We start from the raw sequence: 57,147 nt of genomic DNA on the forward strand, positions 1-57,147 counted from the left end.
ACATCCCTGGATTGATGGATTTAATCATTAAACAGCCTTTTCAGAGATATTGCGGTAAGGTGTTATCGGAATTTAATGGGTGTTCCAGGCCATAGACGTAGAATTACTAGATGCCGCATGACCAGCAGCATTGTATATCACCGCCATATTGCCGCCATATTGCGAGTGGCACTGCTGTAGAGTGAAGTAATAGATAAAGATGCCTCATGCATTTGCTGCTTGGGATTGTACAAACCACTGTACGCTCCAAACCAGTTCCCGAGGGATTAAATTTCATAGGTAAGGCTGAACAATTGTTTTGGTTATATTGGCCATTAGAAAATCCCGTTTTATAATCTTAACTTTAGCTACGCCAGGCTAAGCTAGCAAAGCTATGCATTTATGTGCTCAAGTGAGCCTCCAAACAACATTTTGGCTAAACGTATTTAGTCACTAACTATGTAGATTGTTGTTAGCTGTTAACATTTCTCAAACTTTGAAGGTTTCCCAAAGAAATCCATCTCAGGAAGCAGTGGGAGGTAGCCCTTAGACGGGATTTTGAGAAAGCTGTCCTGTGATGTGTGCCGTGCTAGTTTGGTAACAGACGCTGTATTGGCATCATATGACTTAAGGTATCACTTGCTCACATTAAAAAAAACAAAGCAGGTTTGATGATTCCTTCTGAGGGTACAGTCATGGTGGTCAAAGTAGCTGAGCGAGTTATCCAACAGTTGACATTAGGGCAAGCTGTCAGTGTATTTTTGATCAATCAGTTTGTTCGGGCTGAGATTGGTTCAGATGATGTTTTTTTTCTCAAGGAGCACATTGAGGAAACACAGTTTGAAATTGACAATCATCATTTTATGTTCATGTATTTAGTTGTGTCTGTCTTCCACAAACTAGGGCTGCACCATATTGCCAGACTGAACACTCTCAAATTACAGGATCAGAGCGAGTGAGAAGGAGTGTAAGTCTGTAGGAGATCAGTGAGGTAGGGGGAGCAAGACTGTGGAGAGCTTTAATTGTTCAGAGCGGTATTTTGTATTGTAATTCAGTAGTGAACAGGGAGCCAGTGAAGTTGAGAGAGAATAGATGTAATATGTTCAGTGGGTTTAGAACAGCAGGTTATTATCCTGGCAGCAGAATTTTGAAGAAGTTGTAAACGATGGATACATTTTTGTGGGATGCCAGATAGAATAGCATTACAATAATTTATACGTGAGGTGACTAGGGCATTAACCAATACTTCACTGCTGTGTTGCGTAAGAACAGGACGAAGTCTAGAAATGTTTTGGAGATGGAAGAAGGCAGTCCGAGAAATGTTACTTGTATTGGAGGAATTATTTAATAATAATAATAATTATTATTATTTAATAATTGTCATTATTAATGTATAAATGGATATAAATAATTGCATTTAAACGATTCGCCAAAATCTGTTGTATGTAAACGATGCTGTTTTAAACGTTATTGTTTTTTTATCAGAAAACCCGGTTTCCACGTCTACCTGTATTAGTTTAAATGGTACTTTTGCCACTCATAATATGGCGGATACGCTGACGTATCGTGTCGACTGGGCAACACAGTGAATGCGGCGTCTATCCAATATATGTATATGTTCCAGGCAATTCACAAAACAGAGAAAGCAGAACCTGTTCTCACCGTGATAATATCTTGCGCTGCCACCTGCTTGATTCCTCCACAATTACGTAAAGTACGCGCGCAAGTATAAACAATGAAACGCTTGCGTAGCAGGAGCGTGCGCTACAGCATGCGTCGCGTCGCGTGAAGTATAAACCCTTTCGTGGTCTATTAGGGAACAGGGCTCTTTAAGAGACGAATCTTCCCAAAAGAAGGCGGAGCTAAGTGAATTGAAGCAAGCGGAAGCGGAAGTTGCTGCCAGTCCTGAATATGGCTGCCAGATTGGGGTTATCGACAGCTGTGAATAGATGGAGCGTAGTTAAAGCACACAGTATGATTATTTTATTATTGCTGCATTGCTATGTGTTTCCGCTATATGGTAAGAATTGACGTTCATATTGCTAAATGGAAATTTTCTCTTACCTGCATGTTGTTATACTTAATCAAAGCAAATGTACAGACAGGCGAGTAATGTAACTTAAGTCTGCTTTCTCTCATGTAACTGCTGTGGTTTGATTTCACTTTCGAAAATGTTTTTACTGTTGTTTTATAAGTTCGAACACAAAGCGACTTGTAAGTAGTCTGTCGCTGTTATATCCTATAATGATCACAGTTGCTATTAGGGTTCATTCACATTTTGACTGACTGACTAAGTACATTATTTACTGCTGCTAATCAAAATTTAGATGGAATACACAAGTTTACGGTTCTTGTGTTTTCTGTCAAAAGAATTATAGTTTGGAAACTCGCATTTTTGACTAGAAATGACTTGACATTTTACAATTGTCCGCTGTACTGTGCATGGAGGGTCAAAACCTAGAAGAGTCTATTAAAGAAATTAGGTCTATGTTTTTTAACCTATTATTAATCATATTTTTACTGTGTTCATATCTTGTCATTGTTAATTGTGCGATACTCTTACCGAAAATGTCCAGATAATGTATTATAATACTGCTCAAAGGTGTTAAATGTACTTCATTACATTTCCTTTTTGGTAATGTTCGCTTAAAAACACAGATAACCACATAGTTTTGGGTCATGTATGGCATCTGCACCTGCATTTTGATGAACTAATTCACCGGATAATAGGTACGTTGTAGTTGCAGTGCCTCAGATTTATAAAATAAAAGTGAAACATAAGGAGTTATCCCCATGTTTCCACCTTATAAAGATATGTAGAGTCATATGAATGGACGGACAGTTATATGAGGAATTATGACATGCTGTATTTCCAAAAGCATCTTAGAAGTTGGTAGAAAGGTAAAAATTAACATTTATGTAAGGATCCAGAAATCCAGTCTGCAGATACTCCAATTAGTTTATTTTATTGCTAATAAAAAGAAGTTATGTTTCTAGACTTCATCTGTAGAAGGTCTTTGGGTCTGTATAAATCTCATTCATCTGAATAATTTAGGCAATTATACCGATGAGGAAAGAAAAGTGTTTTTTGCATTCCTCTCCCCAGGTTCTGTTCATCCATGTTTATTTAAACCTATTTAATTCATTTTAGGGCTGGAGTCATCCAGCCTCAGTGGTACAGGATGCAATAACAAACCAGCCCTGGACTGGCACCAGGCTATTGCAGCACACACTTGAACACATACCTTCAACAAGTCGTAGGATCAGTTCAAGTTGCCAATTAACCTAGCACAGATTCTTTGGTACATGAAAGGAAAATGGGACAACCAGGAGGAAAAAAAAACTGTACAGGCATGAACAGAACCTGTAAGCCCAGTTCAGTTTGTTCTTGGGCCTGAGATTCAAACCTAGAAAGTAGTAGCATTAAGCACTGTACCATCAAGTAATTTTAATTGTTCTATAAAATTATCATTATTAAAATTTGTATTCATACAATTTAAAATGTCAAGCAAGGTTTTATTAGATGGTCTCATTTCCATTTAACATTACTTTGGAGAATGTGGATCAATAAAATTCACGTCCTACCTAAGAAATGTCTTCTACCTTTTTCATTGTATTCCGTTATATGTAAATACATTGAAAAGCAATAAAAATTAAGCTTTGTGGAATAGAAAAAAGGCTTGGTTAAAAGAATAGTTTCTATAGAGACATAAAACAGAGGAAAGCATGGCTCCACCTAGTCATAAGGTTATTACTGAGTAATGAACGTTCATAATTTGAGATTTAGGAATGAATTGTAAAGCACTGAACCTATAGCTTTTTGGGTAGGTAACAGGTTTCATAATAATGCATCTCTAAATAAGTTTAGATAGTAAATGGAAGTCATCCCTTGATTGAATACATTTTTTTTCCATTAGTGTAATTCAGGTCTAGAATTGCACATTGCATATATACAATATGTTTCTTCTTAGACTGTGAAAAGTGTACCCAGATTTAGAGTCTGTTTGTAACAGTTGCTGTCAAGCATGTGTCCCACTTGGTCACACACTTTAGCTGTGTTTCCAGCTTAAATCTTTCTGTACTACGTTTTTCACCTACTTATCAGACACCCCGATTGTGGATCACCATATATTAGGCATTAATTAGCTTTGTTGGGCTGAATGGTCTTTTCTTGTCATGGTCTCTTTTTGATGTTTTTATGTAACTTGTACTCCTTTGGGATATCGTAAAAAGAAACAGACTTGTCTAAGGTGAAAACCCCATGTAGTCATTGGGGAAAATGTTTTTGTTTTACAGTCACACTGAATATGTCTTGATGTAATACAGTGTTTCAATTTATAACAATTTATGTGCTTGGTCAAATCATTATCACCACCTACTTTTGTTCTCTTAAAATCTCTAATTGTTCATTAAGTTAATGACCCATTGCCAATTTAACTGAGTTGTGTGTGGACAGAATTGGTGATGGTGCAGTTCTCTCTCTCTCTCTCTCTCTATATATATATATATATATATATATATATATATATATATATATATACATACACACACACACACAGTGGGTACGGAAAGTATTCAGACCTTCCTTCAGTTTTTCACTCATTGTTATATTGCAGCCATTTGCTAAAATCATTTAAATTAATTTTTTTCCTCATTAATGTACACACACCAGCCCATATTGACAGACAAAAAAAAAGAATTTTTGAAATTGTTGCAGATTTATTAAAAAAGAAAAACTGAAATATCAAATGGTCCCAAGTATTCAGACCCTTTGCTCAGTATTTAGTAGAAGCACCCTTTTGAGCTAATACAGCCATGAGTCTTCTTGGGAAAGATGCAACAAGTTTTTCACACCTGGATTTGGGGATCCTCTGCCATTCCTCCTTGCAGATCCTCTCCAGTTCTGTCAGGTTGGATGGTAAACGTTGGTGGACAGCCATTTTAGGTCTCTCCAGAGATGCTCAATTGGGTTTAAGTCAGGGCTCTGGCTGGGCCATTCAAGAACAGTCACAGAGTTGTTGTGAAGCCACTCCTTCGTTATTTTAGCTGTGTGCTTAGGGTCATTGTCTTGTTAGAAGGTAAACCTTCGACCCAGTCTGAGGTCCTTAGCACTCTGGAGAAGGTTTTTGTCCAGGATATCCCTGTACTTGGCCGCATTCATCTTTCCCTCGATTGCAACAAGTCGTCCTGTCCCTGCAGCTGAAAAACACCCCCCCATGATGCTGCAACCACCATGCTTCACTGTGGGGATTGTATTGGACAAGTGATGAGCAGTGCCTGGTTGTCTCCACACACTGAGGAGAGGCAAGACACATGACAGCCCGCATGGAGTTTGCTAAATGACACCTGAAGGACTCTGAGATGGTGAGAAATAAGATTCTCTGGTCTGATGAAACCAAGATAGAACTTTTTGGCTTTAATTCTAAGCGGTATGTGTGGAGACAACCAGGCACTGCTCATCACTTGTCCAGTACAGTCCCCACAGTGAAGCATGGCGGTGGCAGCATCATGCTGTGGGGGTGTTTTTCAGCTGCAGGGACAGGACGACTGGTTGCAATCAAGGGAAAGATGAATGCAGCCAAGTACAGGGATATCCTGGAGAAAAACCTTCTCCAGAGTGCTAAGGACCTCAGACTGGGTCGAAGGTTTACCTTCTAACAAGACAATGACCCTAAGCACACAGCTAAAATAACGAAGGAGTGGCTTCACAACAACTCTGTGACTGTTCTTGAATGGCCCAGCCAGAGCCCTGACTTAAACCCAATTGAGCATCTCTGGAGAGACCTAAAATGGCTGTCCACCAACGTTTACCATCCAACCTGACAGAACTGGAGAGAATCTGCAAGGAGGAATGGCAGAGGATCCCCAAATTCAGGTGTGAAAAACTTGTTGCATCCTTCCCAAGAAGACTCATGGCTGTATTAGCTCAAAAGGGTGCTTATACTAAATACTGAGCAAAGGGTCTGAATACTTAGGACCATGTGATATTTCAGTTTTTCTTTTTTAATAAATCTGCAACAATTTCAAAAATTCTTTTTGTTGTCTGTCAGTATGGGGTGCTGTGTGTACATTAATGAGGAAAAAAATTAATTGAAATGATTTTAGCAAATGGCTGCAATATAACAGAGTGAAAAATTTGAAAGGGGTCTGAATACTTTCCATACCCACTGTGTGAGTGTGTGTGTATATATGTATACATATATATATAAAATAAAAAAATAAATTGCTGAGGTTGAACTGGCAGGATTTGTGAGTCTGAGTAGTTTTTTGACAGTTTGCACCTATACCTTTTTGTGTGATCAAATAGCATTTCATTATCTAGTTTTTAGAGTGAAAATTGTAGCATATTGATGAGTAATGCATAGACAGAACTCTATTTGTCCCTGGGGAAATTTTGCTTTTCGCAGGCGCTTTTTAAATAAATAAAAACATAAATTGGTATGTAAATATATACACACATATAATTGAACACACACCAGAATGAACAAAAAAGCAAGAACACTTCTAACTTGGCTGTCACACTCCCATTGAGGCATTTTGCAGGAGTATTGTTGTTGGTATAAAGGAGACCCAGTAGCGTTTCTTGGCACACTTGTGCTGAATGATTTGCTGGCTGAAAGTACTCTGTGTTATTTATTGTTACCTGTACTTTTAAATTGTTTTGAAAAATTTAGTAAAACGTGTCTCTGCACAATGAAATATAAATATAATTATATAGCTTCTGTTTTAAATAAACGTCACCTGATGTTATTTAAAATGAGGCTGCTCCTTAGTCTCTTCATCTTCTTGTGACTATGCATTTGAGTAAAACCTGCATATATAAGGACCAAGGTGGGTTATGAATGAATTTGGGGAAATAGTGAGATATTTGTAATACTCGTTTGGGCACGTTGTAATTGTCACATTTGTGTTTGCAGGGTACCTGAACTCTGAACAAACTAATCACTATTCTACATACATCAGGGAAGCTCAGCCGCCACAGTCTCCTGCATCTCCTACTGTTACAACATCAGCAGGTGAGACTTTTTTAAAGCAATTTACAGCTAAACCTGGACTTTATTTTTAAAAATAGGTCAATGTAAATAGCAAGTAGTAGCACAGCAGGAGGTTTATCAAATTTAATGTTAGTATATAAACTGCAGTTAGATAATGATTAAGGAGAAAGCCATACATGACAAGTGGTGTTTCCTTTCCAGAATTTAGTTAAAAATAACTCTTAAGTTCATTTATTTTCTAACATTTAAAGTGCAAGTAATGTGCACACTTTTTTGTTGTTTAATTCAAATTGTGTTTCCTTTTTAGATAATGTCATAGTTTGCATGTGGCTGTTTGGTCAGGTTCAGTGTTTTCCCTGGAACCCTCAATCCCCAAACAACACTTATTTTGTTTGAGAAAGGGTAGGTTGGCTGGCTTCAGTGAAAAGGGCTGTTTTAATAGCTGGTATAAGGAAGAGCAAGCCAGCCATACCAACTTGTCTAACTTGCCTTGTGTTCTTTTAAAGTAAATGGAGGATGGAATTATAGATGTCCCCATGACTTAGAAACCAACAGAAGTCATTCCAAACAACTTTACATTTTTTTTCTTTCTATTGTGTGTTTTTATCTTTTTGATAACTTGTAGAAATTACTCATAATATTAAGATTAAATCGACGTAAATGTCAAGAGTGCAAGCTTGCCATTTTTAATTTAGTTTTTTTAGGTTTTCAGTTTTATTTTCGTAGTATTTGTGTTAGTGTTTTTTCTTTAAGGTTCCTTAAAAGGCCATCAGGTTTTAATGCTGTTAACTGTGTTGTCCAGGGGTGGTGTTTATTTGTGATAGAAACATCGGAGCAGTTGTTTCTAGTGATCTAGTAATGTTGTTATTTTCAGCACTTACCATAGATGGGTGTCCAAGCTCAGGATTGTGTACAAAACTACCTGCTTCCTGCATCACTTGCAAAACAAATTATTCCTGTGTATATGGCAAGCCAGTTACCTTTGAATGCAAAACCAAGCCTTCTGTACATTGTGTGGTAAGCAGCTGAACTTTCAGTTCTTTCATTAAATTTAAAAGGTATTACCGATACACTTTTGCTGATCTATGCATAATTTCAGTTACAATGAGACAAAGAGTGCTACTTATTACTAAAACATTGTAACTAGTGAAAAACATTTAGGTGATGTGCATCTATATTATTGGATATCAAGGAAGTCTTTATCTGAATCAAATCAACATAGTTCTCCACATACATCTGTATACTGCCTTCAGTAGCCACGTGCCTCTACGTAGTTACATTCAAGTAAATCCACAACTCGGTTAAATGTTTGAAGTTGTTTGACATTCTAAAAGCATTTTTGCAGTCATTTTGAGTTAACTGTTTTAGGACATTTTGTACATCTCTTGATGTGATCTCCTAAAATGACTTAAGTTACATGTATAGTTACCATAAAGCATATCTACATATGTATTTGTTTTCTCCTGTATACTCAACACAAGGTGTTTTAATTAGAATAGAATGTACACTAATTTCCAGTGAACTCTCTAGCACACAGTATTAGATTGGACACTTTCCCATTTATCATCGCTGATCAGTTTAAATAAATGGCGTAAACATCACAAGAAAATATAAAGCTTAAACAAGACATGCATAGATGGTCTACTCTCTATCTCACTTTAGTAGGAAGAATCAACACTGATAAGATGAATATCCTTTCTAAGCTTCTTTTTTCTATCTCAAAGCATCCCCATATACATTAACACATTTTTTTTTAAGAAATTAGATTCAATCATAACCTCATATATTTGTAATTTGAAACATTCACGCATCCAACAGGGTGACCATACAGCAACCTAAAGCAGAAGGTGGCATGGCACTACCCAAGTTTCAATTTTTTTACTGGGCAGAAAATATACAAGCTATAAAAACTTGGAAATCAATACAAATTGATGAACACACACAAGCTTGGTCTGCAATAGAGTTAAATCCTGCAGTACTTCTTTATATTCCTTGCTTTGTACCTCAGTAAATACAAGGTATCTTCAATATACTGTACTAACTGCCCACATGTCCTGAATTCACTCAGAATTTGGAACCAATGTAGGAAGCACTTCCAGACAGAAGCTTTTATCAGTTTCACCTCTACATGATAACCACCTTTATCCACCCTGTCAAATTTGCACAGTTTTTAATGTTTGGAAAATGTACCAGATTAAGTCATTTAGAGAACTGTATATAGGTAATGTCTTTGCATCCATTGAACAATTATACTTTAAATTTAACTTCCTCTTAACATAGTTTTTCCACTTCTTTCAAATCAGAAACTTTTCTAAACGAAATCTATTTATATTCCTGAAGAAATACTAATCAGTCATGAACACTCAGACAGCATTTTTATAATATATAAAAACATATTAAAGCCCCTTCCTTTCAAAGGCCCCAGAATACAGTGGGAAAAGGATCTCTTGCTCAACATTTCAGAAAAAGAGTGGACGGCAGCAATGCATAGAATTCACTCTAGCTCCATATGTACAAAGCATACAATTATTCAACTTAAAATCTTTTATTGAGCACATCTGTCTCATTTAAAATTGTCCAAAATGTTTCCAGGGCAAGATCCAGCCTGCAAACATTGCAATCATGCTCCAGCCTCACTGGGCCACATGTTTTAGGCGTGTACCAAATTAACATAATTCTGGACCGAAATCTTTAAATGTCTATCAGACAGCCTTGATTTCACAATCACTGCTAATCCATTAACAGCTGTGTTTAGTGTTCTCCCAGATGGGCTTAAAGTGGAGTGGGACAAATTATATTTGCCTTTACTTCACTATCAGCACCTAGACTTATCTTGTTCAACTGGAAGAATCATAGCTCACCTCTTAAGTCAGTGGGTAACTGATATTATATACTATTTGAAATTGGGAAAAAATTAAATTCTCACTCAGAGGATTTGTTGCAAAGTTCTTTAAAACCTGGCAGGATCTAATCCATTAACATTTTACAGCAAGCATTTACATTAGAGAAAAGGATTTGCTTCCCTCTTTTCTACTTTTAATGTTTTACTCTGGCTGTTGGCTTTCTTGTCTTTCTTATGGGTGGGGATTGAATATAGTTTTGTTAAGCTGGACTTGATTGTATGGAATATTACTTGCTATAATAAAATTGATTAAAAAATAATTAGAGTAGAATATTTCTTCTTTTCTGATCGGAATCAGATCACACCATTTGATTTTTTTTTTTCTTATAGGATGACCTAGGCAGTGGACAGACATCTTTCTTTTTGACAATGACTTGTCAATTTTGCTGGCAGTTACCACCCTCAGATTATAAGTGTGCCAGCTCCACTAACTGCATGACAGTGTCCTGCCCTCGAAAGCGATATAGCACCAATTGTACTGTATATGATCACGTTCACTGCCTTGGTAAGAGGTTTATATGTATCATCTTTTTAGTAATTTCTTATTTTCTATAGGTGGATTTCTTTACTTTTGTCAATTTTTATTAAAGTTAATTTTTGTTGGTTTACCAAGAGTATAGTCTGTTCAATTTCCACATTCAAAGGGACAGTTGGCAGTTATCAGGCACAAGGTTCATTCTTTAACTGGAATGTTCCTTCTGTTATATCTGAGTGTTCTACTATGATCATAGTTGCAAATGAATTCTTGTTTACACATCATTATTTCATTTAAATTGTAAATGGGTCAAAACACTGTAAATTATTTTAGCCTGAATTTCAATAAGGTTATCATTTGGAGGAACTATTATTTGTGTAATCACCCCCCTTGGCTACTTAAAGTAAAGCTCACAGTTAATGATACAGGAAATAAGTGGAGGCAATCCTGATGAAAGCCTTACTGTTACAGTTTGTAGGCTACAGATTCTTGATATACCTTTATGTATATAAAAATTATACTAACTTTTAAAATATGTCAACATTATGCTAAGGTTAAAATTCATGATTTCTTTGCATGGCCAAAATGTAGTAGTTTTATTGGCAGGCCAGGGCTAATTGCTTTTAAATTATTATGTGTGTATGTTTTTTATAAATTATATGTTACTATCTTTTATCATTTTAATCAATTAAAATAACTATCAATTCTCTACAGGGAACCGTACATTCCCAAAGATGATGTTTTGCAATTGGACTGGTGGTTATAAGTGGTCAACAGCTTTAGCATTAAGGTAACTATTTTAGTAAAGTTTATTGAGAAACACGTTTAAAATGTGGAACAAATTGGTAGTATTTCTTAGTTATGTGGGAAGTGGATGTTTATTTTATGTGTAACTGACTTTTTATTTTGACTCTGAGGTTTCATTTATTGATCTAGAAGATATGAAAGCATGTACCAAACAATTGCATTTGCACCTAACAGTTACAAACAATTGTTTATTTTAATAATGAGTATTTATTGCATATAAGCCACTTTTTTTTTATACTTTTCCAAATATTTTATTTGGTGATTGTAAGCACAAAATAATTTAGTAGCCCTTAGCCATTCAGCATTCTATTCCTAAAAAAGATTTTTTACAGTTTTGATTTTTAGCTGTTATTTGTAAAGATACATAAATTCTAGATACATTTGAGAGGTACGGATACATATAGATAGATATCGATATATGTATGTTTAAAGTGTTGCAAAGCTATTTATAGTACTGTACAACATTGGATAGAGGGTTTTCAAATCTGCCCTAGGCTTACAGTTGAAATCAAAAGTTTACATAGACTTGGAGTGAATTCTTTAAAACTCAATTTATAACTTCGCCACAGAATTTATGCTCAGAAACTGATAAATCTGCCATATCATTTAAGGCATCTACTTTGTGCCGGGCAAACAATTTTTTCCATCAATGTTCACAGACAGGGTATTTCACTTTTTATTGACTACAATTCCTGTGGGTGTGTAGTAGTATTAGACTAAAAATTAGTTTTTGATGTTCTCAGAATGTTTAAGTACTGCAATTACAGGCAGTTCCCGGGTTACGTACGAGATTGGGAGTGTAGGTTTGTACTTAAGTTGAATTTGTATGCAAGTCGGAACAGGTACATAAATTTAATAAATTCTATTGTTGACTGACTGTAACCAAGTGCTCTGCCAATGAATGATGGAGTTTCACCTCTCTCTGACCTTTTTATTATTTCTACTTTATTTTCAATGGTGATGGTCTTTCTCTTATTTACTGTATGACCAGCACTTGCATTAGATTTGTGTTTCAGAGACACCCTGAAGGGTGAAGACAAAAGGTTAAGATGAGCTCTTCTGCACAGCACTGTACACACTATCACAGCAGGAAGGCACCCGTGGTAAACACGTCTGATGTACTGACAAGAGACAACTTCCTGCTATGTGCGTAACAGTACAAGCAGGCTTGCTATTGAGAATGAATGGGGGCATCGACAGGCGGTTCATCACCAGCCCACCCACAGTCCCCTCCACTATAGTATGCTGCCTGTAGAGTCTGCCCACTGAGAACGAAAAATGTGTGGCCAAAAGCGGGTAGTGAATCGCCCCCATTCAATAGGCAGCCATCTGATGCACACTACAATGCTACCCCCCTGCCACTCCGTTCACCCTCAATGGCCTCCATTCAGCCACAACCGGGTCACCGCTGGTAGCATTACCAGCTGCCCAACAAGAACGAACGGGGCAGCTAGTGAAACTGGGAGCCGCCTGAGGGACACTACACTACACTATGCAGGCAGCGAAATCACCCCCCCTGCAGCCTCCGTCCTGCCACCACTTGCAGCAACCCTAGGCCGAAGATGACGGAGTGGCAATTACTGAGGCGCATGCATTGCAGCTGCGGCCCCTTTCGTATGTCGTAGGTCGGATGTCTGTAACCTGGGGACTACCTGTATACTCATTCTTACATAGGCATGGACATATTAGAAGTTATCAAGTATACAGTGCATCCAGAAAGTATTCATAGCGCATCACTTTTTCCGCATTTTATTATGTTACAGCCTTATTCCAAAATGGATTCAATTCATTTTTTCCTCAGAATTCTACACACAACACCCCATAATGACAACGTGATAAAAGTTTACTTGAGGTTTTTGCAAATTTAATAAAAATAAAAAAACTGAGAAATCACATGCACATAAGTATTCACAGCCTTTGGTCAATACTTTGTTGATGCACCTTTGGCAGCAATTACCGCCTCAAGTCTTTTTGAATATGATGCCACAAGCTTGGCACACCTATCCTTGGCCAGTTTCGCCCATTCCTCTTTGCAGCACCTCTCAAGCTCCATCAGGTTGGATGGGAAGCGTTGGTGCACAGCCATTTTAAGATCTCTCCAGAGATGTTCAATCAGATTCAAGTCTGGGGTCTGGCTGGGCCACTCAAGGACATTCACAGAGTTGTCCTGAAGCCACTCCTTTGATATCTTGGCTGTGTGCTTAGGGTCGTTGTCCTTCTGAAAGATGAACCGTCGCCCCAGTCTGAGGTCAAGAGTGCTCTGGAGCAGGTTTTCATCCAGGATGTCTCTGTACATTGCTGCAGTCATCTTTCCCTTTATCCTGACTAGTCTCCCAGTTCCTACTGCTGAAAAACATCCCCACAGCATGATGCTGCCACCACCATGTTTTACTGTAGGGATGGTATTGGCCTGGTGATGAGCGGTGCCTGGTTTCCTTCAAACGTGACGCCTGGCACCCACACCAAAGAGTTCAATCTTTGTCTCATTAGACCAGAGAATTTTGTTTCTCATGGTCTGAGAGTCCTTCATATGCTTTTTGGCAAACTCCAGGTGGGCTGCCATGTGCCTTTTACTAAGGAATGGCTTCCGTCTGGCCACTCTACCATACAGGCCTGACTGGTGGATTGCTGCAGAGATGGTTGTCCTTCTGGAAAGTTCTCCTCTCTCTACAGAGGACCTTTGGAGCTCTGACAGAGTGACCATCGGGTTCTTGGTCACCTCCCTGACTAAGGCCCTTCTCCCCCGATCGCTCAATTTAGATGGCCGGCCAGCTCTAGGAAGAGTCCTGGTGGTTTCGAACTTCTTCCACTTACGGATAATGGAGGCCATTGTGCTCATTGGGACCTTCAAAGCAGCAGAAATGTTTCTGTAACCTTCCCCAGATTTGTGCCTCGAGACAATCCTGTCTCGGAGGTCTACAGATAATTCCTTTGACTCATACTTGGTTTGTGCACTGACATGAACTGTCAATTGTGGGACCTTATATAGACAGGTGTGTGCCTTTCCAAATCGTGTCCAATCAACTGAATTTACCACAGGTGGACTCCAATTAAGCTGCAGAAACATCTCAAGGATGATCAGGGGAAACAGGATGCACCTGAGCTCAATTTGGAGCTTCATGGCAAAGGCTGTGAATACTTATGTACATGTGCTTTCTCAATTTTTTTATTTTTAATAAATTTGCAAAAATCTCAAGTAAATTTTTTTCACGTTGTCATTATGGGGTGTTGTGTGTAGAATTCTGAGGAAAAAAATGAATTTAATCCATTTTGGAACAAGGCTGTAACATAACAAAATGTGGAAAAAGTGATGCGCTGTGGACACTTTCCAGATGCACTGTAACTTTAATTTAGAAATTAAAGCATTTTAAATTACAGTTAAATCAAGTATGATCATGAAAGTGATTTAGATCTTTTACTGTGTGGAAAAAGCCTACAGAATTAATGAAGTTTGATTTGAACTTGACAGTCTGAGCAAAAATTCTGAAGTCACCCAACATGTTATAATTGATGGTCAGTTGAGACAGAAGTTTCATAAAGCCTTGAACTCTATATGTGACTTCACTTATTTTTATTTGTTTTACAGAGTGATAAGGAACTGTCAGAGCATGGGCACACAATATTGATTGATTGTTTTGATTAAAACTTAGCTTTGAAAAAGCCTTAATTTTCTTCACATCCCTTCTTGACTTTAATCTGTCAAGCTGGGAGACCGTGAAATGGCGCTACTAAAAATGTAACCATGACCTCTCACAATTAACATAGGAAGGCAAACAATCAAACATTGGAATTGTATGTAGAACAAAAGACAGGACAACTGTCACTGCATTTGTTATCACATTGGAATTCCTAATTACATCTTCTCTTGTGAGGGTATTTTGAAAGATTCTTGTCATCTTAAAATAAGGTGTGGTTTTACTTTCAGTATAAATTTACCAGGATCAGCTAAACAAGTGCATTTAACTATCATTGTACATTGAATGAAAGATAAATGTGTTTTTTTTTTTTTTTGACAATTGCCGTGTTAGTCTATTGTAGTGTAAAGTGAAAATGCTGTATAGTTTCTCAGGGAGAAGCCATTTGCCTAAGTATTTCTTTTTTTTTGTGCCACAAATAAAGGTGTTTTCTTCGCTAAAAATAATTATAAAACGTAGCTTAAATGTTTTTTCATGCTTACTACAATATCTAGAAACCATATTTGTATGTCAGTTAATTTTTTTTTTCTTTTTTTAACATTTTATTTTCCCTGCTAGCATCACTCTTGGTGGATTTGGTGCTGATCGATTCTACCTTGGCCAGTGGAGAGAAGGACTGGGCAAACTTTTTAGTTTTGGAGGTCTGGGAATCTGGACACTTATTGATGTGCTACTTATTGGGGTTGGATATGTGGGACCAGCAGATGGCTCACTCTACATCTGAACTGATGGAGAAATGAACACCTGGAAAGTGAGGGCTCCTCGCCACCCCCCAAAAGGCATGCTGGATTTAAAAATACCTTAAGGTGTACATAAATTAAATAAAGTGAAGAGGTAGCATCAGTCTTGAAAAATGTTAGCAGTGGAATTAAAATGACAGCCTTGTTGTTCTTGTCCTGATCAATCTGATGGAAGAAGAGTAACTGAGCTTTTACTAGTTTAAAAAAAAAAAAAAAAGATTGGAGAATATTGTCAATTTTCTCACTTCAGGAAAACTGGATGCAGTTATCTGAAATACAGGAAACACCAGGTAAGTTAGGAAGTATTCAAAACTCAAGTATTCAAATAACAAACCTCTCACACAAACAGTTTTCTGCTGTGCTGCAAAAGCAAAATGTTGGTGGTATGAGTAGAAATGAAATGAAATCCTTGACACAAGATAATGTATTTGATCAAAGATAACATACTTAATTTTGTATGCCATTTTTATTTAAAAAGCAAGACATGTTTAATATTATCGTGGTTAATGGTAAACTTTAAACCATTATGTTAATTTGGCACCTTGCACAGAAAATTAAACTTCAAATAGTATGATGTTAAAATAAGCTGGACTTTTAAGATGGAACAGAAATGAAAAGGACATCTCTACATTGTATATCATTGTCTGTTTTTGGTGTAGCTGTTACATTAAAGTATATGCTCATGGCTCTTGTAAGAGTTAATATACCTGCTGTGAGCGTTCAAGTGTATAGGTTTGTAAATACATGTAAATAAAATAATTTGTTTTATAGATGCAACTGAATGTTCCTTTTTTTTGCTCTCTTGATCTGCTTGGCTGCTCTGTAACCCTTTTGTATGAATTCTTTTTCGAATGTTCCTGTTCTTTGTGGTGTTTTTTTGGAATCCCCTGCTTTTCTATGGTAGTCCAAAGATAAACTGTGTAGTCATGCCAACTGCCCGACCAATTTGTCATCGTGTGAACATGATGAAGTCTTTCCATGCACATTGGTTCTGGGACTGTGCATCTCTGATTTGAATAATGAACAGGTATGAAATGTTTAATTATTTCAGCAACAGCATATTCTGCCCATGATATAACTGAACAAAATATTTGCTCAGTAAGTGGCGGAAAGTAAAAAAAAATCAACTGATTTGTCGTAATGTAATCATTTAAGTACCTTAAGTTTTTTAGCTTCTTTGTGATAATAGTATTGTAAATGTCTTAGTTTATTTTGTTTCTGCTACTTTTGATTTAAAGTCCTCTTTTAATTTTGTAAAGCTGTAAGTCCTATAAGATACAAGCTTTACTCAGTGTTTTAGTGATTATAATGTACTGCCAAATGTGCACAAGTGTATTTACCACCATGCATCAGATAGACAAATTTGTAGACCTCTAAAGGTCAGCAGGTCTCCAAATAAACATTTGCCAGCTAGTTTCCTGCCAGCAAGCTACACAGTGCCAAGAGAGAGTTAATTTGTGATGACAAGAAAAAAAATGTTTAAACAGTTTTAGACAATGCTCCATTGTTGTGACCCGAAAATGGAATGCTTGGACCCACCATCATTTTGTTTAGCATCAGAAGAAAGATGGATAAAACAACTGAATCTCCTACTCGCTGTGAGATTTGGTAACGACTCATTGGTGTTGTAGAGCTGTTTTGTTACTGACTCTTAGGCCATTGTTTAAACCAATGGTGGTGCAATTTGGTTTTAGCTGAACTTTTCCCACATTCACTGTGACACCAAGTACACATCAAAATCAACAAAAAGCACTGACCATTTTGCATCATTTTTCCAGTTGGTAATGGAAATCCTTTTATAGGTGTTTCTCAGAACTAATGTAGCATTTTAAATTGTTCCATTTGCATGCTCCTTGACCAATTTGTTAATAACTAAGTGCTTTTTAAATTGGCTTGCCAAGCATAGTGACAGACAGTGCTCACCAGACAGAGTCCATTAAATTCACACCATGACAATTCTGTGAAAGTTTAGCACACTAAGATTTATACTTGAGTAGATGTGATGATCATTTTCATGATGTAATGCATTTGTAGGATTATTGCATATTTCATTAAAATAATTTTGATTTCTCTTACTTCATATTTACAACTTGATATTTTCATAAAATTTAGAGAATTTGTTCTATGATTGCAGCGAACTTCACAAACTTAGCAGAAGCTTGTCTGTCTGTCTCCTGTTTTATGTACCACAACAAAGAAAGGCCAAGATTGTGCCCAAACATCATACAAGGAAGGTTTACTTTGACATAGTCTGGTGACTAGAAGTCCAGTAATATGACACCAGCTTTAACTACTTATCCCTAAGGAGACTTTTGGTGCCTTTCTAATGACTCAATACCCAGATGAATGTGCTAGGACAGGCTGTTGGGTTCCAGGGGTTGGCTTCTCCTGTCTATTTTGAAGCTCCATTAATTCTTCCTGTGAATTGAAGTCACTATGAGCCAAGTCATTAGGGAACATTCTGAACCTTCAGCATCCCACTCCAGCACTTGGCACCACCTTCTACAAACATATGCTGTTGTATTAACTGAGTTCTCAGTCTCATGGATCTGCTCACACACCCATACTCACTCTCTCTGCACACCTACATACAGACTCATGAACTGCCTTTTTTCCCCTTATCCTTTAATATAGTTCACAAACTAGTTTATAGCTTCTGTACTTTTCACAAAATGTTGCCCACTTGTAGTACTCAAGAAAAGTAACACACTGTGTTGAAAGGCATTGTAATTTATTTTATTTTTTTTATCTACTGTGTAAAACTGCCAGTGGACAGAGTGCCTGCATTGGTGACAGGACGGTGAAGAACCACCTCCAGGTTGTCGTGTTGGTGGTCCTCTCCTGACATTTTCTAAACATCACACCTGATTGGCTTGGGTCAATGAGGATGCAGCAGACTGCTCAGTAGTGGCATTAGGTTCTCTTCTTGGATTGGTCAGGCTTTTGCCTGTTCCTCACAAATGGGATAAAGGTATGGAGATGCCATTGTTCAGATAACTGATCTGTTTTTGAGCCTGTGTAGTGGTGCAAGGTGGCATTCACTTTAAATGTTGCAGGCAGCTCCACTTCATTGTGTTTAGTTTGCATGACATGGTAAGGGCTAGGATTGTGCAGCAAATCATTATTCCCTAAATTAGGCAATGCAGTCTAACCCTACAGCAGGGCAATGCCAGGCCACACGGCAGCGACGGGCACAGCTGACCAGCAAAATAAATGCTCTCTCCTGCCGTAACCCAGCTGAGCACCTTTGGGATGCCTTGTATCACACCATCGAGAGACTTGACTTATCATCGGCTTTGTAAGGCCCTTCAGCAGGAATACGACATTTATTTTTATAGCACATTTTCATACAAATGATGCATCTCAAAGTGCTTTACAAGATAACTAAGAAAAGAAATATAAATTAGAAATAGATAAAAATGAATGACCTACCAAAAATAAGAATAAATCAGTATGCAATTACATAGCATAGATATAGTAATAGAAAAAGTAGGGTTCTTTTTATATAGATTGATTTTTTTAAGTCTGTTAAGAATTAATCTGATGTCTTGGTTGCATGGCCTTGGTGGACAGAAAAACTCCAGGAGTAAGATGCTGGGGGATAAAAAAAAAAAAAAGTAAATCTGCAGGGGCTCCAGGGCCAAAAGTCCACCTTGCCCACAATTTGCATTCTGCTTAACATAAGTGTTCTTGGGTAGTTCATTATTTTTTAAGATTAGTTTTAACCTCACAGCAGTCTGCACAATACTTTGCTCAGGTGGTGGCACCACAAAATATGTTTGTATGTAATCTATTATAAACTGAACTAAAATGCAGCCATAAAACGGCCAAATTAGAAAATTGTTTTTTAGGAGTGTTGTGTGGGTTTTTTTTTTTTTTTTTAAATATATATAAATGAGCCACTGTGTTATTCTGGTGTATATCTTTACTGGTAAAATATTCCAGATTTGTGGTGCATAACAACAAAAGGCTGCCTCACCATTTCTTTTATGCATAGCTTTTGGAATAATAAGCAAACCCTCATTCAAAGATCTAAGTTTACATCTGGGAATATAGTGGTATATGCACTTCAAAATATAGGAGGGAGTATGATAATTTAAGGCTTTTTATACTATTAATAGTACATGTATTTTAAAGTCCATTCTAAAGGACATGGGTAACCAATGTAATGATGCTAAAACTGGTGACATGCTCAAATGTTCTTGTTCTGGTTAATATTCTTGCTGCTGCATTCTGAACTAATTGCAACTGATCATCTTTCTTATGGAATTCTGTTAGGAGTGCATTAAAATAATGTAGATTGGGGTAGTGAACTCTGGTCTTGGAGGTCTACAGTGTTTTTTACCTTAATTCTAAATTGGAACCCATTTATTTATTACTAAAGCTATTCTTTTTTTCCCCCTTAGTTTTAGTTAAATTATTTGTTATAATTCAGAGCCTCGATTATTTTAGCTTTCAACAGCTGAGTTAAAGTTTTAATTGTTACCATTTTCTTAACTGGCCATCGGATAATAATGAGGTACAAATTACAAATGAACCACCAGCCCTGCAGCTAATGTCCTTCCCTTTAAACCTGTGTATGTATCCTGAAGTCTCTGCATTAACAAAATGTTTAGAAATAAATGAGAATGGGGGTAAGGACCAACAGATGCAAATCTGTTCCAGACCACAAAACATATGGATAATTTTCTGAGAAAACGAACAATCTACAATGTGATAAAGACTTGTCCTAGGAGAATGAAACCACTAACAAGCCATAGAATTAAATACCAAGTTTCTTTCTCTGCTATAGGCCTGGCCTCTAATTATGAAACTGGTTGGCAAGAAGTGTGTATTAATTTCTCAGCATCTTGTGTTTATAATTGGTATAACTTTTGCAAAGTCCATTAAATGGAAAAATGCAGTCCTAGTAATAGGATTAATTTGGAATTTAATGTTTAGGTCACAGGCCATGACTACACCTAAATTCTTTACTTGTGTAATTAGTTTAATGCAAAGGGATTGAGTTTATTTCTAAGACTTTTGCTATTTCCATTTTTGCCAATAACTAAGATTTTTTTTTTTCTATTTTTAAAAAAATATATATATTGGATCAGAGGGCATAGAGCTTCACGCTCATCAAGCACTGCAGATAAGTAAAGCTGCTTATCTGCATAACTGTGCAAGTTCACATTCTGTGTTGAGATAACCTGGTCTAATGGCAGTACATAGATTGAAAGTAACTGCAGGCCCACGACAGATCCTTGTCGCACACCATATACAATATCATGGATCACTAAACTATAATTATGACAACCACTAAAGAATTGTCTACCTGTTAAATAAAACTGAAACCTAAGAAACTTCTAGAGAGACCTGCCCATTATCTAATGTGACTTATTCTGCCCCACATCTTGTTAGTTGAGACTGTTATTTGTTGAACTGTGCTCCCCCTTCATCTTGTCATTTATTAACACACCAGTCAGTCATGTCCCACACTCACAGTGGTACTATAAAAGTCTATGAAATTCACGTAAAGCACATAGGTCCCATTATAAACATTTGAATACAATACACCCCATGTGTCGCACGTAGGCACCCCTTTATCTCTTGTTTTGGTCACGTCCAAAATGTATCCTTAGGGTATATAAACCCCTGGTCTGGTTAGTTGTGGTACGCAGCAATTTGAACCTCTGTCTACACGCTTCTCTTTGTCTTGATCCATCTGTGGAAATCACTTGCCTTGTAAGTGTCTTTTAAAGCTTTATTGTTTAATGTACACTATCTGCTATGTATTGCTTTGTAAATCATTCTTTGTCTTTGATTGTACACATGTAAATGCCTGTATGTTTCTTTTGTATATATTTCAGTTTACAACAAAGTACATCCAGTAAAAGCCTTCAAGATGGCTCGCTCACCCCTTGTTTTTTATGAGGATGTGCCAAGTTGTTTAAGCTCTCTGCGGTCGCATTGCACGGACAGTGTGGAGTGAGGCAGAAATTAAGAGTACTGTGGTCTATGCTGTCAAATGATGTGCTCAGACCTAACACAAATGATGTGCTCAGACCTAACAAAACAAGAACAGATTACTGTATGTGACCCATGTCAGAATTAACCAGCAAGTCATTTGCTACTAGAACCAGTGCAGTTTCTACACAATATGTTCTAAAATCTGACAAATTAAGAATACATGTATAATGCTTGTTCAAGTAATCGTCTAATTGATGAAAATATTTAAATAATTGTTATAATAATTGATATTCCTTAGTTCTGGGCATCAGTGATGTCAGGCAAGTGTGGTGGGGGTCACCCCAGATACTGAAGGACTGCAAAGTCGGTCTGTATGGTGTTGGAAAAGAGAGTGGCTCTCTGTAAAATGTACATTTCCCCGTCTTCAGTGTCCTATTTTACCTTGGCCAGTGAACAAAACCTGTGCAATTCTGGGATGATTAAATACAGGACGGGTTGAGATGGAACAGAACATCCCCAGAAAATGTCGCGAACACGAACGAGTCGGAACCGCAAGTCATGTCCTTGGCAATGTAAGGCTGTGGTTCGCCACACCTGCAAATCCTTACGATTGTCTCGTGTGGATCGAAGGCAAGTTATACATATAAATCTACTATTCGATTGACGCCCAGATCCGGACTTTAAAGTGGGAAGGCCAAGAAGCCATAAGCAGGTGATTTACATTTCGTCTGCTGTGCTAACATTGATTACTCGAAGAGTACTTGAATAGACTGGGAACAACTGTAATGTAGGAAAGAAACATCCAACTCACGGATGTCGGGGGGCGCATTTTATTGTTACATCCGAGCGGCGGCGAAAGGAGGCGAACTTCGTATTCTGTACACAATGAATGTAGGAGCAAAACCAAACATCTTTAACGAGGAGAAGTTTCGCGGAGAAAACAAGTAAATATTTAAATGAAACATCGTGTCTCCTCTCCATACTGCCGAAACTTGCAACGACCCTGCGGTTTTGGAATGTGTGTGTTGTAGTGTTGCTTTCTAGTGACTACTACCCAATGTTGTTTGGTCGTCGTATTAAAGAGAAGATTTAAACAGAAATAAAACCAAGCAAAACTATCATGCATAACGCGGGTTGGTAAAAATGAACAAAAATTATGGAATAAAATTTTAGATGGACATTGTGGATAGTATTTGGATAATTTGCACTTGTTCGAAACCAGTGGTACTCCTGAGGTATCTCACGAGACACTTATTCTGGGGGTGTGCAGACGTTTCAAAATATACTGTACTGTACTTTTAATTAGCAAAAGAAATCAAATTCTAGTGCTACGTCTCATAACTGACTAGATAATAACACCGTATGGTGCTGAACTGACATAACTTTTGCACAGAGGTAAAGTTAGCAGTCGAACGTCAGGCTATTTGAGGTTTTATAGCTCCGAAACGAAAATGGTAAATATTAAATTGTTAATTTAATTTGTTTAAATGTTTTCCCCTTTTCTAGAAAGATCCCTATTTTTTGTAAAAAAATTGGCACCCTGCCCTGGATTGGTTCCTGCCTTGTGCCCTGTGTTGGCTGGGATTGGCTCCAGCAGACCCCCGTGACCCTGTATTCGGATTCAGCGGGTTAGAAAATGGATGGATGGATAAAAATCGATCTCTAAACGCAATAGAAGCCCGAAATGGGTGCAAAATGCACATAAAGTCGACACTAATGTACGCAATACTACTGGTGAATTCGGTGACGGTCTTTACAGTATATATCTTGTGAACATTACAGATTACTTTAAAATGTATTTTTTAAATAACGCACAACTTAAACTAATGTAAAGTCCTGTACCTAAAAGCTAAAACAGACATCAGTCCAAAATTGTTTTCTTAAGGACAATGGCTGATGTGCTGCCTTTTTATTCAACTATAGACTCTTAAAAGGACATGTAAAAGACCCCCGAATTTCTGCAGCCTAATGCTACAGCCTCAATTCTAAAATAATAGTAGGTATGTACCAAAATCAAAATATCAAAAATAAATGAAAACATGACAGTATTACATGGTATTTTAAGATCAAAATTGAAATTAAAATTTAACAAATTACACAGTTTATTCATGTATACATTGTTCTAAATCAGTCAGTCAGTCAGTCAAATATAAATTAATTAACTTTAATATATATAACAACATAATTTTTGTCAGTTCTTAGTGTTTTTTTACTTTTTTATCGAAAACTTAATTTGGTGCCCGGTCATTTGTCCATTGTTTGTCGTTTGAATCATCCAGCTATAGTCCACCATGATACTACCATTCAAGCTTTCCTGGTGCCTTCTTTCCATGTTTTTGATATCCTGGTGCAATCTTTCATCTTGCCGCTCCATGATTTTTAAGAAAAAATTCCAAATGCAAATCCATTAAGAAATCCAAAAAATGTTTGGGGCCCAAAAGCTCCTCCATCAAACACTGCACGTTGGCTCAAAGTAAGACAAAGGCAGGAGTGTTTAGTCTGAGCCTGAAGATCCACCATTTGTTGTTTACTCTCTGCCTGTTCTACTGCTGGTTTGCTTTTCACTCTATAGGCACCCTATTGAACTTCACCTTACATCAACTTGCTTTTCATCGTTCGTCGTTTTTTCAATCTTAAAATTAAGCTCCATTTCTTTAAGCACCAAAATTTTATTACCATTCGAACCTGGCACTGTATAGACAGACCACACCATGGGTCTTGCCTTTCATGGCATCCCAGATCCCTATTTTCTATAATTAGGCTTTCAGAATTGGTGGGTATTACTTATACTTTCTCTTTTGGGCACATCAGAGCATAGGAACTCCAAGTGATATTTTTGAGGATGAAAAGCAGTCATAAAGGTATGTTATGTTCTGCTTCTTAGCTCCTGTCAAATGCCAATCTCCACACTATAAACTATACTGAGTAAAGCTTTGAGACAATCCCTCCCTGTTTGTTCGATGTGGTCCTATTACCTTACACCTGCTCTGCCAGTTTCTTAGAAATTATATCTTTAAGAGTGTCCTTTTGGTAACTAAAGCCCTATACATGTGCAGTTTAAATTTGTTCACCATCTGTATCTCACCCCATAAAGGTTTTTGCTATTGGATTTGCTTCTGACCCTTTGTATCATGTATGTTCCTTGAACATTTATCAGTTTGTCTTAAGATTGCCCCTTGTTGACTCCAGCTGGTCCTTTGTCACTAAGTCACTCTCTAAAATCCTATCCTTGAATATTCTTTTTCTATTGCATGTCTTTCTGCTCTTGGATCTTTCTCCTCTGCCTCTTAATTGTTTTTAATTTAGATTGTTCTCATTGGGCATTTTTGCTCTAAAGTTAACTGTAGTGTCCCAGTAAGTATAGGAGGCATTTTCTGCCATAAAGGAAATGAAAATGAAAATTATAAAATGAAAATGCAATCTCTTTTCCAATTTCATTTTCAATGTCTATGTGCAAGAATGTTGCAAACATTAAACTTGAAATGAAATAACAGCATTTGCATTTTCATATTCAGCCTGAACAGCAATGTAACTGCAAAAATGAACAGTAAAACACAAATAAGCACCGGCACCACCTTGAATTTTCATTTTCCAGTTTGCGTTTTCAGTTTCAAATTCTCAACATGCAAATCGCATGGGTCGATGGGCGAGGCTTTACACCCCAGTTTCCCTCAGTTGTTTGTCCTTCGTAGCTTTGGTCACTTCAATCGATAGAATATTTCTCATTTTGACTGTGTATAATTCACTTGATTTTTATCTTTTCACCATCATACTGTGAGCTTCACAGCAAAACCGTCATACAAAATCCGAAGACCACACATTATTATACAGTGTAGTTCTGAAGTAATTAATGCGCTGAAGTAATTAATGTGCCATTTCATTACAATATTTAACATGACAACAATTATCCTTTATTACTTCATAATTTAATTTTATTTACACTGAAGTGGAAATAGGAAGCTTTGTATTTTTGTAGTATTATATAATTTACCCCTTTACAGTTTTCACCACCTCCTGTAGTTGATCGACGACTAGATCAGACTCTTTACTGCCATAACTTTTTAAAATAAGGTGATACGGTAGTAATTTTTTTTGCTTTTATTTTCATTATTTTTCAAAATAAGGTGATATGGTAGTGATTGTTTTATTCACTATGAAGACCATATATAATCTGTAATTTTTGTTTTATTCATGCTTCTTTTTCAATCATTAAAAAGGTTTTTTTAATCCACCTCATTAAGAAGTATGAGTAACACATATGAGCTGTATTATCTATCAATTAATTTCATATTTATAAACAAAAAGAAATTTAAACAAACCAGAATACATTTTCTGACCATTCTAGAAAGTACTGAACATATCATTCCAAAAGAATAATTCCAAAATATGCTAGAATAGGTGTAAAAATATTTTTGAATTACGTTAGTTTTATATCCCTGCATTAGTTTTATTACCTTCATTGTCTTGCAATTAAACTTTAAAAATAAAATTGCAAAGGAGAGATTGTATTTTCATTTTATAATTTTAATCTTCATTTCCTTTTTTGCAGAATATAACTTCCATAAAGTAAGGACCATGGATCTCCTCTCCCTAACTTTTGGATATTCTCTTTCCATGATCTAGTTCTTTTAGAATTGTTTTTGCATCCTGGTGACGTGAGTCGTCCTGGTCTACTATCATCCAGTGGACATGTGCCTCTTATCTGATAGGGGATGGCATCTTTGTGGTGCAGTGACTCTAACTCTCTCTGCATTATTTTCTTTTGTCTCCATTTAGCACTTTGTACAGTTACTCACACTAAGGAAGTTCCTGACTTTCTTTTCCTTCCTCCCCATTTTCTTCACACTATTTGCGGGGCTGGTTAGGGCTCCATTTTTAATTTTTTTTTGTCTTACACATGTCTGTCAAAATTCTGATATGAGATGTGTTCTTTAATACATAAAAATATAATCATTTCAAAACATTACTGTGAGGCAACCTTGGAAGCAGCAGTAACAAGAACAAGCTACACTTGAATAATAAGCATTCAGTGTTGATTTAAATGTTGAGTCACATGACACCGCTGTACAATTTGCAGGCAGATCCAAAGGAGTAGTCTCTGGCCAGCTGTGTCCCTGATTTAGATTATAAGAGTTTGAGAATATTATGAAATTTTCCAAGAATTTAGTTGCCCTATGTTCTTCCTAGATTAGTTTTGTTTATGCTCAGAATTTTAAGGAGGCCTGCATCTAGAGATTATAATAAACACCCTGGAGTACAAGCATTAAATGCTATGTGTGGCAAGGGGAGATCAGGGCCAAAATGAGACAAAAATCATGGCGAACAAGTCAGAACCAGGGAAAAAACTACAGAAGACTTTAGAACAAGCACTCTGAAAAAGGGTTTTGTGTCTACAACTCAGATAAAAAAATAATTTTTAGATTACCTTTTATCCCATTGCATCATTACCAGAAGAATGTGACCTCCGAGCACATACCCCTAGCAATATGTGAAGTGGTCCTGATGACAGAAACAAAATATAGAGTCAATCGTAGGATATACAAAATGGTGGATGAAATGGACCGAAAGCTGGAATTTCCAAAAAAAAACTTCATAATCGGGAACCTTCAGAACCTCAAAAACATCTGTTTGATATTGGAAACCCATGTGAAAAATCGTATGAAAAATAAAAACAACCAAAAAACCTAATACCGGTAATTGGATCTAAACTTAAGTACAATCCAGTGCATTGATTTAGGAACTGGACTTAAATGGACTTATTTTTTGGTTCTAGTTATGACCCGGTTCTGTTTTGAATTAAGGGTACTAAAGTAAGTGAACAGTTAAAACAGCCTGACCATAAAACACTGCAGAAGTCAATTCAACCTGGGATAAGTGAACACGCTAGCTTTTTAAAATTCTGCAACTTTAAGAAACCCTCTTAATTTTGTAATTTTTCTAAGAAAATTGTTTTTTAGAAAGTGCAGAATGTGACAACCGAAGGCTGAGTCTTTGTCAAAGATAACATCTAAATTTTCAATGAAGACTGTTAAACTGAAATGTAAGCCTTTTGACTTAATAGTTTTTTCAGTATTGTCTTACAATACCAAGTGATCGTATACTAAAAGAACTGTTATTTCTGAATTCATATAGAAATAATTATTATTCATCAACTGTTTTACATAAAGCAGTTAATGAATGATGTAAGTAATTTTTGGTTTAAATGAATGCAGCTTATTGTCATTAGTATATCAATGAAAATTTAATATTGTTTTCAAAATACATCTCCTAATGGCAACATATATACAGAGAAGACAATTGATCCCATCCTTGAACCTGAATGACAACATGTTTAACTGCAGACAGACTTCTGCACATATTAAAAATGATCTGATAAGCATGAACTAAACCACATATGAACAGTGCCTCACAGCTGAACTAAATTCTCAAGCCTGTTTTTAAAGAAAGCTGTGATCAAAAGCATCAGTAAATTTTAAAAACATAATGATGGTGGCATTTTGGAGGAGGCTACAATATCATTTATAATTTAAATTAAAACTGTTTCCGTACTGTGACTGTGGAGAAAACCAGAATGATTTTGCTCATAAACACTCTATTTTTTCTAAAATAAGGCTCAAGTTTTATTTTATACTTTTTCCCAAACCTTTACCGACATTTCATTTATTAGGACAAATTTTGAAAAAAAAAAACATGCATGTAAGCATTTGTCCTATAGTTGTTAACCTATACAATATATTTGGATTGTTTACTATAGAAGGGCAGTATATAAAATCACCATTTTTTTTTTTTGTGGGTATTTGAGTTTTTTTTTTCTATTTAACTTTATCAGAGTCACCAATGACTTTAAAGCAGAGAACCATGAAGTCATCCCACCAGATCTGTATCAAAAACTTCCTAAAGTGGTAAGACCTTTAAAAATATTCTCATCTGCCTGCTTTCAATGTACAGTATAATTACATCTTGTTTTACATTATTAATGCATGCTTAATTGGATTGTAACAAACCTTAAATGTCTTAGTAGTTCACTTGAATACATCGTTCCATTTTTTTTTTTAATCTGCTGAAATCTCACTGTTTTCACACTGAGCTGGTGCATATGCTGGCTGCATTAGGTGGAGTGTAGGAACCAACCTAAGACTGGGCATGAACATCACAAGAAACACTTACATGCACATCCATACTCACGCTGATCCAGATTATAGTGTTAACCTAACCACCACAGCTTTTAATATTTTTGCTAATTTATGTGCATATGGATTTTCTTTGAATCCTACATTCAGAATATTAAGATTTTGGTTATTGCTGTCTCTAAATTTGACCCTGAATGAGCATTTGTGGATATGCACATTACTGCACTCCTGTAGGTTTATTTTCAGTATTCCCAGTGCAAATAGAATATTCTCCAGTTTCCTGTAACCCTGCATTGCAATGAGTTGGTTTGGAAAGTGCAATTTATGCTGTGTTTGCGTATAACTTGTATTAGTAATAACTAAATAATCTCATTCTGTGATGGGATTAAATAGCACTGTTCTTTCATGTGAGCAGTTTCTTTCATTCTTTGTCAGAAAAATTGATAAAATTCGCTGTGGTATTATTCCAACTGGCCATGAACTTCCTACAGTTAATCATGGTATTGTCTTGGAATTTTTTGATCTTGTCTCACTTTCACAGTTCAAAAGTACTATTGACACCTTTAAAATATTGTACCACAACACCTTGTAGTGGAAGCCGTTGATGTTTTGGGTCCATCTTTACTAGCCATTATCAATGGTTCTATTAGTGAGGGAGTTGTGCCCTCATTTTTTAAACATGCTGTGTTACATCCATATCTAAAAAAGGCAGAATTAGATCCTGGACTTTTAGCCAATTTTCGCCCGATTTCCCAATTGCCATTTCTGGCTAAAATATTAGAAAGAATTACTTATCAATTGGTTGATCACCTTAACTCCAATAATTTATTTGAGATCTAACAATCTGGCTTTAGGTGTTTTCATGGTGTTGAGACAGCCCTTCAAAAAGTATTCAATGACATCTCTATTATTACTGACTCAGGTGGTGCTGCAGTCCTTGTCCTCCTGGACCTTTCCGCTGCCTTTGACAGTATTGACCATGAGATATTGCTGTTGCGGCTTGAACATCTTGTTGGGCTTAAAGGGGCCGCTCTTAACTGGTTCAGGTCATATCTAACTGGTAGACACTTTTCAGTGACTTTAAATTCCTTTTTTTCGTCTACTGCTCCTCTTAAATGTGGTGTTCCTCAGGGATCCATTTTGGGTCCCATTTTGTTCTCTATATGCCTTCACCCCATTGGAGCTATTTTTAGGAAATTTAACATTTCTTTTCACTGCTATGCTGATGATAAACAGGTTTATATTCCCGTGTGCAACTCTGCAATAAATCAGCTGCACAGCTGTCTTTCTGAACTAAGATCCTGGATGGCTAATGCTTTTCTTGATCTGAATTAAAATAAAATGTAGGTGCTTATAGTGGGTCCATCAGCTAAAGCCCAAATTGGTCTTGGACTTCTTGGCTCTTTCTCTGTCTTTTGCAAACCTCAAGTCCGCAATCTTGGTGTTATCTTTGACAGTAACCTGTCTTTTGAGAAACAAGTAAATTCTGTAGTCAAGAGTTGCTTTTCCAGCTTTGTCTATCAGGTAAGATCAAGCCTTTTTTTTATCTTCTAGGGATCTTGAGAAAGCTACTCATGCTTTTATCTTTTCTCACCTTGATTACTGAAACTCGCTGTATTCTGGGATTGGCAAATCCCTGATACGCAGGTTACAGTTGGTCCAGAATGCTGCCGCTCACTTTCTGGTTGGAGCAAGAAAGTTTGATTCTGTTTCTCCAATATTAGCTTCTTTACACTGGCTGCCTGTCAGTTTTTGAATTGATTTTAAAATCTTGTTGCTAGTTTTTAAATCTTTACGTGGGCTTGCTCCTGCCTATTTATCTGAATTGTGTGTTTTACACCAGCCATCTAGAGTGCTTAGATCTTCTGGTCAGTTGTCTCTTGTTGTCCCTCGTACCAAGTGTAAAACTAAGGGGACAGACAGGGCTTTTGCAGCTGCTGCTCCTCGCCTGTGGAACTCTTTACCTCATTACATAAAGGAGTCGTCTACAACTGAACTGTTCAAAACAAGATTAAAGACTTATTTCTATTCACTTGCATTCCGTGACCTTCAGTAATACTGATGGTTTCCACATTGTGATTATGTAACATTACTTCTGTTTATTATTTATTTTATTTATGTTCAGTTATTTTATTTCTATTTATGTTATTCATGTTAATTGTATGTTTTTATTTTATTCTATTATTGTAAAGCACTTTGGCCACAGCATTCCTATGTTGTTTTAAATGTGCTATATAAATAAATTTGACATTGAATAATTTAAATATGGTAGGAAAACAGAACTGCAATAATGAAAAAAGTTTATGGAGTCTGTGAAAAGAAAAATGTCAGAGTTAGGATTCAGACTTGGAAATATAGGCAAATGATATAGGTAGCGGTAGCCTATAAATTGTGTGGCAAAGTAAAGATTGAACTCCAAATGTAAATGTTAATTTTATATGTACACAATGTAAATGTTAATTTTATATGTACACAGCATGATGTCAGTATCAACAGTATGAGTGTGTGTGTACAGTATATATATATATATATATATATATATATATATATATATACAGTATATGTATACAACCAATAGAATTGTTTCAAAAGTGTGATTATTGCATTATAGAAGTGTGGTTTGCATCAGATTAAGTGAGTAAAACACAGTAATATAAATTATTCATTAGTATCTTTTTCTAGAAATATGATGTTTAACATACAGTCACCTCACCCTTCATACTCAATGTTTTCAAACAAATTCAAATAACAATAGTGTTGGTGGATTTTTAGGTGTAATAAACTGATGCCATCTTTATCCTACCCTAATATATGAAGAGAAAGTTATACCTGAAAATACTGTATATACAGAGATAAATGTGAGTAAAAGCCTGAAAAGTTTAGAGATTTATTCTGGAACAATTATCCTTAAAACTATTGTAAACTGTTGTAAATTATTTAAATTAAAACATAAAGCTAAATTTATCTTCTTTAAACAGGAGCTCCATGCTCACCTGAATGGCTCTGTTAGTCCTCTAACACTTGAACGTCTAATTGCTAAGAAGCCTCACCTGAATATTGAACACAGCATGACTGTCATTAGTAAGGGACAAAGCAGGACACTTGAAGAGTAAGTACTGATAGTTTTCTTTATTGCTATAACAATGTTAGCTGCATATACTTGATGTACTTTGATTTGGTGAAGTTAGTTCAAATAAATCATTAACAGGAAAATATATGATAGTGATATCAGGCATTAACATTTCCAACAGCCACCAAGTCGCTAATTTAAAAAAAAAACAAACAAAAAAAAAACACTTTGACATATTCAGCAAAGTAGTGTACCAAATTCAGACTATTAAGTTTATGCCTCTCAAAGGTTGTGGAACAAAACATTTAGTCCTGGTCTTGATTGGCTAAGCAATTTACTAGACTGAGGAAGAGTGAGTAGTGGACAGAGTCAGAGATCAGATAAGATGTTAATTGTTACGTTTCACTCTACAAAAATATAATGAATTCACAGTTGTTAATTAGGTAACCACAAATGTTAGAACTGTACACCTCTTTCTCTGTCTCTCTCTCTTTGTCTGTCTGTCTCTGTCTCTCTTGGTCTCACTGGTTTATATCTATGGGAAAAGGTATTGCCATACCCAACAGAATAAGAATATTTTATGGCATTTTATTTCTTTTATTAACATAGAATAACTATAAAACAAGAAAACATAAGGTATTGTCTGTATTTTCCACATCAAAGACTTCACAGACTGAATTTATAACTGATATCTTAATATTAAGCTAGTAAATTATTGTGAAATCAATTTCAGTTACATATAGTACCTTGAAAATGTCTTCAAATACTCCTTCTCACACTTTGTGTTGTTAAGGTTTTAAATATGAAATACAACCCCAATTCCAAAAAGTCGGGACACTGTGTAAAGTGTAAATAAAAACAGTGTAATGATGTGCAAATCTCATAAACCCATATTTTATTCATAATAGAACATAGAAAATGTTGAAAGTGAGATATTTTACTATTTCATGAAAACTATTAGCTCATTTTGAATTTGATGGCAGCAACACATCTCAAAACGTTAGGATGGGGGCAATGAAAGGCTGGAAGAGTAAGTAGTACTTAAAGGAAACACCTGGAGGAACATTTTGCAACTAATTAGGTTAATTGGTAACAGGCCAGTAACATGGGAATAAAAAGAGCATCTTAGAGAGGCAGGGTCACTCAGAAGTAAAGATGGGCGGGGGTTCACCACTCTGCAAAAAACTGCATCTACAGATTGTGGAACAATTTTAGAATAATGTTCCTCAATGTAAATTTGGGTAGACTTTGAATATCTCATCATCTATGGTACATAATATCAGCAAAAGATTCAGAGAAATTGGAGAAATCTCTGTGGGCATAGGACAAAGCCGAAAATCAATGTTGGATGCCCATGATCTGTGGGCCCTCAGGTAGCACTGCAGTATAAACAGGCATGATTTTGTCATGAAAATCACTGCATGGGCTCAGGAACACGTCCAGAAATCGTTTTCACAGTTCACCGCGCCATCTACAATTGCAGATTAAAGCTCTGTCATGCAGAGGTGTAGCAATATGTGAACATGATCCAGAAATACCACCGTCTTCTTTTTGGAAAACATTGACACCATGACCTCCAGACTAAAGAAGATAGGGACCATCCAGCTTGTTATCAGTGCTTAGTTCAAAACTTTTTGAGACATGTTTCCGCCTTCAATTTCGAAATGACCTTATTCTTTTCTTAAAATGGTATATTTTCTCAGTTTTAACATTTGATATGTTTTCTGTTTTCTATTGTGAATAAAATATGGGATTATGAGATTTACAAATCATTGCATTCTGTTTTTATTTACATTTTACACAGCATCCCTACTTTTTTGGAATTGGGGATGTAGATTTAATTATTGTTTATTGCCTCAATTATCAAGAACACTTTGCTCACTTTGTTAAATAGATAGGAAAGTATCAAAAGTTTCAATAATTTATACAAAATTAAAAGTTAAAATTATTACTTATCAGGCAAAATTTGACCACATACAAAATACTACCTAAGTTGCTTACATAATTTGGTGATAGACTCTTACGGATTTAAATGTAGCAATAGTTATAAGTCAGTTTTCTGTCTGTAAGGCCCCAGAATGTGATACAACAACAACAACATTTTATTTATATAGCAAATTTTCATGCAAAAAATGTAGCTCAAAGTGCTTTACATAATGAAGAATAGAAAAATAAAAGACACAGTAAAAAAAATAAAATAAGTCAACATTAATTAATATAGAATAAGTAAGGTCCAATGGCCAGGGTGGACAGAGAAAACAAAAAAAAAAAATCTCCAGACGGCTGGAGAAAAAAAATAAAATCTGCAGGGATTCCAGACCATGAGACTGCCCAGTGCCTTCTGGGCATTCTACCTAACATTAATGAAACAGTCCTCTTTGTATTTAGGGTTCTCACGGAAGGATTTGATGATGATGGTCATGTAGACTTCTGGCTTTCAGTCCATCATTGTTGGAGCATCATGATGCTTTGAGTAGGTGGTGGTGGCGCAGGCCACCACGAAGAAACCGGAAAAAGAAACAGAAGAGAGAGTAGGGGTTAGTACGGTTTTTAGAGCCACTATGAATAGTTATTATGATGAATTGAACATGCAGAGTATCCGGATTAAGTTAAAGTGAAGTTAGGAGAAGGCCATGTTAAAGTAATGTGTTTTCAGCAGTGTTTTAAAGTGCTCCACTTAGCCTGGCGAATTCCTATTGGCAGGCTGTTACAGATTTTGGGTGCCTAACAGCAGAAGGCTGCCTCACCATTTATTTTTAAGTTTAGCTTTTGGAATTCTAAGGAGACACTCATTTGAGGATCTAAGGTTACGATTTGGGATATAGGGTGTCAGACATTCTGATATATAAGATGGAATGAGATTATTTAAGGCTTTATAAACCATAAGCAGAATTTTAAAGTCAATCCTGAATGACACAGGTGTAGTGACATCAAAACTGAAGAGATGTGCTCGGATTTTCTTTTCCTAGTTAGGATTCTAGCAGCTGCATTCTGCACTCGTTGCAAATGATTTATGTCTTTTTTGGGTAGTCCTGAGAGGAGTGCGTTACAGTAATCTATTCGACTGAAAACAAACGCGTGAACTCATTTCTCAGCATCTTTCAATGATATAAGAGGTCTAACTTTTGCTAGGTTTCTTAAGTGAAAAAATGCTGTCCTAGTGGTCTGAAGAATATGCGATTTAAAATTCAGGTTACAGTCAACAGTTACCCGTAAGTTTTTTTACTTCCGTCTTTTAATTCTAATGCATCAAGTTTATTTCTGATAACCTCATTGAATCCATTCTTGCCAATCACTAAAATTTCAGTTTTCTCTTTATTTAGTTTGAGAAAATTACTATTCATCCATTCAGAAATACCAGTAAGACATTGTGTTAGTGAATTGAGAGAGTCATAGCAAAAGTCTGGCTATGGGTACAAAACAATTTCAAAGAAATGTAACATATATTGGAGCCAAGTGACATCCAAATGAATCAAGAAAGTTTGAAAAAATGATCATTTGGAATGTACAAATAAAAATAAAGTTAGCAAACCACAATTCCTGTTAAAGGTCTGTAGACGCAATTTTTGCATTTGTTCTGTTTGGCATCTTAAAAATTAAATTGGTTTGCAGCAGTCTTTTTTAATTTCAGCAGTTATTGGGTGGTGTTTGTGATCTCTTCAACAGGGTGTTGGAAATTGCTTTGTATAGAAAGAGATGTGAATATCTCAAAATACAGATTATTTGAGAACTTCCTAGTCTCAGAAAAACAGCTGAAATGTGCCTGTCATGACTAGAAGCAACAGTAGAGTGGTTAAAGAACAAAAAGAAATAAACATGAGAGGTTCAACCTATGGCCTGACTTAAATGTAACTAAATTGTCATAGAATAGCTTGAAGGCTGCAGTCCACAGGTTGGCGCGTTATGATCTCACATTACATAGTTTTGTAACAAAGAATGGGCACATATTATCCAATCTAAATGTTAGTGCAGACCTGTCCAAAAATGTAATAATTATAATTGCAGAAAAGGGGCTTTCTCTAAATGCCAGCTCTGGTTTGTGTGTTTTATCCAACATACTGTATTGTTTCATTTTTTGTATTTCTGTCAATTTTAACATTAGGTTTTACTGGTGAAGGCGTGCTACAATTTGTAAATTATGGAAAAACAGCTTTGATTTAATAGGTGTTAAATGTTGGATTTTAGGCCAGATAATTTGTTTAAACAAAATAATGTGACTGTAAATGAACACTGTATTTTTTGAGGAGGTAAACCAAATTTTCCGTTTTAATAAAAAATTTTTACATTATGAGTATTTACTTACAAAGAGTATTCACTTACAATTTGTTATATCTCAAAAATGGTTTTGAAAAAATGTTATATGTCATGTAATGTAATTAAACCACCAACAATAATTTTTTGAATTCTTCTTCCTAGGTGTTTTGAAATGTTTAAAGTAATTCACCAATTAACTAATACAGAGGAAGTCATTTTTGAGGTGAAGAAATGTATCTTATTTTATACGTAATAGTTCTTGAATGGAATAAAATCACTTAAGAAATTATACAACACTTTGTTTTTCAGATGAATTATCTGTTTAATAGTATTCAGTTTTGCTTGCACTTTCTTATGAGAACTAAAGTATGTCTTAATTTTCCCACTATAAATTTACACATCTCAATAGATAAATCTGATTTTCTGATTATATTAATAATAGGATTTCCATAGATTATACTGTATGTGTCGTAGGAGAAGATTGGTTTTCCAGAAAGACAGTGACCTCAAGCATAAAACCAAACCTACACAGGAAAGACTTAAAAACAACAATGTTAATGTTCTGGAGTGGCCACGTCCAGATCTCAGTCCAGTTGAGAATTTGTGGTTAGATTTGAAAATGGTTGTTCACTTAACAGTCTTTCTTTGAATGTGCATTTTGAGGATGTATGGTGACTCAGTAGTTAGCACTGCTACTCCACAGATCCAGTGGTCTGGGTATCCAGTTGAATTGGTCTTTTAATCAAGGTCTTGAGAAAATAAACCACTTCACTTGCCCGAGTGTTATTTCTACTTTCTAATCTGTGAATTCAAACTGAAGTATTTTACATTTAGCCAATTAAACCAGTATTGTGCTTTTTAGTTTGATTTTATTCACAATACAGGAACAGCAGATTTTTTTCATTGTCTGTCTTGTCTAATGTTGAATAATGAGAATGGTGAGGAGTGAATTCTAACAACTATAGAAAATATGCTAATCCTCAGCCTCCATTCCTTAAATAACTTAACTTAAAAATGATCAGATACTGGTAAGGCAAACCTTTTTGGTGAATGGTACAATAACAATTAGCTTGTGTTTACAGGTAACTAAAGATGTTATAAAGGAATTTGCAGCAGATGGAGTTAAGTATCTGGAACTTAGAAGTACCCCTCGTGAAGAGAAAAGCACAGGTATGATAAACATGCCGTACAATAAATCTTTTGGCGTAAAAGGGATAAAGAGAACCTTATGAACTGTCTTCTTTTGGCCTGTCTAAAATTTGAAACTTCCATTCTTTTAATGATACTTAATTTCAGTTCCAGCACATGATTGAATTTATAAATGACAGTGTATATTTTATTCATAGAAACAAAGCAGTCAAGCAAAATATTTACAGTATTTTTAAGTGTAAATGTAGCTATACCAATCATATTCTTTCATAATAAACTGGACATATATAGAATTGGTGGCCTAGTATTTTAATTCTGTATTTTGAGGATGTATGGTGACTCAGTAGTTAGTGCTGCTGCCTCATAGATCCAGAAATCTTGGTTTCAATCCTGTGCTCAGTCACTGTCTGTGTGGGGTTTGCACATTCTCATGTTTGATTGGGTTTTCCTCCAGACACTGCGATTTTGCTTTCAAATTTCCATTGTTTGGGTGTATGAATGTGATGGGCTGGTGCCCTATGCAGAGTTGTTTCCTGGCTTATACCCAAAGTTCATGTGACTCCCTGTGACACTAAATTAGACTAAATGGGCCTGTTAATGTTTAAAGAATATTGCAGTGTTATTAGTAGGTGAGTAAGAAGTATAAATGTATAATATTTTGGGGCCAAATTACTTTTTAAAACCTTTTTTATGTTCTTATTGCATAGTATATTGTTGTAATACAGCTATTTACACTGAAGTTTCCTTTTAAAGGGTTGACTAAAAAAAGATATGTTGAGACAGTGATTGAAGCTATTAAGCAGAGTAAAGAAGAAAATGCTGATATTGAAGTTAGGTAAGAATATGTTTTTGAATCGAGCTTAATGCAATTATATTTTGACTTTCTTTAGGCAAATAGCACAGGGATATAACACCTTATGTGTCTTTCCTACATGTCATTGACAGAATAGATATAAAGGGTAATATTATTTGCAATAACAGATGCAAATACCTGATTCTGATCAGCATCATCTAATTCACTACTATTCTTAGAACAGTCTCTTCATTTCAGATTGCTTCTGCGGTAAAGTATATTTAAAATGGAATAAACTCTATTAAATCAAGTTTATTAATTGAATAAACCTGCTTGTACTAAAGTACAACAAACATTTTACAAGGAGATCATTCAGTCAATCAGTCCATATTTGTTAAAAGAATGATGTTAATATAAACACACAACAATTTAGTGCTTTTAGTTAATTTTGAATGCAGAGGTCGAGTGGAAATCTGGGTAACTTGTACCATTGCACTGCCTTTGTTATTGTGAATGACCACTGCAACAGATTGGCTCTCCATCCAGTGATGTTGACCATAGTGTTGCTGGGGCTCTGGTGTAAACAGAGTTTAGGATGTCTTGTTATGTCATATTATGTATTTGTCATACCTGTACTTACCATAAAGCAAATTAACAAATTTGTTTTGTCTAAGTAAATTAACAAATTTCTAGCCAGATTAATATTAAGATAGATTATTATGTTATTTACATTTTGCTAGAAAGATATTTTGTACTTTGCAACATATATAGACCAGCGGTGGGCATGTGCCCTGCCTGCGGTTTGTCTCCTGCCTTGCGCCCTGTTTTGGCTGGGATTGGCTCCAGCAGACCCCTGTGACCCTGTAGTTAGGATATAGCGGGTTGGATAATGGATGGATGAATTGAACATATATAGACAATTATGAATAATGTTTTTTGTTTTTTTCTAAAGTGATCAGTATTAAAAGGTAGAAGGTTTTCAGCACTTTAATGGTAGCTTTTCTGTGAATGTATTGCTACATGGAATTTACTTTTATTTTGTTGTATTAGTATACAAATACTTGTCAGTTCAGGCTACCTTAAAACTAATTTGAAAACCTTTCCCCAGTACATCATCTGTTTGACTGCTGACTTTACTTCATTTGACAAATAACATGGAAATGGGGCTCATATGTCAGAATACACATCTGTTGTTTATTGATGGTAAAGCAGTCACTAATCCTAGCCTGTATTTTCATTCTAGGTTTGAAGAAAAATGTATATTAGTATATGTTAAGAATGTTGGTATGTATTCTTTATTACTACAGCACATGTATAACTGATATCATCATAAGTGACAATTTTCTATCTTTTAGATTTTTATTGGCTATTGATCGACGACATGGTCCTGCAGTTGCCATGGATACTGTAAAGATGGCAGAAGATTTCTCTCTCTTAAGTAATGGTATTGTAGTGGGCTTAGACCTCAGTGGGGATCCAATGGTTAGTGTACTTAGCTTCTGTGTTTTGCGTAAAAGTTGTTATTGCAAAACATTTTTTAGTGTTCGATGTGGTACTCTGAATGGTGAAAATATGAAGTGTTTATTTAAATATAACTTTGATAATTATGTATTAATAAACACATTTCATTAATTAAGAAGAAAATACCTTTTTATAATAATGCTGATAAGAAGGAATGTTTTTGCAGTGATTAGTACCTTCCATTTAACCACTTTACAAAGTGAAGTGTGAAAGTACTCCTCAGTTGTTCAATTGATTTGCATGTAAGAAACCCATTTTACAGTTTGTACTTTTCTGTAATGTAAGGTAATATTAAACATACAAGTTCAACTGAAATTTAGGATTTTAAAAATAGATGCATAGATAGCCAACTTCATATTTTCAGATGACATAGGTTTGTTTACTGCTATTATTTTAATCACATTTGTGTGGTAAAGCGTGTTAGGGGTCTGTGACATTGTAAGATTTTAAAATAGAAACATTGCTATTCAGGCTCAGTGGGTGTGAGTAAAAGCTGTGGGCAATTGTGTATCACATTTTGAAGTCATAATAGGTGTGTTGGCTGATATTATGAGCACAGGACATGTGTGATATTTCTTTTCCTCCCTGTATCCTTAATAGTTAATACAAAACTAATTGTGACAATGTAGCTTTCTGTTGGCACTTCATCTGATTTAGCAGCAGTTGAGACAGAAACCTTACAGCCCATCTAATTAGAACTGAAAAAAGGCCTTGGGGCTGCATCACAGCAACAACAATATCTGTAAACAGCTAACCTGATTACTCAGCTTGTAGTTCCTAGGGAAACTCAAGACAGGACCAAAGCTTAATTGTGAATGACGCTTAATCGGTATACTTACCACTCCCAAGTGATATAATTTTTTGTTTGTATTTGTTATGATTTCAGCTTGTAGGCTAAATGAAAGACTGAAAGCTGGAAGAATACAGCATGTCTGTTTTGCTGAAATCACATTACTGTATTTTGTTCCAACTCCATATGTGCCTTATTGTGGAATAATAAGAAAGGAGAAGATCTAATTCAAGGTTAAAACTGTACATGTCTTTTTGCAAAATGATATGACAGAATCACCTTATCTTTTTTGGTACTTAATTTATTACGTGGAGGCTATAAGTACAGTAATGCATTAGTTAATTTATGCATTATAATGAAATGCATTTGCTCAACACACTGGAAACACATACCAAAATAAGTTTTTATATCATGTAATAAGCTGTTCATTTAAACTTAAGTGTTGCTTACAAGTAAGGTAAATGACTACTTTGTTTAAAAACAATATTGTACATGACAGACATCATGAGTTTAGAAAATGTAAATTCTGCCTAAAAACCTTGGTATTCTTTTTTTTAAACAGGCAACTATAGTAACAATGCACAGGCAAATTACACAACACACTTTAATGAAATGTTCAGAAAGCTTTTGGTGCAGTTTCTTTAAAACAAAAAGCTAAAAGCCTTTGACATCAGGAGGTACTTATAAACCTGTATTGCACACTGACCAAAAAGTACAGATAAGCAGAGAACGCTCCACGTGGAGTCGGTGGAGTGGAAGTACATATATAGTGGTTTTGAGATCTAGGCTAGAACCCTTATTTTTTTTTTTACCATATTAAATTTTGGAAAAAAAACAAGAAATACTTTGAAACTCATGTTTTCCTTTGGACATAACACCAAGACAAAATTAATTTGAATTAAAAAAAATGAAGCCAGTTTTTAATATATTTAAACAAGCAAGTGCAGCATGAAAGAAAAAGGAACATTAACTACATTAAATAAGTGCAACTGTGTTTGATAAGTTCTTTTCAGAGTTTCTTAAGGGTGTATGTTAATTCTTCAGTCAATGTACAAAAGAAATTAAAAACGCAAATAAATTTAGCTATGTCTTTAAAAACAAATGAAAATCAAGGGATGTTATCCACAGATTTTATAATGCCATGCTGTGACCATATTAGGAATATAATGTGAATTTCTGAGTACGATAATTTAAAAAAAGACAAGCAATCGGAACAAAAGGGAATAGCCAGGTTTATCCGTGCAATAAATGGCATGTTCTGTTTTGACAGACTAAGGAATCTGAACCTCTCTAATTGTGAACAGAGAAGCCAACTCAATAGCAAAGCCGATTTTAAAAATTCTCAAAGATATTGATAAAGCTGATTCGTAAGAGTTATTTCTTGTATTATTAAGTAAAACAGTCAGGGACAACAATGACTATTAAACACAAGTGAAATCCAGATGGAAGCCAGGATATACATATTTATTAAAAGGGTTCTGGAAAGCTGGAAGAAAGTGCCAAGTCATTTACTGGAGATTTGATGCCTTTAAAAAAAAAAAAAGATATTCATTCACCACTGGAATAACCTAGCTTAATTAAAAAGACCTTGATGGACTATAAGCCCCATCTCTTATTTGTATAAATTATTGTGGTATTTATAAATTATATTGTATTCGGCATTCTGTTTTAATTTACCTATATATTTTTATAGTCTTAAAGTTGTAAAGCCTTTTTTTTAAATGGTTAGTTAATCTGATAGATGTGTGCAAGTAATAATTTCATAAACTGCTACAAACCCTATGTTTCCTAGTGGTTAGATGTACTGTTTATGTGCTGTTTTTGTTGAGGCTATTGCTACTACTCATACTATACTTGCATCTGATGTGTTGCACTTTTTCTTTGTTAATTTCAAGGCAGGTCATGGCAAGGATTATATTCCAGCTTTACAGAGAGCAAAAAATGTAGGACTCAAACTTGCTCTGCACCTATCTGAGGTAAGTAGTACAAGTATTTCATTTACTTTTCATTTGAGTCACATACTGTTTTATGATAAAAACTTCTTACATATGTAGTTTTTAGTTTTGTGCTAGTTAACAATAGTTGGTTATTATCCCAAACAGATGTTATGAGAATGACTGAAAATGCTGTGTTTGACTGTGTATGTGTGTGGATACTTTTGTGTACAGCCTGTGATTAACTGGCATTTTGTGTGGAGCTGAGATTCTCGTGCCTGCTGCTACTCGGCAGTGGTTGGTTCTCGCACAGTACCAATTGGAGTGAACGGGGTATGGAAAATTAAAGCATAATAGTTAATATAACATAGTAAGTAAATACTTACTAATATGTTTAGCATGTGAATTAAAATTTATAAGACTATGTTTTCATTTAAGAAAAATAGCACAAATTGAACCTTTTTTATCACTGTTTTTAGATGATAATTCACACTAAAATTGCAATATCGGATCTTTCTGCACTGGTTTTGTCAATGTTCTGAAAGTGAAACATAAATTTGTGAGGCTCCATTTAGTTTTATGCACATAAAAACTTAACTCATTTATCAGTGGAAATATGATAATAGCTGTCAAACATTTACAAATTTCTTAAAACACATTTTAATTTGTCCCTTTCATAATTTATTTTTGCTGTGCGACAGTTGTAAGAAATGAAAAGTAATATTGCATAATCACAGATAGAATACAACTGTTTGACAGTCTTAAATATGTATACACATATTTTTCACCATTACAGTATTAATAATCTTCTGTCTTCTCTTTCTTGAATTTTATGGTTACATTCGGTGTCTTTGCCGTTTGGCCAAGGTTTGCTGCTTTGTTTTTTGATACTTGAAATGTTGAAGCATTCTATTACTTATTTGATATTTATGATACATGGATTTTATTGAATTTATTTATAATATTGAAATAGTGTTCAGTGTCCTTGAGGGGCTGGCTGGTCTTTTGGTCTTGGAACTTTTTCTGTCTGTCTGCCTGTCTGTCAGTCAGTCATTCTTGCCAACTGGCGATTTTGTTTTCTTCTCTCCTTTGGTCATCTGACCATGGCATATGTTGTCACATCAGGCATTGATATGAACAATTTAAACCATTAGCAGTTTACAGACTAAGGATTTTTTCATTTTATCTCTTTTATACCTTTACTTCTTCTTTTACAACTTGTGAAACACTTTGCGCTACACTTGTATGAAAATTGCCTATATAAATGATGATGTTGTTAAAAATAAATATCTGCATTTGTTATATTTCCTATAACTTTTTCAGGTACCAAACCAGAAGGAGGAGACAGAGTTGTTACTAACCTTGCCCCCTGACAGAATTGGACATGGCACTTTTCTACATCCAGAAGTGGGTGGATCTCAGGAACTTGTAGATTATGTTCGGAAAAACTGCATACCCCTTGGTAAGCAAAAATATGTTTTGACTTAAGTATTTGGGGGATTACGTTTCTGGAAAACAACGTATATGTTCATATTATATTATTATTTTAGAAAAATGATTAAAATGGTATGCAGCCCAATTTATGCACTTAATCTACTTATCTCTTTAATTTATATTTCACACGTCTCTTCAATGCTTCATGGGAGATGATGGCAGTACTTTGAATTTAAGAGATTAGTTATGTGGTCCTGATTTGTATAATAACCTAACCAGAAAAACTTTTGCTGGGCAACCAGAATGGAGAACCAGGCAAACAGCTGAAACTGGCTGTGGCTTGGTGTACCGATTCTTTTGTTTTTCCACTTGCAAGGTGGATGTGATTTTGGCAGCCCTTCTACATGTGCTTTTGGACTTCGAGTAGGATTTTTAATGATTTGCTACTGATTTCATGCAGGAGTAGCTGTGACAATACAGGGTTTCAGGGCCACTATTAAACTAAATTTGGTTCAGAAGTGTTAAATAAAAGGCATATTTGTATTTTTAGCATTGATACTAAGGATGTGTCTTGTAAAATCTCTTATTCATACTATCAGGATGCAGCAGAATTTTGGACCGTATCTAGTTTCAGAACTATGTTACATCATGTGGCTATACACATCTGTTGATATACATCAGGTCACATGGTTTAGGTTAGCAACATAGTCAGGATAAGAATTAGCACCTCCATAACTAGCTTCATGTTCCTTTCTGATTAATCATTGGTTTATTTTCTGTTGGAGAGGGAAGACCAACTCTCCCAAATATAAAGGTTTAAGTTACTTGGGGCATTGATCACAAGTGAGAGTATATTATGTAAGTGGAGCAGAAGTGATTGCCATTGTTCCTGTCTGCAAATTTCAGGAAATCTTCTTTCTTTAATCTAGTCTGTCTTGAAGTTTAAGTGACACAGATCAACTTATAATATGGCTCCAGCATTAAGGAGTGGCAGTCTGTTATGCATTTAGTTGTGAGGTAGTTGGCCAGTGGCTGCTATCACATCCCTAGTCTTATTTTTTTCTTTTTCTCTTTTCTGTGTCTCTTATCTGCTTTCAAGCTCACTTTGTCTCTTGTGCTACTCTTTCCAGTCTCCACAGGCATCAATAACTTTTGACATTTCAGGGATCTCTTTAACAGGGTAGTTTTGAGTGGGAAGGGTAAGGCGAGGGGGCAGTGAGTGGTATGTGTTTGTTGTTTTTACTTCTTTCTTTGAATGTTCGTTTTTTTCAGGGTTGTTGTTGGAGCTTTAATAACAATTTCATCATAAAAAATATGGAAGCAGAATGGATTTCTGCTGCAGCTGAGATTTTTAATTTTTGTCTGCTATTGCAGGTATGATTGCATACAAGCAGACTTTTTTAAATATTAAATTACTGTTTCATTACTTACAGAGAGACTCGCTAAAAAAAATTAAACGGTCCCTACCCTTTTTGCCTACATTAACACTTACTTTTCTTTTATTGTTGTGCATTTTTGTGATACTAATCACATACATTGCAAAGAGAGTAACATTGAGAAAAACCCATTCAGCTTGAAAAATCAGATCTGCATGTCCTTATGAACCTATACATATTTGCATACAAATGTGGAATTTGGTTCCAAATGTAGACTAAAATATCTCCAAAAAATGGCATTAACCTCTTTTCTCCTTAATTTGAACTGAATATCTACTTTCATCTGCATGCTCGTGGATTTTGTTGCTATAGGAGCAAACAATACAGTTTCTAGAGATTTTCTGTGACTTTGTATCTTGATATTTTCAAGTTGAAATTGTATAGACTTGCCCAATTTTCCTCACCTCCATCCTACCTCTATTCCGGAAAAAAATATTGATCAGTCTTGAGGACTGTTACGATGTGAAATTTTGCATACAAGTTGATAAATATTTTGTATGTCTTTATTTGTAACTTAGACAAAGCAATGTAATATTAGTGATAATAACAGCAATGGTTCGATGGTTTAAGAACCTCTTCAAACACCCCCTTTTAGGAATGAGTCTTTGTAATTTTACAACAGGTTTGGGGAAGTGCCTCATACATGTTTGGCCAATATTTCTCTGCTGAAATCTCTCAGTCAACCCCCTCAAGAAAGCCAGACTGCCTAACTGCCAAGATTTACCTTAACAAATGTTTTCGAGGGCAGATGTGAAGGTATTCTGTCCCCCCATTGTTCTGAAGTATGGCTGTTTGGAATTGGCTTGTATCAGAAACCTTTAAGTACCACAACGCTCTAGGGGTTGGAGAGAAAATCTATAAATTTGCTTGCTTTCCCACCCAACCCCCCAGCCCCCCCCCCTCCCTCTTAACAAACTGATGAAAGACCATCTCACACCATGAACTGAAAAGAACAACACAATGAAGAGCACAGGTCGGCAGCCATACTGAGTCAGGCATGTGGCCTGTTCTGAAGAAAGCTGACCACAAGTGATGCCTTTAACTAGAGACATTTTAAGTAACCAACAAGTCTGTGGGCTGCCTGAAATTACACCAACATTTATCAGGTTGTATGGTTGCCAATATTCATGTGTACTTTGCATATTGTTATTATTTATGCATATTATCAATAGTACATTATTTAAATTGTAACTTAACTCCTGCTTGTCTTTTACTACACCTAATTGCCTGAGGTTATAAATGTAGAAGAGAAGGTGAGGAGAAGTTATATGGTACAATACTTTATAAACAGTGTGGTAAGTCTGTGAGATATGAGGCATTCTGACAAAGGCTACATATTAATAATACAAAAGGGGAAAGTAGAATAACATATTACTCTACCAAGACAAAACAAGGACTCAGACAGCATCTCCGTAATATATAAAAACATTTTAAAGTCCCTCCTTTTCAAAGATCCCAGTGGAAAAAGGATATCTCACTCAATAACTCAGAGAAGGAGTGGAAGGTAGCAATGTATAGAGCATACAATTATTCAACTTAAAATTATATATCGAGCACATCTGTCATGTTTAAAATTGTCCAAAATGTTTCCAGTACAAGATCCAACCGGTGAACATTGCAATCAAGCTCCAGCCTCATTGGGCCATATGTTTTGGACGTGCACCAAATTAACATCATTTTGGACCAAAATCCTTAAATGCCTTTTAGACAGCCTTGGTGTCTGTCACAATCCCTCCTAATCCACAAACAGCTGCGTTCCAGATGGTCTTAAAGTGGAGAAGGACAAACAAACTGTAATTGCCTTTACTACACTATTGACACGTAGACTTGTCTTGCTCAACTGGAAGAATCCTAGCCCACCTCTTTTAAGTCAGTGGGTAACTGTTGTAATATACTGTTTGAAACTGGAAAAAATCAAATTGCCTCTTGGAGGATCTGTACAAAACGTTTTTAAAACCTGTCAGGATCTAATCAATACCATTTATTCTATTTATTTCTATTCATTTATTAATTTACCTGTTTACTTCATTTAGCTCTCTTAATCATGAGTGGGGGTTGATTTGTCTCAAACCTAGTTTTGTTGAACTTGACTTATTTGTATAGAATGTTGATTTTAATAAAATCAATAAAATGCTTAAAAAAAAAGAACTTGAATAAACTTGTATAAGTGATTTGTAATGTAGAACCTTAAATAGGTATTCCATGTTTTGATGGATGTTTACTTTGCATTGCAATATACAGTCATTTTTAGAATCTGTATTTGAGGAGCAAATGTGTCTAATGTGATGATAATATTCTTTCTAATTTTAAATTTTCTGTATTCTTTTCATTTTATAGAGCTGTGCATGACATCAAATGTTAAAGGACAGACTGTAGCATCCTATGATAAACATCACTTCTTGTATTGGTACAACCTACAACACCCTTGCATTCTCTGTGTAAGTGAGCATGAGCAACCATTTGGTGAAAACTGAAAAAAAGACTATAAAAGTTAGTCATATTTGACAAAATAAATCTGATAAGGCTACTTGTTTTGGCTTTATCACTAATATATTATATATAATATATAATATAAAATAATAATTTTAGTGTTTTCTAGATTATCATCATTTGTACATTATTATAGTCTGCATCTTTTCTGATTATCTCTATTATGTTAGCTTTGGCTCTCCTAACATCTCTGATTATTATGTTTAAATGCTTCTAGATTGCATGTAATAGACACAGTACACATATAGATTAACTTGCATTACACGTGTGATCCTTTTAAGTTTTTAGAATCTTGCTGTTATACAAATATTGTGTATTTACCCTGCCCTAATCTGTAGAGCATTTTCATTGCAAACTCACATGCTTAGGATAAAAAAATCATTTTTCAGCAGATATTTCTAAATCAAATTAAGAAACATGCTGCTTGCATAAGTATTTAAGACCCCCACATTAATATTTATTTGTCCCAACTATTGTTGCAGTAACAGCTGTAAGTGTTTTGTGGTAGATGCACCCCAGTGGTCCAGACTGGTTACGTGCCCGTTTTTATTGGTAAATTTGCTTAAACTCATAAAGTCCTAAGTTTGTGGACCCCCCATTTACAAATGTGGCTATAGTTTCTCAAAGGGACTACAGTTATTTCGACCATTGTTGCTTTCTCTGTATGCATGGAATTATTCTCCTGGCGAACTGTAAATCTTTCCCAAGGTTCAGTTTTTGGCAAACTGAGACAGACTTCATTGCCATTTTTTGGATACTATGCTTCATCAATATTTTTAAATGTCTAATAAATTTCCCAATTCCTGCTGAAGCATCCCCACAACATGATACTGCTACCATCGTATTCTACTTTACGGATAAGGTACGGTGGCATGGAGTTTTAGCACAAAGACTTTTTCATTTATGCAAAAAAGCTAAATATAATTTTCATCTTCCTCAAGAATTTTCTTAAACCTTATCTTGTTCAGTGTAGTCCTTCCTGGCAAATTCTTGAAGCTTTAAGATTGAGTTTCCACCTTCCTGTATAGTCCTGTATTATGCAGAGTTTTTGATGAAGATGATTTAAACATCATTATTCCATAATCTGTCATTGTACTCGGTTTTCAGAAGTGATTTCCCAAACCAATGTTGAATTAAATGGACAGCCTCCTTTTTAGACACTGTGATTTTCTTAGAATGTTCTTTTGTCTTCATTTTCTTACCATGTTCTCAGATTCTCAATGATTCTTAAACAGTCAGGATGTTTTATACAGCAAATATGACAGTGATTTAAGTGGTTCACGAGCGAAAGGCAATGGAAGTGCAATAACATCTTTGTTAGAACAGTTACAGCATTCAGAGCACACAAATCTGAATTCTTATTAAAACTACAATTGGATTTGTTGACTCTGTGAAACCCATTGACAAGCAATTAATTTTAATGTAAAATAAAATTCTGTAATCCAATTAATATATTTAAGGGTATTGGACACAGGAGCTTATCCCTTGCAGTCCACTGCTGGGCCCACTCACACTCGCACAGGGCTGGTTAAAATACACTGATTATTGTGAACTGCACACCTTTGAGAATGTGGGGTGAAAATGGAACAAAGTATGGGATTCGAACCACAACTCTGATGCACACAACTGATTTACTACATTTGTCTGTAAAAAGATTCTTCTTGAGCATATGTAATGAAAATAAAGACTGCAACAAAATTTGTAAGTGCCCTTTATGTATAGGTATGTAAGTATGATATAGTTATTTCCTGTATCTATTTTCATTTATATTTGTGATCATGGTATTGTATTGTTGTGTAGCATTGCATTTATGGATAACTTTTGTCTCTTTGTAGACGGACGATAAGGGAGTTTTTGCCACCGAACTCTCCACAGAATATGAACTTGCTGCTACAACTTTCAGCTTGAACTTGGCCGATATTTGGTCCCTGTCTACACAAGCAATCGATTGTAGCTTTGCACCGAGCTCTGTCAAATGTGATCTTCACCATCATTGGCTGAAACTCAAAAGAGAAATGACAAGTACATTAAGATTTTGAATAAATATGTTAACCTTTTATGTTTCTTATGTATATATTTTTTTATTTTCTCATTATTTGTTAGGTTAAAGAAATTTGTCTGAGCTCAGTTCAAGTTGAACCTGTTTTTGACGTTATCAAGCCTGTGAAGGTCATGTCAAATATGGAATTAACATTGGCTAAATTAGGTTACTAATTTAAATACCCAGTAACATGTTTTCATTCTGAACACTGGAATCAAATCTTTTTAAATAAGCTATGTCTTTCTTTAGTTAGGAGTTTTGAAAAACTAGAGCCTGTTCTGGTAGCATTTGGTTCAAAATATGACAGTGATTGCAACTTTACTCAGGTAATGAGAAGTTTAGGATTCAGACTCAGGAGTTCTAGACCTACAAGGTGGCAGTGCTGACAACTGTAAATTGTCCTGTATGAGTGATTGTGGGAGTGTTTTAGTGAACACCCATGATGGATTGGTGCCTCACCTGCTTTGTGCCCAGTGCTATTGGAATAGGCTCTGATGCCTGCAACCTTGAACTAGTTTACAATGGCAAGAGAAACCTTTGGGACTACCTGTTTTTCTTTATTAACTGGCCAGAAAATGTGATCTGATCTTCATCTAAGTCACAAATAGAGAAAAACACAATGTACTTATGCTAATTACAATCTTTAATCTCTTTATTAAACACGACCATCCAGCATTCACAGTATGCTATAGAAAAAGCAAGTTAACCCTTGGATTTAATAACTGGTCAAACCGCCTTTGGCAGCAGTAACCTGTGTTAAGCACTTCAGGTAGCTGCAGATCAGATCTTTTCAATGCTGAGTAGGAATATTGAGCCATTGTTTGTTACAGAACTGCTTTGAGTCAGCCATATTTCTCGTCTGTCTGCTGCGAACAATTCTCTTGAGGTCATTCCACAGAATCTCTATTGGGTTAAGGTCTGGCCTCTGATTGCGCCATCCCAGACGGTGAATTTGATTTCTTTGAAACCATTCTTTAGTAGATTTTTTTGATGTTTTTGGTTGTTGTCCTGCTGCATCACCAAACTTCTACAGAGCTTCAGCTGGTAGAAAGCCACCCTGACATTATCCTGTTGGATACCTTGATAAGCTTTGGAATTAATTTTCCCTTCCATGATAAGCTGTCCAGGTCTGAGGAAGCAAAGAAATCTCAAATGCTGATGATTCCTTCATTGTAATTAACCGTTGGGAAGTTGGTTTCATGTTGGTATGCAGAGCCCTTTTTACAGCATGTGTGCTGCTGTGTGTACTTCCCAAAAAATTTGATCTTAATGTTATAAGTATACACATTTTCCTATTGGCATTGTGGAGTGTCAAAGTGGTGTTTTGCAAACTTCAGACGTGCAGTGATGATTGTTTTGGATATCGGTGGCTTCCTCCTTAGTGTCCTGCCATGGGCACCATGAACGTTTAGTGTTTAGCATATGGGGTGTCATGAACAGAGATATTAACCTATTTCAATGATTCCTTCAAGTTTTTAGCAGTTACTCTACGGTTCTTTTTTTAGCTCACTGAGCATTCTGTAGTGTGACTATTGAGTCATTTTGGCAGGGCAAGGGAGAGTAGCCACAGTACTAAATCACCTCCATTTGTGCACAACTTACCCTACTGTGCACTGATGTATATCTAAACTCTTTGAAATTGGCTTGTAAGCCTTTGCAGCTTTATTCAAATTAACAATTCCTGACCATAGATTTTCTGTTTTTTTTTTTTTTTGTAAGGTATGGTACACCAGAAGATGCTTCTTGTGAATAGCAAACTGTGAATGTTTCAGACATGTTTTATTGGTCAAAGTGTCTCTAAACCACACCTCCAATCTTCTTTCATTGGTTTGACGCCGGGTTTTCCAGCTCCTGACTCAAGTTCACTTTTGTTAACGTTAATAGCCTAGGGGTTCACATACTGTACTTTTTCCAGCCTACACCTTTGAATGTTTGAATGATGTATTCAGTATATACAGTAGTAATGCATTAATTTGTGTTTCAGGTAAAATAGATTGTGTTTGTTCATTATGGTAACTTAGATGAAGATCAGACCATATTTAAAAAAAATTTATACAAAGTTGCATTTATTTTCAAATAGATTTTTTGGGAAAAGTGTGAAAACTGGCAGTTGTAACTTAAGTTTTTGGTAGCTTCTAACTGGCATGATGCCCAATTGTTGCAGCAAATAAAAATTGTACTGACAACTTCTTTCAGGATGAATTTCACAGTTTGCATCCACAAAAGTATTCACATTCAATAAGAACCAACTTATTGTGGCCCATGTAATTCCAGGCTAAAGGTGTCTTTGACGTAGTGTCTTTCAGTTTTTGTGTGAAGAGCAAATTCCTTCTGCAGTCTGAATGTTAGAGAACTGTTACTTCAACATTGTGCTCGTGTTAGCAGTTCTTCATGCTATCGAGCAACAGCCTGATATTACGCACTGCCTTTTACGTACACTGTGATATTTAATAGCGACTTAGTGTAAGATGGCTTCTCGATCTATCTTCATACTTGGTGGTCCAGAAACCATGCAAGTAGATAGGGAGAGTGTTATTTGTCCCCAGGGGGACACTTTAGATACATAAATAGAAAAATAGCCAATGGTGATTGACTAAATAGTGAATGACTAAAAAGAAAAAAAGTTCTGACTTGTCCCAGTGAGACATTATGCAGACATATTTCTTTTAGTATAAAGGACCCCCCTTTGCATTTCTTGACACACTTCTGCTGAATAATTGATTGGCTGAAAGTTCTCAGTGTTAGTGTGCCAAAGAGAGGATATGCAGCATTGTTCATAATGGCACTGAGGTTTGTTTTAATTCTGTCCTTCACTACGACCCCCAGGGGGTCCACAGTGCGTCCTACAATTGAACTCGCCCTTTTAATTAGGTTGTTGATTTGGTGGGCCTCTCTTGAAGTGATGTTACTAGCCTAGCACACTGGCCATCCCAGAGTTATAGAATCTGTAAAGACGTCACTTCCCACATTAAATGAATTTCCCACATAATGGAAAATAGGTCAGTGTACAAATGATCCTTACTGCCATATTGACCTGTGACGTTCTCAACCACCCACCCTGCGGGTCTATCAGATAATATCGGTGGTATCCATCAAGCCAGTTCTCAGTGCACCCACATACTGTTTTTGTTCAGTAATATGTTGAGTTACAAAATACAAAATGAATTGTGTTTCAAGCAAATTTATCTTTTATGTTGCCGTCTTTAATAAAATGCAAATGATCGCATATGATAAACAGAAATCCAGTGTTAAACAATTACAAAAATGTTTAAATACAATAGAGCGCAGATAAAATAGACTTTATTCTTTGGGCATCATAGGAACTTTAATATTCATTGACACATGCTTTATAACAATTTGTGTTGAACCAAAGGTGCACCCAAGCATGACTGTTATGAAGTACGGTCTCCTCTGAGCACGTTTCACATTTGGCTCATCGGCTTGGGTTACAGAAGTGAAGTGGAACACATGGCGTGAATATGGGCAGAATCGGCAAACTCCACATGCAGCGATTGAGACAAAAAATTAAACTCCATATAGAGCAGTAAGCCATCAGTGCCAACCACTTGCACCCTTGCGCTGCAATCTCCATTTGTAGACGTATTAAAAATGTTGAAGAAGTTGTATATTATAAAAAATGTTAAAAGCCTCTCTTTCCCTCTGCAGACTCGAAAACATGCATATCATTGGCTAATGACGTCACTTGCTGGTGTGGGCCTCCTGAGCCCGCCTCTTCCACCTCACCTCCTTCATAACCGGCACCACCACCATCTTTCGTCAGTCTAATCGTAGACTTGCAACTGGAATCATTTTTTTTGTACTACACATTAAATCGTGTTTGATATTTTTTCTACTATATACAGAGTTTGCCTGAGGGTGCCCCAAACCCCTTTATCTTTGTTTCATTTTTCATTGACAATATAAATACTGCACAAAAAATGATGGGCACGCTCCATCTTCAGTCTAACGCCAAGTCAGTTAAGCTTCAGGGGTTTCAGTCTGCAGTTAGGAAGCATTAGCGATTGAGAATCAATTTCACCTGCTTTAGTGCGAATGGAAGTGAAAACAGGTGCACTGGAGAGGCATATCATTGGAGGGCTGGGAGGGTCGCACAGAGCTGGACAATGGTACCCTGACTGCTGCTTGTCAGCCCTTACCCTGGCACAGTGGGCCCTGGGTTCCTCCTGGTGCAGGACAATGCCCAGCCTCATGTGGCCAGAGGGTGTAGAAAGTTCCTGGATGACAAAGGTATCAATGCCATTGACTGGCGCGCCTTGTGTAACGGCCCATCTCCTGGTATCTCCTCCATCATCGTGAGAACTTCTTGTGACTGCACCATCATTTTAAATGCAAGTGATTTGCTTTGAAAGTCTAAAACAGAGTCGTTCAAATAAATGTTCAGTATGGTTAACACAATGTCAGATTGCTTTACAATTTCTTTTTTTTTTTTAACATAAATTTTGTTAACAAACGTGGCAGGACCACAAGGTAAATTACAGGTGGGTACTTGAATGGCAGGTTTGGGGTTTAAAATAATGCTGTAAAATATTATAGACTTCATTTTCTAGGTAGAGAGTATGCATGAATATGCAAATTTGTGGGGGACACTGGGAAGAGAAAAATCAAATCAATTTACATAACTGTGTTTTGTGACCCCATTATCTCAGTGGGACTGTGTCACTAGAACTGAAGGGGCTCATAATGACAGTCTGAGCAGTAGGTATAGAGACAAATGACTGGTGTCACCTTGCTTTTCAGGATTCTGGCAGGACAAGGACCAAAGGCTGGTTCAGTTAAGCGATCTTGAATATAATAGTAGAAATATGAAACCGCAAAAACAAAAAAGTGATTTTTTTTTTTTTAATTGTGAAAAGTGCTACTTAATGCTGATAACTGTCAGATTTTTTAAAATATTTTATTCACAGAAGGCTTATCTTATTTTTCAAAACAAGCAAAGAAAACGGATCAGATGCCCACCTCAAAGCACCAGCCCTGTGTTTCCTGTTTCCACAACTGATATGGTCTTGTAGGGAAGCACACACAGCAGCATAAACTGTAGATCAGCAGCAGAGGAGACCTTCCACATGTCTGGGGTGGGAGTCTTAGAATGCATTTCTCACATTGATGTGTGAAAATTTACACATAAGAAAATAAATTAGGGAAAAAAAAAAAAAAAGAGTCATGATGTCGAGTGGAAGGAACGCTGGCAAGAATTCTGATGATGCATCATCCAAATCATTTTGCTTTTGCATTTTCTTTTTTTTTCTGGATAGCTAAATCTTGAGTGTGTGGAGCAGAACTCAGATTGAGGGTGACTGGACATGCCACATAGATTCCTACAAAGCTGTAAGCCAGAATAATGTGCCCGCAAAACACACAGAAATGCTTTGATGCCACACCTTAGATTCGTCCAGGGTTGCCAGGCTTCCCGACTTGAGCGGACTGGCCAGAGTTCAACAGACAAATCCCGAGTCGCGCATTTCCCCTGAAACTCCTGATTGAACAAAAATTGTATGTAGAAAAAAAAATCTTAATTTAAAATTTATCTTGAATATCTAGTTAAAGAGTCTCACTTAATTTCTTTAGACAGTGTGGTGTACCACCTTTTATGAATTAAATTTGTAGCCGTCAGCTGAATCTGCGTGTTTGAATGATCATTCGCAGCAAACATACACGGCACAAGCACACATGATTCAAAGTGTACTATTGTGATTATTCTGTGACTATTTTATAGATGTTCTCTTCTATATATGTACTTATTTACATACTGTATACCCATATATTTAGATTATACATGTTTATATATCTAAAATTATAACTTAATTAAAATGATCTTTTTTTTTTTTTGGGTCTGTCTTAATTCCACAACATCTTTTTGGTCGCTCGAAATGGTGGCTGTCCCAATCTGTCATTTTGGATGTCTGGCACCCCAGGGTTCACCTTGCATGTCATGTATTTGTGATTGCAGTGCAGGGTGGATAGTGCTATCGCCTCACAGCTCCTGAAGTCTGGCCTGGTTAAAGTCTTTATGGGATTTCGACATCCTCTCCATCTTTTCCTCTCACATGCCTTAGACGTCTGTCTGGCTACGTGAACTGGCATAGCTGTGGGTGTGAGACAATGTGCCTCTGACGCCCTTGTTCCCAATTCGAGTTAATCATCAAAACTCACTAACATGTTTTTCGCAGTGAATATCCTGTGGCTTTCAGTGACCTTGTTCCGTTAAATGTTTTTCTGCAAATTTGCTTTGTGACCAGCTTAGGCAGAGATTTTTTACAAGCCCCCCTATGATGCTTTACGAGACTAGTGTGACATCACAGAACACTAGCAGCCATAGACATAGAATTACTAGACGCCGCATGGCCAGCAGCATCGTATTTCAACGTCACCACCATATTGTGAGTGGCACTGCTGGGAGTGAAGTAATGGATAAAGATGCTTCACGTGCTGCTTGGGATTGTAAACTCTAAAGTAGATCCCGGCGGATCACATTTCATAGGTAAGGCTGAACAATTGTTTTGGTTATATTTGGCCATTAGAAAATTGCATTTTATAATGTTTACTTTAGCTATGCCAGGCTAAGCTAGCAAAGCAGTGCATTTATGTGCTCAAGTGAGCCTCCAAACAACATTTTGGTGAAATGTATTTAGTCAGTAACTAGCTGTTAACATTTCTCAAGGTTTCCTAAAGAAATCCACTGCAGGAAGCAGTGGGAGGTAGCCCTTAGACAGGATTTTGAAAAAGCTGTCCTGTGACGTGTGCCGTGCTAGTTTGGTAACCGATGCTATACCGGCATCATATGATCAACGCTACCACTTGCTCACATTAAAAAACAAAGGAGGTTTGATGATTCCTTTGGAGGGTACAGTCAAGGTGGTCAAAGTAGCTGAGCGAGTTATCCAACAGTTGACATTAGGGCAAGCTGTCAGTGTATTTTTGATCAATAAGATTGTTTGGGTTCAGATGATGTGTTTTTTATCAAGGATCACATTAAGGAAACACAGTTTGAAAGTGACAACCATCATTTTATGTTCATGTCTTTAGTTGTGTCGTTCTTCCACAAACTAAGGCTGCACGATATTGCCAGACTGAATACTCTCAAATTACAGGAACTGAGTGAGTGAGAGGGAGTGTAAGTCTGTAGGAGATCAGTGAGGTAGGGGGAGCAAGACTGTGGAGAGCTTTAAATGTTCAGAGCGGTATTTTGTATTGTAATTCAGTAGTGAACAGGGAGCCAGTGAAGTTGAGAGAGAATAGATGTAATATGTTCAGTGGGTTTAGAACAGCAGGTTATTATCCTGGCAGCAGAATTTTGAAGAAGTTATAAGCGATGGATACGTTTTTGTGGGATGCCAGATAGAATAGCATTACAGTAATCTATACGTGAGGTGACTCGGGCATTAACCAATACTTTAGTACTGTGTTGCGTAAGAACAGGATGATGTCTAGAAAATGTTTCGGAGATGGAAGGCAGTCCGAGAAATGTTACTTATATGGGAGGAATTACAGTATTTAATAATAATAATAAATTATTAGTGTACAAATTGATATAAATAATTGCAT

The 57,147-nt window shown here is 36.0% G+C and overlaps 2 protein-coding genes across 2 annotated transcripts; both read left to right on the forward strand.

Annotated features, from left to right (window-relative positions):
• Positions 1-1,850: 1,850 nt before the first annotated feature.
• tm2d3 (TM2 domain containing 3) lies at positions 1,851-16,365 on the forward strand. Its single transcript, XM_039773189.1, has 6 exons — positions 1,851-1,999; positions 6,897-6,995; positions 7,849-7,991; positions 10,207-10,381; positions 11,066-11,141; positions 15,412-16,365. The coding sequence occupies exons 1-6, from the start codon at positions 1,891-1,893 to the stop codon at positions 15,575-15,577; spliced, it is 768 nt and encodes a 255-aa protein (XP_039629123.1). The 5' UTR covers positions 1,851-1,890; the 3' UTR covers positions 15,578-16,365.
• A 5,978-nt stretch (positions 16,366-22,343) lies between these two features.
• adal (adenosine deaminase-like) lies at positions 22,344-53,339 on the forward strand. The gene is made up of 12 exons (XM_039773190.1): positions 22,344-22,486; positions 28,372-28,444; positions 31,651-31,781; positions 36,159-36,219; positions 37,079-37,166; positions 37,899-37,980; positions 39,294-39,420; positions 42,145-42,225; positions 43,507-43,645; positions 47,391-47,491; positions 49,379-49,565; positions 53,251-53,339. Exons 1-12 carry the CDS (start codon positions 22,356-22,358, stop codon positions 53,337-53,339), a joined length of 1,290 nt encoding a protein of 429 aa, XP_039629124.1. The 5' UTR covers positions 22,344-22,355.
• The last annotated feature ends 3,808 nt before the right edge of the window (positions 53,340-57,147 follow it).

The sequence above is a fragment of the Polypterus senegalus genome, chromosome 12 (genome assembly GCF_016835505.1).
Source record: "Polypterus senegalus isolate Bchr_013 chromosome 12, ASM1683550v1, whole genome shotgun sequence".
Classification (NCBI taxonomy): domain Eukaryota; kingdom Metazoa; phylum Chordata; class Cladistia; order Polypteriformes; family Polypteridae; genus Polypterus; species Polypterus senegalus.

What these genes read in the sequence shown, in the direction of transcription:
- tm2d3 (XM_039773189.1), top strand. Translation starts at nt 1,891, where the DNA reads ATGGCTGCCAGATTGGGGTTATCGACAGCTGTGAATAGATGGAGCGTA. An exon ending in CTATGTGTTTCCGCTATATG is followed by an intron (nt 2,000 to 6,896) that starts GTAAGAATTGAC and finishes TTGTGTTTGCAG; the next exon opens with GGTACCTGAACTCTGAACAA. An exon ending in TGATCACGTTCACTGCCTTG is followed by an intron (nt 10,382 to 11,065) that starts GTAAGAGGTTTA and finishes AATTCTCTACAG; the next exon opens with GGAACCGTACATTCCCAAAG.
- adal (XM_039773190.1), top strand. Translation starts at nt 22,356, where the DNA reads ATGTCGGGGGGCGCATTTTATTGTTACATCCGAGCGGCGGCGAAAGGA. An exon ending in GAAAAACTGCATACCCCTTG is followed by an intron (nt 43,646 to 47,390) that starts GTAAGCAAAAAT and finishes TTCATTTTATAG; the next exon opens with AGCTGTGCATGACATCAAAT. An exon ending in AACACCCTTGCATTCTCTGT is followed by an intron (nt 47,492 to 49,378) that starts GTAAGTGAGCAT and finishes GTCTCTTTGTAG; the next exon opens with ACGGACGATAAGGGAGTTTT.